At 41.0% G+C, this 72089-nt stretch overlaps 2 protein-coding genes across 2 annotated transcripts; both read right to left on the bottom strand.

Moving 5' to 3' along the window:
* Positions 1-14535: 14535 nt before the first annotated feature.
* Positions 14536-34338, bottom strand: LOC102286742 (olfactory receptor 2T27). The gene is given in 6 exon segments (XM_070374742.1): positions 14536-14636; positions 14790-14880; positions 30107-30357; positions 30360-31054; positions 34128-34246; positions 34327-34338. Coding segments are annotated over 6 exon segments (1269 nt in total).
* A 14785-nt stretch (positions 34339-49123) lies between these two features.
* On the bottom strand, positions 49124-50059 carry LOC102287031 (olfactory receptor 2M2). Its single transcript, XM_005911271.3, has one exon. The coding sequence runs from the start codon at positions 50057-50059 to the stop codon at positions 49124-49126; it is 936 nt and encodes a 311-aa protein (XP_005911333.2).
* Positions 50060-72089: the final 22030 nt, after the last annotated feature.

Here is a 72089-nt window from a genome sequence, read left to right as displayed (position 1 = left end):
CACTCAATATGCCAGCAAATTTGGAAAATTCAGCAGTGGCCACAGGACTGGAAAAGGTCAGTTTTCATGCCAATCCCAAAGAAAGTCAATGCCAAAGAGTATTCAAACTACCACACAATTTCACTCATCTCACACGCTAGCAAAGTAATGCTCAAAATTCTCCAAGCCAGGATTCAACAGTACATGAACCATGAACTTTCAGATTTCAAGTTGGATTTAGAAAAGGCAGAGGAGTCAGAGATCAAATTGCCAACATCCTGTTGGATCATCAAAAAAGCAAGAGAGTTCCAGAAACATCTACTTCTGCTTTATTGATGATGCCAAAGCCTTTGACTCTGTGGATCACAACAAACTGTAGAAAATTCATAAAGAGATGGGAATACCAGACCACCCGACCTGCCTCTTGATAAATCTGTATGCAGGTCAAGAAGCAACAGTTAGAAATGGACATGGAACAACAGACTGGTTCCAAATAGGGAAAGGAGTACATCAAGGTTGTATACTGTCACCCTGTTTATTTAACTTAAATGTAGAATATATCATGCAAAATGCTGGGCTGGATAAAGTACAAGCTGGACTCAAGTTTGCCGGGAGAAATATCAATAACCTCAGACACGTAGATGACACCACCCTTATGGCAGAAAGAGAAGAACTAAAGAGCCTCTTGATGAAAATGAAAGAGGAGAGTGAAAAACTTGGCTTAAAACTCGATATTCAGAAAACTAAGATCATGGCATCCAGTTCCATCACTTCATAGCAAATACATGGGGAAACAATGGAAACAGGGACAGACTTTATTTTTTTGGGGCTCCAAAATCAATGAAGATGGTGACTGCAGCCATGAAATTAAAAGATGCTTGCTCCTTGGAAGAAAAGTTATGACCAACCTAGACAGCATATTAAAAAGCAGAGATATTACTTTGCCAACAAAGGTCCATCTAGTCAAACCTATGGTTTTTCCAGTAGTCATGTATGGATGTGAGAGTTGGACTATAAAGAAAGCTGAGCACTGAAGAATTGATGCTTTTGAACTGTGGTGTTGGAGAAGACTCTTGAGAGTCCCTTGGACTGCAAGGAGATCCAACCAGTCCATCCTAAAGGAAATCAGTCCTGACTATCCATTGGAAGGACTGATGCTGAAGCTGAAACTCCAATACTTTGGCCACCTGATATGAAGAACTGACTCACTGGAAAAAGACCTTGATTCTGGGAAAGACTGAAGGTAGGAGAAGGGGATGACAGAGGATGAGATGGTTGGATGGCATCACCGACACGATGGATGTACATTTGAGCAAGCTTGGGGAGTTGGTGATGGTAAAGAAGCCTGGCGTGCTGCAGTCCACGAGGTCGCAAAGAGTGGAACACGACTGAGTGACTAAACTGAACTGAACCTGGGTGGGGATCTTAATTCCTATATAAGAACTCAGAGATACATTGTTATGTATATCCCTTGAAGAAGAACCAAGACCCTGCCTTATTATTGCACTATTGTTTCTTGATTGCTCCTCCTTGGCTTCTGTTTTCCCTCTCTCCCCTAATTAGTAACTGAATCTGCTTTTTGGAACTTGGAAGGTCTTGGAGGCTGAAGAGTTTTTCCTACAAACAAGAAAAGGCAAACACAGAAAGGCTTTCATACCCAGGAGGGCCCCACAGAGTCCTTCTTAGTTTCAATCCCTCCTTTTCTTCGATAGTTCTGAATTTTGAGGGGAATAGGTATTGGACAAGAAAGGGGATAATGTTTTCACAGATCTTACATAGCACTGTTGATTACAATTAAAATCTTCGGTATGTTGACTCATGTTAAAAGTATGTAAAATCATTATGGGTTTGTCCTATGAAAGATTTCATTTTCAACATAAAATCTTATGTCTATATAGTAATATCACAAATTAGCTTTTCTTTTTATCGGAGATTAAAATTTAGCTCATGCATACAAAGGAGAACTTGTACTGATCCTTCTCAAGCTCTTCCAAGAGACTTAAGAGGTGTGAACACTTCCAAAGACATTCTATGAAGCCACTGTCACCCTGATACTAAGACCAGAAAAACATACCACCAAGAAAGAAAATTATAGGCTAATATCTTTGAATATAGATTTTCAACAAAATATTAGCAAACCAGATCTGGCAACACTTAAAAAAGATCATATACCACAACCAAGTTTGATATATCCCAAGTTTACAAGGATGGTACACAAATCAATGAATGTGATACAACACATCACCAAAAGACAAAAGTTACATGATCATCTCAATAGATTCAGAAAAAACATTTTATAAAATTCAATATCCATTCATTATAAAAACTCTCATGAAAGTGAGTATAGAGGGAACTTATCTGATCATAATAAAAGCTACTTATGACAAACTTATATCCAATATAATATTCAATGGTGAAAAGCTGAACACTTTCTTACTAAAATCTGGATCAAGGCAAGGTGCTCACTCACAACACTTATATTCAACATGGTATTGGAAATGATCAGATAAGAAAAATAAATAAAGGTATCCAAATTGGAAGGGAAGGGGTAAAGTTGTCATTATATACTGATGACACGATCCTACATATAGAAAACTCTAAAGAATCTACACAAAAACTTCTAGAATTGATAAACAAATTCAACAAGGTAGCAGGATACAAGATCAACATAGAAATCTGCATTTATTTACACTAACAAGGAAATATCAGAAAGGGAATGTAAAATTATGTCTCAAAAAGAAATGCTTAGGAATAAATCTGACTAAGGATATAAAAAGACTTACATGTTGAGAACTATAAAACATTAATAAAAGAAACTGAAGGTGATTCGAAGAAATGGAAAGACATTCCATTGTAGATTCCAAGCAATCTACAAGTTTAATGCAATTTCTATCAAATGACCCATGACATTTTTCACAGAACTAGAACAAATAATCCTAAAATTTACATGGAACCGTAAAATTCAGAACTGCAGCAATTCTGAGAAAAAAGAACACAGTAGGAGGCATTACCCTCCCAGACATCAGACAATACAACCAAGCTACAGTAATCAAAGCAGTTGGGGTACTGGCACAAAAACAGATGGATCAATGGAACAGAATGGAGAGCTCAGAAATAAACCCACACCTCTGATCAATTTATCTTTGACAAAGGGGGCAATGGGAAAGTCTCTTCAGCAAGTGGTGTTGGGGAAGTTTGACAGCCTCAATGACGTTAGAACACATCATCACACCACACACAAGAATAAACTTAAAATGGCTCAAAGACTTAAATATAAGACATGACACCATAAAACTCCTAGAAGAGAACATAAGAAAAACATTCTTTGCCTATAACAAAACAAAAAGACAACCTGCAGACAGGAGAAAATACTTATAAATGATATGACTGACAAGGGCTTAATTTCCAAAATATACAAATAGCTCATATAACTCAACAACAAAAAATCAAACAATCCAATCAAAAAATGGGAAGAACTAAAACAGACATTTCTCCAAAGAAGACATAGATGGCCACCAGAGACATGAAAAGGTGTTCAACATTGTTAATTATTAGAGAAATGCAAATCAAAACTATGTTCTCACATTGGTCAGAATGGCCATAATTAAAAAGTCTATGAATAACCAATGCTGGAAAGGATATGGAGAAAAGGGAAGTCTCCTATACTGTTAGTAAGAATGTAAGTTATGCAGCCACTATGGAAAGAGTATGGAGGTTCCTCAGAAAACTAAAACTAGAGTTGCTATATGATCCAGCAGTCCCACTCCTGGGCATACGTCCAGACAAAACTACAATTCAAAAACATACATCCACTCCTCTGTTTATAGCAGCACTGTTCACAATAGCCAAACCATGGAAACAACCTACATGTCCATCAACAGATGAATGGATAAAGATGTGGTGTGTGCTTGCTAAGTCACTTCAGTCAAGTCCGACTCTTTGAAACCCTATGGACTGTAGCCCACCAGGCTCCTGTCAATGGGATTCTCCAGGCCAGAACACTGGAGTGGGTTGTCATGTCCTCCTCCAGGGGATCTTCCTGACCCAGGGATTGAACCTGCATCTCCTGCGGCTCCTGCAATGCAGGCAGATTCTTTACTGCTGAGCCACGTGGGAAGCCTAAAGATGTGGTACATATATACAATGGAATATTACTCATAAAAAATAATGAAACAATGCCATTTGCAGCAACATGGCTGGAACTAGAGATTATTATAGTAAATTAGGTAAGTCAGAAAGAGAAAACCAAACACCGTATGACATCACATATATGTGGAATCTAAAGTATAATACAAGTGAACTTATCCATGAAACATACACACAGACAGAGAATAGACTTGCAGTTGCCAAAGGGGTGCAGAAGGGATGGAGTGGGAGTTTGAGTTGGCAGATAGAAATTGTTATATATGGAATGGATAAACAAGGTCCTACTGTATAGCATAGGGAACTTTCAATATCCTGTGATAAACCATAATAGAAAAATATGAAAAAGAATGTATATAACTGAGTCACTTGTAAATCAATTATACTTCAATTAAAAAAATATCTCTTTAAAAAGTTAAAAAAAAAATCTCATGTTTGTGCAGTGTAATATCAATGGGAAAATGTAAATTACCTTCCTGGTCCCTAATTATTAAACACTTGGTAAGTATTCCTTTTTTTCCAAGGAAATCTTGAATTGGAGCAGACAACGATAATTGTAAAATTCTTCTATGATTCATTTAACAAGAGCTGGCAAACAACATAAGATTATTAAATTCACTATATTCTATTTCACGGCTCCATAAACTGATGATCATTTTTAACACTGCACACTCAATGACTTTTAAATCTATCTGTGACCCTTTTCTTTTTTTCTTCTATGGTATTTATTTTCCTTTTCTTTTTATTTACTTATTTTATTTTTAAAATTTATTATTTTTAAATTAATTTTTATCTTATCCTTAATTTTTTAACTTAAATCATTTTATTTAAAAATATTTTTAAATTTATTTTTATTAGAGTTGTGACACTTTTCATAGAGGCTGCTTTGGAAAACTTGAGCAAAAACACTTCCAGTGGAATAAAACAATAAGAAAAACATCTGTCTCTTGTTTGTTTTCTCAGGTTAATCTCCCAAGGCAAAAATAAATAAATAGATAAAAGCAAAAATAAACAAGTGGGACCTAGTCAAACTTACAAGCTTTTGCACAGCAAAGGACACCATAAACAAAACAAAAAGACAACCTAAGGACTAGGAAAAAATATTTGAAAATGATGGCCCAAGTGAGCTTTGTAATTTGAAACTGCCAGGTGATTCTAAGAGCAATCAGGAGTGAGAACCACAGAGATCTCAGTCTTGAGATGGTATCTCTAGCAGACTGAGGGGAACTGCTTTCCAACCTGCAGGGAGGAGGCCTGAGCTCAGTTCACTGTGTTCACCAATTGGTGGCACCTCCCATCACGCACAGATAGAGGCTTCTAGACATGTCCATATATTCACTGACACCTTCTTCTCCGACTTTCCCTACTATTAGTCTTAGCTGCTGCACTGCAGCCTCTGCCCACTTTCCCATCTCTCTTTGTGCCCTAATGAACACTATCCCTGGTGCCAAATAGTACAGATCTCCTCAAAGTTCGTGTAAATTCTTCAGTTCAGTTCAGTTCAGTTGCTCAGTCATGTCCGACTCTTTGCAACCCCATGAATTGCGGCATGCCAGGCCTCCCTGTCCATTACCAACTCCTGGAGTTTACCCAAACTCATGTCCATCGAGTTGGTGATGCCATCCAGCCATCTCATCCTCTGTTGTCCCCTTCTCCTCCTGCCCCCAATCCCTCCCAGCATCAGGGTCTTTTCCAATGAGTCAACTCTTCGCATGAGGTGGCCAAAGTACTGGAGTTACAGCTTCAGCATCAGTCCTTCCAATGAACACCCAGGACTGATCTCCTTTAGGATGGACTGGCTGGATCTCCTTGCAGTCCAAGGGACTCTCAAGAGTCTTCTACAACACCACAGTGTAAATTCTTAACCTTTCCCTAATCAAATTCATATTCTCCCACTTCTATATACCTTGTGTCTAGAGCAATCAGCTTTGGCTACCTGAGCAGGAGTACCACTCTCATTCTTGCTTTTTGTGTTGCTCTTAAAAATTTAACAGGTGCATATCCTTATTCTCAAAATGCCCTGGGATCTTCTTAAAAGAAGGGAGCCAACACTGATTGTGTAAGGGTGGATACACAAATAAACCTTGCTGAATGGTAAATAAATGGACAACTGAACACACCTATAGAAAATTTAATAGCCATGAAAGAATTCATAAACCAAAAAAAGACCTGTTTAATTCATAAATGGAGATAGCTGGGCCCTTGCAGGAGCTCAGTAAAGCAGCTTCTCCAGGAAGAGAATAAAGATGATGGGAGGTAGGGGTCTGATCCTGGTCCCACTGCTGGTGGCTGGTCTGCAATTTTTACTCTGGTTAGCAATTGGAAAACTCATATAAGTTACTGTCTCTTTGCACAGATCTGCTTGTATGCATCTTTTCACTTCAATAGCCATGTCTTTAAGACCTGCAAGAAACCATAAATGAGACTTCCACTCTCATCCATCTTTATAATCCCTTTTTTACCACCTCTGACTGGGCTGGAGTAAAATAGAAACCAGGCCACACAATTGAGTGTGAGTCATTAAATATGACTCTCTCTAACAGGGCTGGTATTCTCCAATCACAGGGCCTTCAAATCCCCTCACAGCCCATCTCAATCAAATACTGGAACCCTCATGGAACTTTATGCTGCTGCTGCTGCTGGCTGCTAAGTCACTTCAGTCGTGTCTGACTCTGTGTGACCCCACAGATGACAGCCCACCAGGCTCCCCCGTCCGTGGGATTCTCCAGGCAAGAACACTGGAGTGGGTTTAAATAAGCTTTTTTCCAATTCCTATTATCACTTTGAGATCTAGCATTATGTTTTTATAGACATTTTATGCAGATAATAAGAATCTCTTCCTTTTATTGGTCCTCAAATGACTTTGTTAGTAGCATCTTGCATGCTGCTGATCTATAAGGATTTGATGTTTCTGTGTTTCAGCTGGGTATAAACCCTTTCTGATTTTAAGGACATAAATCCAATCTCCTATTCTTTATCTTTTTTAAAATGTCAATATCAGCCATAAAAAGGCCATCACTTTGATTGTATTCCCTGCCTTTTGAAGTGCCTTCAGATACATCCTTTCACATGGCAGCTGTTGGTGATTTCATCTCACCTCCTCTGGGTGCCATTTCCAGTGACTGCTATGTTAAAGCAAAGAATCACTGTTATGCAAATTATAGAAAGTAGAAATGTAAAAATCCCAGAGACCAACCAAAATGACTGGCCCCTGTGATTATCTCATTAATGAAGAATTCAAGAAGGCTGAGCTCCTCAGAATTAGCAGGAGGAAGAAGAGCTATGAAAACAACCCAACCCTCATGGTACTCTGCCCACTGCTCTTCACACTACACAATATTGTGTGCATGTGTGCTAAGTCGCTTCAGTTGTGTCTGACTCTTTGTGACCCTATGGGCTGTGGCATGCTAGGCTCCTCTGTCCATGGGATTCTCCAGGCAAGAATACTGGAATGGGTTGTCATGCCCTCCTCCAGGGGATCTTCGTGATCCAGTGATTGACCCCATGCCTCCTGCACCTCTTGCACTGCAGGCAGACTCTTTACTGCTGAGCCACTGGGGAAGACCCACACTATGCTACTAAATATAATGAATTTCTAATTTGTGTCTTCAGTTGATTTAGAATTTTATGTAGGATCTTCTCAAATTAAGCACAGTACATTATGCTTTATGATATCTTTGAGGAAAGTTTAAGTTTAATCACTGCCTTTCTCCAAAATTCTTACTTTCAAAGTTAAAAAAAAAAAAAAAAAAAGGGTTAGAGGCAACACAAACTACCCCTGTGTTTAAAAAAACTAACCAAAGTTTGCAGAGGTTGAAAGGTTACCAATATGCTGAAATAACTTCCTCAAAGGTATCAGAAAGTCTGTTAAAAAGAGCATGCAAAAATTCATATGTGAACAAATGAATGTGAGAAAACTAATTAGACATATTTTCAGAATCAAACCACCGTGGGTATCCTTATTTTTAAGAGATTTGAACAAAAGCTTATTTCTCCTCAACCCCACCCTCAGGGCCTGTGCCCCATAAGCTTGTGCGAGACTGCCACTGGTTTAAGTGCCACCTGTTGGGTCTACACTGCATCCTAGAAAGTGAAAGTGAAGTCGCTCAGTCGAGTCCGACTCTTTGCGACCCCATGCACTGCAGCCTACCAGGCTCCTCTGTCCATGGGATTTTCCAGGCAAGAGTGCTGGAGTGGGGTGCCATTTCCTTCTCCAGAAGGAAAAGTACCTAGAAAAGTACCTGTGTTTATGATGCCAGAAAATTCAACACACTGCAGTTTGTCTGCTCGGCACCACTTGAGATCGGCATTACATTTTCTTCCCATCACAGCAAAGCATGTTGGACACTGATAGCCATTGGACTGGAATTTATTAACATCCTTCTCATCGAAGTCATTTACTTTAATCTCCCAGGAGACTGTATAAAAAATAAAAGAAAGAAAACTGGCTGGTTATTTACCACTGGCAGGCAAATGAACCCATGCTCATGGAGCAAAATTAGAGTTCGATGTGCCCCATTCACCCTCCCCAATACCTTACCCAAGCATTTTGTGTGTGACATTTAACGCTGGAATTACCACAAAGATTCCTACCTTTATGGAGCTTACATTCTGATGGAGAAGGCAGACAGAAACAACACAGTATGTCAAGTGATGATAAATACTAGTGAGAAAACAGAACAGGACAGGAAGGGCAGGGTGTGGTTGCAATTTATAGCATGGTTCGGGAAGTTCTCACTGAAAGAGAAACTCTTTTGAATGGAGTCCTAAAAGAGATCTTCTTCCAAATACCTGTACAGAAAAACTTAAGTCTTACAAATAAAGGGCACAGGATGTTCAATGAAGGGGCCGACAAGAAGCAGCCTTAACTCCTGCATTCTCTGCCTTTGGGGCTTGATAACATCATAGTGAACTGAAGTCCACTGACCAGCCCCTGTACCTCTATCCAAGTGTCCCCACTACCAGTACTGTTAAGAACAAAGACTAGATCTGGCTGCCCCAGTGAAAGATGTGCAGCAGAGCAGGGAATAGAAGAAATGATGGATGAAGAAGCAGAAACCTGTGGAAAGTAAGAGCACATTGAAAAAAGGGAGTACAAGTCAGTATTTATCAGCAAAACTTTCTCAGACTACTGAAAGGTGGTTTCAAATTAGTTAGCTTCCCGCTCCAATAGGACCTCCCCTCTGCTGACTCTGCCAATCCCCACAGGGAGAGTAGTGTGATACCAGGGGGACATGCCCACTTGGAGCCTGCATCAGATCAGATCAGATCAGTCGCTCAGTTGTGTCTGACTCTTTGCGACCCCATGAACTGCAGCACGCCAGGCCTCCCTGTCCATCACAAACTCCCGGAGTTCACTCAGACTCACGTCCATCAAGTCAGTGATGCCATCCAGCCATCTCATCCTCTGTCATCCCCTTCTCCTCCTGCCCCCAATCCCTCCCAGCATCACAGTCTTTTCCAATGAGTCAACTCTTCGCATGAGGTGGCCAAAGTACTGGAGTTTCAACTTTAGCATCATTCCTTCCAAAGAAATCCCAGGGCTGATCTCCTTCAGAATGGACTGGTTGGATCTCCTTGCAGTCCAAGGGATTCTCATGAGTCTTCTCCAACACCACAGTTCAAAAGCATCAATTCTTCAGTGCTCAGCCTTCTTCACAGTCCAACTCTCACATCCATACATGACCACAGGAAAAACCATAGCCTTGACTAGACGAAACTTTGTTGGCAAAGTAATGTCTCTGCTTTTGAACATGCTATCTAGGTTGGTCATAACTTTCCTTCCAAGAAGTAAGCATCTTTTAATTTCATGGCTGCAGTCACCATCTGCAGTGATTTTGGAGCCCAGAAAAATAAAATCTGACACTGTTTCCACTGTTTCCCCATCTATTTCCCATGAAGTGGTGGGACTGGATGCCATGATCTTCGTTTTCTGAATGTTGAGCTTTAAGCCAACTTTTTCACTCTCCACTTTCACTTTCATCAAGGGGCTTTTGAATTCCTCTTCACTTTCTGCCATAAGGGTGGTGTCATCTGCATATCTGAGGTTATTGATATTTCTCCCGGCAATCTTGATTCCAGTTTGTGTTTCTTCCAGTCCAGCGTTTCTCATGATGTACTCTGCATAGAAGTTAAATAAACAGGGTGACAATATACAGCCTTGACGAACTCCTTTTCCTATTTGGAGCCAGTCTGTTGTTCCATGTCCAGTTCTAACTGTTGCTTCCTGACCTGCATACAAATTTCTCAAGAGGCAGATCAGGTGGTCTGGTATTCCCATCTCTTGAAGAATTTTCCACAGTTTATTGTGGCCTGCATACCCTCCCCTCATCCTTCCTGGATATCAACACTCCTGAAATTTCTTGCTCAAGTACCACAAGCAGTTTGCAGAGCAGGTGGAATGGGGGAGCTTGGACTTGAAAACGCGTGTGTCAGTGAAGGGGAAGGTGGGGTGGTGAGAGGAAGTGGGCTGGAGACCAGGGTGGGAATCTTTCAGTGCTGGCATTCCCTGGCATGGAATCCAAGGAGTGTGAAAATCCCAGGCATTTTAGGTCATTCTGAAGGTATGTTTGTGCAGTAAAACAAAGATTCCATCTACACCTTTTTGTTTTTAGCCTAATGTGTACCTTTTAAATATTGAGCCATACTGCCCTGGGTGCTGCAAATGTGAGGGCAGCAAGCCTTCTATCCTGGGCAAGAGCAGGGGTTGGGGAGTTGGCTTCTAGGGGCTGAGAGTCACATGCTGCCATACAAAGAGGAAGAAGCAGAATCCAGATTAAAACCCTTTGAGATACTAAACGCTCTAGCAATTTCACTTCTATTTCCAAAGAAAACAAAAACACTAATATGAAAAGATATATGCACCCCTGTTACTGCAGCATTACTTACAAAATCAATTAAAATAAATAAATTTATATTAAAAAAGATATGGGAGCAATCTAAATATCAATAGATGAATGGATAAAGATGCATTATATATATATATACACAATGGAATATTAGCAGTAGGAAAGAATGCCATTTTCAACAACATAGATGGATCTAGAGTGTATTATGTTAAGTTAAATAATTCAGCAAGAAACATACAAATATCATATGATTTAACTCATGCAGAATCTAAAAAACAAATGAACAAGCATAGCAAAATAAACAGATTTATAAATTCAGAAAACAAACAAGTGGTTGGAGGGGAGGGGTGTAGGAGGATGAGTGAAATAGATAAGGGAGATTCGGAAGTACAAACTTTCAGTTACACAATAAACTGGTCAAAGGGATGAAATGTATAGCATGGGAAATATAATCAATAAAATTGAAGTAACTTTGTATGGTGACATATGGTAACTAGATGTATCATGCTCATTTTGTAATGTATTAGAAATATCAAATCACTCTGTTGCATACCTGGAACTAACAGTGCTAGAAGTCAATTATACTTCAATTAAAAAAACCAACACTGTTACATTACTAGTAACTAAAATCCAAAAAACAAAACAAAACAAAACATAAAACCTTGAAATTTAAGGTTTTTAAGGGTAACCTGGCCTGCTTTACCTAGAGAGTCTTGTTTGATGGAGCACATACAGAAAGACAAAATTAATTAAAAAAAAATCAAGCAAACTATAAAAATTTTAAGTCATTAAAAAGGTTTTCCAATTCATAGTTTTTCACCAATATGTCTCATATGCCCCTTTCTCTCTTTCCAAACTCTTTTACACCCCACTCTGATTGAAGCTACTTTGTCCAGGGTGTCTATTTAAATTTAGTTAAAATTTAAAAAATTAATAGTTTGGCTCCACCTGTTTCATTTCAAATGCTCAATAACCACATGTGGCTAGTGACCACTGTCCTGAACAGTGTAGACACAGACATATTGCTCACTGCAGAATATACTATTGGACAGCACTGCTCTAGAGTCTTTCATAGTAAGACGAACACAAATTGAAAATTGAAACTAAAGCATGTTGGTGAGAGTTTGAGCAACAGGCATTATCTGTTTCTAATGAGTAAATTAGTATAATTTCTTTAAAGGGCAACTTGATAATATAGAATAAAAATTTAGATCCCACACTCTTTGATCCAGCAATTCCTAGGTATTTTCCTACATGTGTAATTGTACCAAGTCATTTACTGAAGTATTCCCTGTGATAATAAATGATTAAGTGTCTGAAATGCTCATGGTTACATGGATTCTGGCATGTCCATGAGATGGATATATACAGAATATGTTGTTCTAACATGCACTGTTATGAAAAGCTCTCCAAGGTGTACCTTTAAGGGAAGATGTAGAATGCTAGGTATAAAATGTTACCATGGGAAAAAAAAGGTACATTTGAATATGTTTATAAATACATGAACCATCTTTGGAATGGTAAACATGAAAGGGATAACTGGTTATCCACAGCTCCAAAGATCTGATCTGGGGGTCTACAGAGGAGAAGATGATACAGTCTCCATCCTATACCTTTTTCATTTTATACCATGGGCATATATTATTTATTTGAAAAGCTATCTAATTAAAAACAAATAAATATAAGTAAATAAAAACAATGGAAAATAATAGAAAAGATGGGTCCTAAAGTTTGCTTTTGTCCCTTAAAAAAAGGCCTGGAAAAAACCAAACATTCATAGGCCAAATTCCTGAATAGACATTTTTCCCAAAGAACATAAACAAATTGCCAACAGGACTGAAATGATGCACAATATTTAGTCATTAGGGAAATGCAAATCACAACCACAGTATTTCACCTTACACCTGACAGAATGCTCATCATAAAGAAGACGAGAGATAACAAATGCTGGTGAGGATGTGGAGAAAAGAGACTATAAACTGGCATAGCCACAATGGAAAACAGTATGGAGGATCCTCAAAAAGTTAAATACAGTACCTCTGTATTTAGTCCAGCAATTTTACTTCTGGGAATACATTCAAAGGAAATGAAAACATTAACAAACAAACAAAAAAACGATAGCTGCACCCCTATGTTCACAACATTATTCCTAACAGCCAAGAATGGAAGCAACCTAAGTTTCCATCAATAGATGAATGAATAAAGAAACTGTGAGATTCCTCTCTCTTTATATGTGTGTGTGTGTGTGTATAGATATCATCCATAAAAACTAAGGAAATTCTGCTATTTGTGGAAACATAGATGGGCCTTGAGAACATTATGCTATGTAAAGTAAGCCAGACAGAGAGATAAATACTGTATGATCTCACTTATATGCGGAATCTAAAACAAATCCATAGAGAAAGCAATCAGCCTTGTGGTTACCAGAGGTAATGGAGAGGGGCACTGGGAAAATGTGGTCAAAAGGCACAAATTCTCAGTGATAAGAAAAAAGTACGAGGGACATAATACAACATGACGCCATAGTTAACACTGAAAGTTAGGAGAGTAAATCCTTAGTTCTCATCACAAGGGAAAAACTGAACGTACTCAGTAATTATTCCACAATAAATGTAAGTCAAACCATTATGTTGCACACCTTAAATTTATACAGTGATGTACAGTGATGTATGTTAATTCTATATTAATAAAACCAGGAAAAAGGCTTATTGTAGAGAACATTCAAGAAAACTTCATTATAAATCATAACCACAAAACAAGCTCTGACTAGCAGAGTAAACGAGGGCAATTTTTGAAGAAAAATGGTCACCAGGTTAAGTGTGGCAGTATTACTTCTTCCTTTCCCCTTGAAGTTGCCCTTGAGCCTCCTTGTGCCCTCTGGTGCCCAAAGCAATGATATCGGAACTGGAAGAAATACTGGAGTGGGTTGCCATGCCCTCCTCCCACAGGGATCAAATCAATGCAGGGATGTATCCTGCATTGCTGGCAGATTCTTTACCCACTGGGCCACCCAGGAAGCACACACTAGAGGCATGTGCGTGAGGGCTAAGTCACTTCAGTCATGTCTGACTCTCTGTGACCCTATGGCCTGTAGCCTGCCATGCTCCTCCCTCCATGGGATTCTCCAGGCAAGAACACTGGAGTGTGTTGCCATGCCCTTCTCCAGGGGATCTTCCCAACACAGGGATCAAACCCATATCTCTCATGTCTCCTGCATTGGCATGCGAGTTCTTTACCATTAGCCCCACCTAGGAAGCCCCGTGGATGGGCTCAATTATTTGCCTGAGGCCAGGCAGTAAGGAGAGACTTCCCTGGTGGCTCAGATGGTAAAGCGTCTGCCTACAATGTGGGAGACCCAGGTTCGATCCCTGGGTTGGGAAGATCCTCTGGAGAAGGAAATGGCAACCCACTCCAGTACTCTTGCCTGGAAAATCCCATGGACGGAGGAGTGTGGTAGGCTACAGTCCATGGGGTCACAAAGAGTCGGACAAGACTGAGTGACTTCAGGCAGTAAGGAGTTGGAGTTGATTTGAATTGACACTCAGGACTCTTTTCCCAACACTGGTCAGTACATTGTAAGACCTATGAGGGCAGGAATGATGCCTGTATAATCACTGCAGATGTCCATGGCGAGCACAGCACCCACAAGAAAAGTGTCACTGAGGTCTGCAGAAGAATAAGGGTGGGAATGCAGGGATGAGCGCATTAATGAAAGAATGCAAAGAGGAATACAGAGGATAATTCAGCTAGGGATACAGGAATGTGGGTGGGGATGTGGTGATGAGAGAATTTGGCTAGGGACAAACCCTGTACACTTACCTGTGAGGAAAGGTGCCAAGGCCAGGCTACAGGCCAAGAGGAGGCTGCTGGGAGCTGCTTGTTGCATGGCTGATGCCTTGTCCCTTTCTCTCTGAAAGACAGAAGCTAGTCAGCCCAGGTCCACAGGAAGAAACACCCAGTCTGTCCAGGATCGACCTCCCATAGGAATAGCCTTTCTGCCACTTGTGAACCCCTCCTGAGGCCCTACTTGCTGGGTGGGCCACCGTGAGCTTGGCCTTTGGAGGCACCTGGTATTCAGAAGTGGTCTGGGGCTCCTTCCGGCTTGTCCGCTACTTTCTACAGGGTTCCGGGAGCAAGTGGGCTGTGTCTAGCTCCCTGGTGTGTTGTGTGGCCAGGCAAGTTGCCACACGTATTATCTAGCACCTGCACCCGGGAACACAGCTCTTCCTGGAGTGGGCCAGAGAGTAGTACTGCGCAAGCGCAGGGGCGGGGGGGGGGGGAGCGGTGGGGGTCTCTGCTTCCTAATTGGCCCATCCCTATTGGTCCCTCCTCTTGCTCATTTCACACTCCGCGGGAGCGCTGGCCAACGAGATTCTAGGGCCTCAGAGGCTCACTTGACTGGAAAAAGCCTGATGGGCTGTTTCCATGGTGCAGAGAATTGAGAGAAATGAGTCAAGCTGAGTTACCGCCTTTCCTAGTTGTTTGATGTTCACTCACATACCCGATTAAAGATGTCTTACGGTGGCTGATCCTCTTACCTGTCAACTCTAAACGTCTCTGCTCCATCTCTTCAAAACAGAAAGCAAAGCAATTGTTACTAGGGGCTAGGGCTGGGGGGCGGAGAGAGGAGGAAAGGGGTAGTTGTTCAATGGATTGTAGAGGTCCAGTTTTGCGATATGAAGAATTTATAGTGATCTGTTGCACAATGCGGAGAAGGCAATGGCACCCCACTCCAGTACTCTTGCCTGGAAAATCCCATGGACGGAGGAGCCTGGTGGGCTGCGTGTGGTCCATGGGGTTCCTAAGAGTCGGACACGACTGAGCAACTTCACTTTCACTTTTCACCTTCGTGCATTGGAGAAGGAAATGGCAACCCACTCCAGTGTTCTTGCCTGGAGAATCCCAGGGACGGGAGAGCCTGGTGGGCTGCCGTCTCTGGGGTCGCACAGAGTCGGACACGACTGAAGTGACTTAGCAGTAGCAGCAGTTGCACAATGATGTGACTATAGTTAACACTATTGCATTATGCACTTAATAATTACAATGGGAAATTTTATGGCTTTTCAAAACCACAATTAAAAAAAAAAAACTACTCCCTTGACATTTACATTGACTTCATTCTTTGTGATAAGTTCACTAGCTACCAGGTCAGTTCTGACCACTCTTAAGAATTTTTGGAAATAATTTTATTTATTTATTTATTTTTGAGGGTTCTGGGTCTCTGTTGCTGGGGGTGCTTTTCTCTACTTGTGGTGAGCAGGGGGCTTCTCTTTTTGCAGAGCACAGAGTCTAGTGCTGATTCAATAGTTGTGGTGCATGGGCTTAGTTGCTCCGTAGCATATGGGATTTTCTTGGATCAGGGATTGAACCTGTGTCTCCTGCATTGGCAGTTGGATTCTTTGCCACCAAGCCACCAGGGAAGCCCTCATTAAATGTTTTGACTCTTGGTTTATAATTTTCCTTGCTATAGCCCTGTGCAAAAGAACTTTTAGTCACAACAAAAAATGATCTATATCTGTGTTAGTATAGTACTGTGATGGGTTGGATGGTGGCCCTAAAGTTATATCCATATCTTAATCTTTAACCTGTGAATATTGCCTTAGATGGCAAAAGATTTGATTAAGTTGGGGATCTTGAGACCTTTTCCCTAGATTATCTTGGTGGCCCTTAATATGTATTCTTAGAAGAGAGAAGCAGGAGGAGTTTTGAGATAGACTCACAGAGGAGAAGACTCAGGAGACCAGGAGTATGAGACTATGGAAGCAGAGGTTGGACTGATGTGATCACAAGGAATTCTGACAGCCACTACAAGCAGGAAGAGGCAAGGAACAGACACTCCCCACGAGTATCTGGAGAAAGGGTAGCTCTGCCAACACCTGATTTCAGAACAATGAGGGAATACATTTCTGTTGTTTGGAGCCATTCATTTTGGTAGTTTGTTACAGAAGCCCTAGGTAACCAGTAGAAGTGGCCCCCCTCTACTCTGGAGGTGATTGTACACTTGGAATGTGGCTAGTTAGGCGGGAAATTGGAATGTTAACTTAAAGTACTTTAAACTCAAATAGCCCAAACCCCAGAGCTATCAGATTGCTCTCCTCTGCATTTTGCCTGCCCTGCACTCCCACACAACCACAGAATAGGATTCTTAACTCCTAGACAGATGTCCCTGAGTGGAGTCTGCCATTACTTATGCTCTAACTTCAGTTCTTTCCAACACTCTCACTTCTGCTTACACTGCAGTTTACCCAGGCCTGTAGTTTCTCAACTTCTTTCCATCATTGCCCTTCTACAAGGGCCTTTTTAGACCCCTTTTCTTCCTATTGGCTCCTCTGTTGTGAAATTTTAATACCACTGTTATATTGCTTATTTGTACATAATAGTGTGTGGCCCTCTTTTGGAGGGCCACACACTATTGTGATATATAAGATTTCTTCCCCCTTCCTCAAAAATGCTCCAATTACAAAACTTAAAAATTTGAAGATCTTACTGGTGATACAGTCACCATTGATAATGTATGTCCTAGCCCAGTGACTCTCAGCTGGTGGTGAACGTATTCCCCAGAGACATTTGGCAGTGTACCAAGACACAACTGGGGGTGCTACTGGTGTCTAGAGGTCAGATACCAGAGCTGCAGAGCATGCTGAACAATGCACGGGGTTTGTCTCCCTCGCCGCCATAACAAAGAATTATCTGACCTAAAATGTTAATGGTACTGAGGCTGAGAAACTTTGCTAGACTCAGAAACTAGATAACTAAGGATAACCCTGTAGCCCCACATAGTTAAGTTTCTGGATTTGAGTAGGAACTCTGCGACATATCACCAAACAAAGAATTATTACAGAAGTTGGGAGAAGAGTGACACTTGGGAGAAATTTATATGAAGTTTGAAGTGAAGCACAACTATATGTAAACAGATCCTTGTCAGGTTTGGACTGTGAGGTGGACCGCCGAAATGACAAAGTTAAGATAGACGTGAATGCCTGAAATCTCATATCTGCACCTTTGCTCCTAGGTTGGAGATTAAGGATATTTGTCTGCAAAGTGACTTAGATTTTTAAAGGCAAGTTTCTCACTAAGAAAGCAATAGTCATTCAACTTTATCACTGAAGAGATAAAAAGTTTATTCCTACCCCAGGAGAAATGTTTCCTGTTAACTTTGCACCTGGTATTTATCTATGTCTTCTTTCCCAGCCTGATGAATGGTGGGAAGATTTTTCAAGCTCCATTAATGCTTCAACTGCTATAAACACACCTTTCTATCACGTTCCACGGGGAGTTCTTATCTTTCCAAATCATTGCTGATCAAGTTTAGAGTCTAGTTCTTGTCTCTTTAGTGGCTCACACCTTTACTGCTTTAGTTCTCTTGTCAGGTGACCTGCCAACATCTGCCTCTGGAATCATACAGGCACTAGAGCAGGGCTAGCAAAAACAAAACAAAAAAGCAAGTAAGCAAGCAAACAGAAGAACAAAATGAAAACCAAAAATGAACTCTCATATCTGTAGCTATATGCTACAATAAACTTATTATACTTATTTGAGCGCCAAGCTTAATTTGGCAATCTTTTTACTCCTTCTATTCTATCTTGGTCTGAGAAATCTCCCTGCCCAAAAGACTTAGCTACCTGTTATGAGACTCATCGATTAATTCATTTGTTCCATTCAGTCTTCAAATATGTGCTAACTTCTAACTATGTGTCAGATCTAATGGTAGTGTGAAGAAATTAAGTGCATACTATTTCTATCCTCAAGGAACTCAGAGTCCAGTAAGAGACTGGAGTTCAACAATCAAAAGATATAGCAACACACACTGTGTATATACCTGATCAGGCTGGTTTCCTGTGTAAATTACAGTGATAGAATATGCATCAGTCAAAATGGGTCAGGTTTTGCTGTAGTAACAAACTCCACGATTTTCAGTAGCTTAACACTACGGACATATAATTTTATTTCTAATTATACTCCTTGTTGCCATGGAGTGGCAGGAAGCTCTGTCTCAAATTGAGCTTCCTCAGTCACTGCAGCAGGGGAAAGACAATGTGGCAAATCTTATACCACACAAATACAAAGGATCAAAGAGACTACTGCAAGTAACTATATGCCCATAAAATGGACAACCTGGAAGAAGTGAACACATTTTTAGAAAGGTACAATCTCCCAAGACTGAACCAGGAAGAAATAGAAAATATATACAGGCCAATCACAAGTACTAAGTCCAGTACCAGATGGCTCCATAGGAGGGTTATATCAAACATCTAGATAAGAGTTAATACACATCCTTCTGACACTGTTCCAAAAAATTGCAGAGGGAGGAAAACTCCCAAACTCATTCTTTGAGATCACCATTATCCTCATACCAAGCTCAGATAGAGATACCACATAAAAGAAAAGTATAGGTCAATATCACTGATGAACATAGATGCAAAAATCCTCAACAAAATAGCAGCAAACAGAATCCTACAACATGTTAAAAGGATAAAACATCATATTCAAGTGGGATTTATTCAAGGGATGCGAGGATATACACAAATCAATCATTGGGTTGATTCTTAAATGTCCCCCCAGATCACATTCTAATGGGTATATGGAGAAGGAAATGGCAACTTATTGCAGTATTTTTGCCTGGAGAATCCCCATGGACAGAGGAGCCTGGCACGCTGCAGTCCATGGGGTCACAAAGAGTCGGACATGACTGACCAACTTCACTTTCACTTTTCACTTTCATGCACTGGAGAAGGAAATGGCAACCCACTCCAGTATTCCTGCCTAGAGAATCCCAGGGATGGGAGCCTGGTGGGCTGCGGTTTATGGGGTCGCACAGAGTCAGACACAACTTACGTGACTTAGTAGCAACTTCAGGGGGCTGGAGCAGAGTAATTCTAGCATGTGCCTTGAAGGAGAGGAATTTCTGTGAAAAGGTTTAAGGTTTAATACAGACTAATATTTAGCAACATCAATAACTGTTTGAGCACTTGGACACTTTCTTGTTTCTTTTTTCTGGTAAGAAAAAAAGCTTTTAACTTTGTCTAAAATTTTTTTTTTCTTTTCTTTTTTATTTTTAACTTTAAAATATTCTATTGGTTTTGCCATACATCAACATGCATCCGCCACAGGTATAAACGTGTTCCCCATCCTGAACCCTCCTCCCTCCTCCCTCCCCGTACCATCCCTCTAGGTCGTCCCAGTGCACCAGCCCCAAGCATCCAGTATTGTGCATTGAACCTGGACTGGCGATTCGTTTCATATATGATATTATACATGTTTCAATGCCATTCTCCCAAATCATCCTACCCTCTCCCTCTCCTACAGAGTCCAAAAGACTGTTCTCTACATCAGTGTCTCTTTTGCTGTCTCGTATACAGTGTTATTGTTACCATCTTTCTAAATTCCATATATATGCGTTAGTATACTGTATTGGTGTTAGTAGATGAATGGATAAGAAAGCTGTGGTACATATACACAATGGAGTATTACTCAGCCATTAAAAAGAATACATTTGAATCAGTTCTAATGAGGTGGATGAAACTGGAGCCTATTATACAGAGTGAAGTAAGCCAGAAAAAATTTTTTTAATAATGAGACTACATAAAGTGATAAGTAAAGAGACAGAACAGCACCTTACAAAGGAGACAATACAAAATGTCTAGGGATCAAGACCATCCCCGTGGAAAAGAAATGCAAAAAAGCAAAATGGCTGTCTGGGGAGGCCTTACAAATAGCTGTGAAAAGAAGAGAAGTGAAAAGCAAAGGAGAAAAGGAAAGATATAAGCATCTGAATGCAGAGTTCCAAAGAATAGCAAGAAGAGATAAGAAAGCCTTCTTCAGCAATCAATGCAAAGAAATAGAGGAAAACAACAGAATGGGAAAGACTAGAGATCTCTTCAAGAAAATTAGAAACAACAAGGGAACATTTCATGCAAAGATGGGCTCGATAAAGGACAGAAATGGTATGGACCTAACAGAAGCAGAAGATATTAAGAAGAGATGGTAAGAATACACAGAAGAACTGTACAAAAAGATCTTCACAGCCAAGATAATCACGATGCTGTGATCACTGACCTAGAGCCAGACATCCTGGAATGTGAAGTCAAGTGGGCCTTAGAAAGCATCACCACAAACAAAGCTAGTGGAGGTGATGGGATTCCAGTGGAGCTATTTTAAATCCTGAAAGTTGATGCTGTGAAAGTGCTGCACACAATATGCCAGCAAATTTGGAAAACTCAGCAGTGGCCACAGGACTGGAAAAGGTCAGTTTTCATTCCAATCCCAAAAAGGCAATGCCAAAGAATGCTGAAACTACCGCACAATTGCACTCATCTCACAGGCTAGTAAGTAATGCTCAAAATTCTCCAAGCCAGGCTTCAGCAATATGTGAACCGTGAACTTCCTGATGTTAAAGCTGGTTTTAGAAAAGGCAGAGGAACCAGAGATCAAATTGCCAACATCTGCTGGATCATCAAAAAAGCAAGAGAGTTCCAGAAAAACATCTATTTCTGCTTTATTGACTATGCCAAAGCCTTTGACTGTGTGGATCACAATAAACTGTGGAAAATTCTGAAAGACATGGGAATACCAGACCACCTGATCTGCCTCTTGAGAAATTTGTATGCAGGTCAGGGAGCAACAGTTAGAACTGGACATGGAACAACAGACTGGTTCCAAATAGGAAAAGGAATACATCAAGGCTGTATATTGTCACCCTGCTTATTTAACTTATATGTAGAATACATCATGAGAAACGCTGGACTGGAAGAAACACAAGCTGGAATCAATATTGCTGGGAGAAATATCAATAACCTCAGATATGCAGATGACACCACCCTTATGGCAGAAAGTGAAGAGGAACTAAAGAACCTCTTGATGAAAGTGAAAGAGGAGAGTGAAAAAGTTGGCTTAAAGTTCAACATTCAGAAAACGAAGATCATGGCATCTGGTCCCACCACTTCATGGGAAATAGATGGGAAACAGTGGAAACAGTGTCAGACTTTATGTTTTTGGCTCCAAAATCACTGCAGATGGTGACTGCAGCCATGAAATTAAAAGACGCTTACTCCTTGGAAGGAAAGTTATGACCAACCTAGATAGCATGTTCAAAAGCAGAGACATTACTTTGCCAACAAGGTTTCGTCTAGTCAAGGCTATGGTTTTTCCTGTGGTCATGTATGGATGTGAGAGTTGGACTGTGAAGAAGGCTGAGCACCGAAGAATTGATGCTTTTGAACTGTGGTGTTGGAGAAGACTCTTGAGAGTCCCTTGGACTGCAAGGAGATCCAACCAGTCCATTCTGAAGGAGATCAGCCCTGGGATTTCTTTGGAAGGACTGATGCTGAAGCTGAAACTCCAGTACTTTGGCCACCTCATGTGACGAGTTGACTTGTTGGAAAAGACTGTGATGCTGGGAGGGATTGGGGGCAGGAGGAGAAGGGGATGACAGAGGATGAGATGGCTGGATGGCATCACTGACTCGATGTACGTGAGTCTCAGTGAACTCCAGGAGTTGGTGATGGACAGGAGGCCTGGTGTGCTGTGATTCATGGGGTCGCAAAGAGTTGGACATGACTGAGAGACTGAATTGAACTGAAGGTAAATATATCACTGGACTGTTAATAATCTAGACCAATGCAGTTCAATAAAAATACAATGGGCTACATTTGTATTTTTAAGTTTTCTACTAATAAAAGTAAAAATAAACAGGTGAAATTAGCATTAGTAACACGTAGGCATACCTTTGAGATAGTGCCGTCTTGGTTTCAGACCATCAGAATAAAGCAAGTAGCTCAATAAAAGAAGTCACATAATTTTGGGAGAGTTCTCAGTGGATTTGATAGTTATAGTTACACTGTACTTTAAAAAGTTATTGGAGTGTAGTTGCTTTACAATGTTGTGTTAGTATCCAGAGTATCAGTTCAGTTCAGTCGTTCAGTTGTGTCCGACTCTTTGCAACCCCATGAACTGCAGCACACCAGGTCTCCCTGTCCATCACCAACTCCCGGAGTTTACCCAAACTCATGTCCATTGAGTCGGTGATGCCATCCAACCATCTCATCCTCTGTCGTCCCCTTCTCCTCCTGCCTTCAATCTTTCCCAGCATCAGGATATTTTCAAATGAGTCAGCTCCTCACATCAGGTGGCCAAAGTGTTGGAGTTTCAGCTTCAGCATCAGTCCTGCCAATGAATAGTAAGGACTGATTTCCTTTAGGATGGACTGGTTGGCTCCCTTTGCTGTCTAAGGGACTCTCAAGAGTCTTCTCCAACACCAGAGTTGAAAGCATCAATTCTTTGGCACTCAGCTTTCTTTATAGTCCAACTCTCACATCCTTACATGACTACTGGAAAAACCATAGTTTTGACTAGACAGACCTTTGTTGGCAAAATAATGTTTCTGCTTTTTAACATGCTGTCTAGGTTGGGTATAACTTTTCTTCCAAGGAGCAAGTGTCTTTTAATTTCATGGCTGCAGTCACCATCTGCAGTGATTTTGGAGCCCCCTAAAAAAGTCTGCTATTGTTTCCACTGTTTCCCCATCTATTTGTCATTATGTGATGGGACCAGGTCAGCCTTTGACTGTGCGGACCACAATAAACTGTGGAAAATTCTGAAAGAGATGGGAATACCAGACCACCTGACCTGCTTCTTGAGAAACCTATATGCAGGTGAGGAAGCAACAGTTAGAACTGGACATGGAACAACAGACTGGTTCCAAATAGGAAAAGGAATACATCAAGGCTTTATATTGTCACCCTGCTTATTTAACTTCTATGCAGAGTACATCATGAGAAACACTGGGCTGGTAGAAGCACAAGCTGGCATCAAGATTGATGGGAGAAATATCAATAACCTCAGATATGCAGATGACACCACCCTTATGGCAGAAAGTGAAGAAGAACTAAAAAGCCTCTTGATGAAAGTGAAAGAGGAGAGTGAAAAAGTTGGCTTAAAGCTCAACATTCAGAAAACGAAGATCATGGCATCTGGTCCCATCACTTCATGGGAAATAGATGGGAAACAGTGGAAACAGTGTCAGACTTTATTTTTTTGGGCTCCAAAATTACTGCAAATGGTGACTGCAGCCATGAAATTAAAAGACGCTTACTCCTTGGAAGGAAAGTTATGACCAACCTAGAGAGCATATTGAAAAGCAGAGACATTACTTTGCCAACAAAGCTCCGTCTAGTCAAGGCCATGGTTTTTCCTGTGGTCATGTATGGATGTGAGAGTTGGACTGTGAAGAAAGCTGAGCACCAAGTATTGATGCTTTTGAACTGTGGTGTTGAGAAGACTCTTGAGAGTCCCTTGGACTGCAAGGAGATCCAACCAGTCCATTCTGAAGGAGATCAGCCCTGGGATTTCTTTGGAAGGAATGATGCTAAAGCTGAAACTCCAGTACTTTGGCTACCTCATGCTAAGAGTTGACTCATTGGAAAAGACTCTGATGCTGGGAGGGATTGGGGCAGGAGGAGAAGGGGACGACAGAGGATGAAATGGCTGGATGGCATCACTGACTTGATGGCCATGAGTCTGAGTGAACTCTGGGAGTTGGTGATGGACAGGGAGGCCTGGCGTGCTGCGATTCGTGGGGTTGCAAAGAGTCAGACACGATTGAACGACTGAAGTGAACTGAACTGATGGGACCAGGTGCCATGATCTTTTGAATAAATAGTCCAAAATTAAAGAAATAAAATAATTGATGAGGAAGTTGACTTAGAAGTGAAAAAAAGTGGTGAAGGTCACAGAGGGAACAGTCAAAGATCTTCTGAGATTGCCTTGTCTATGTCACAGCGGAGAGCAAGAAAGGGAGAGACACAGCTGGCTATATCACTACTTCCCTGTCCCAGGTGTGTGCTTTCCTGCACCCGATGGCAAGGAGGTAGTCTGTAGGCACACTGCCAAAGTGACCAAGGGAATGAGAGTATCTGTGAGAAAATAGCTGGAAAAGGCCCTGCAGGGAGGTGTGGGTGATGTCCTAGGCTTGGGTAGATTAGAGGTGGAGTATCTGAAAGTGTAGAAATCCTGCCCTTCCATCTGCCTATTGAGTATAGTCTCCCAGGTCTCTCTCTAGATAAAGAAGGGAGAAAGAAAGGCTGGAAAGGATCCTTGAAGGAAATGCCTCATGTGGAGTTATCAGACCTTTGATGGGATACCAGTTTTAAGCTCAAATCTTGGGGCTGCTGCTACAGAGGGAAAAAGCAGTAAGAATTACCTGTTGAGGGCAGGTCCTTTACACTGACTGATAAGGATGAGAAAATGCCAGCTGGTAGGAAATTGGAGAATCTTTATGTCTGAACATTTTGAGGTGAAGTGTGGGGACCTGCTCAGAAACTGAGTTGATATGAAGATTATTTTAAGCTGAAGATATTTGACATTAACAGATTCAAAGAAAGAAACCTTCTCAGAGCTTCATTTATCTTACTAAAAGCAACAACTTCTGAGAAATGAGGCTACCATCAATTCTTTCTTTGGGGGTGGGCCTACTCTTAGGAAGAAGCTGAGAGGAAAAGTACTATAAATCACCTCTCCAGAGGAATATCAAGGCTATGAAGAAGATGGAAAGACTACTTACCATTGCATAAACAAACATTATCCTCAAAAAACTAAAAATAGAACTACTATATGATCCAGCAATCACAATTCTGGACATTCCCAAAGGAAATGAAATTAGTGTCTTGAAGAGGTATATGTACTCCCATGTTCATTGATGCATTATTCACTATAGCCAAGATATGGAAACAATGTAAGTGTCCATCCATGCAGGAGAGAATGAAGAAAATGTGATTATCTATCTATGTATCTATTTATCACCTATCTAGTGAGTGATCTATTTATCATCTATCTGTTATCTATTGTATGTGTATATAAGTATATGACCTATCATCTATCTGAGATCTATATCTAAAAGCTTTCTCTATCTAGATCTCTATCTATGGGCTTCCCAGGTGACTTAGTGGTAAAGAATCCGCCTGCCAATGCAAGAGATGCAGGAGACACAGGTTTGATCCTTTGGTTGGGAAGATCCCCTGGAGAAGGACATGGCAACTGACTCCAGTATTCTTGCCTGGGAAATCCCATGGGAAGAGGAGCCTGGTGGGCTACAGTGCATAGGGTTGCAAAGAGTTGGACACGATTGAGCACACATGCACACACATAACACACATAACAAGATCCCTATCTAGATTATGTTCCTTATTATTTCTTCTGCTTCTTAAGTATAGGACTTATGATGAAGGATGCTTGGCATCTCTCATGTCTAATAGAGCTAGGCTTTCCCATGTCATTTGCCAAATAGTTCCTGCTGAGTCAGTTTTAAAATCTTCCCATTTTCATGTTTTCATATTCTATTAAAAGGAAAAAGCTAGTAGCTTACATCATTAATTGGAAATTCTATGATGTGTACTTTCTTAAATGCCAGTTCTAATTGGAGTTTGCCATTTTTTTCCATGTGGAGATCAAATTCTCAAAACTACTTATAGTCCTCATGTTGTATTCTGGTGTGTACATTTTGGTGTGTTTAACCTAGTTTTCAGAAAGTATTTTTTCCCTGGCATTCCAGCAGTATGGGGCTACACAGCCATTCCTGCCACACCACGAAAAGAGTCAACTCTTCCTGTCACTTTTGTGGTGTGAAATGTTGTTAATTAGAATTAGATTCACTGCAAGTGCCAGAAAACACAGTAGTTGATCAACTCCATGATTTCAGAAACTCAATTCCCTTCCTTATTGCTGTTCTGATATTCTCATTTCCTGGCTTCTACCTCATATTCCAAGATGTCCCACTGAAGCTCCATTTGTTATGACTACATGTCAACCAGAAGGAAAGTGTGGTGGGGTGGAGAGGAATGTGACATGGCCCTAACATCTGAGGACCCTGCAGAATGGCTACATTTGTGCTTAGGGGCCACCATTCAGAGCTTAGGTACATAGCCATACCTAGCTGCAATGATAACTGGGAAATGTATACTAGGCAGTGTCTGCTCAGTTGAAATTGGGGTATATTTACAAAGAAGAAGGTCAAATTTTATATCTTAATAGAGCTTGCTCTCTGTAGCACAGGAAGGCATGAGTAGACAGGTTATCTTCCACTTGTCAGTTTTCAAAACTTGCCTACCTATTTGATGAGTGAGAGGTCAGACATATCAATAGCTGCAAATTATGGCTTTCTCCTTTGCTTGGGCAAGTGCTAAGGAGTTAAAGATCATGCTTCTAATGTACAGGGTTGGGAATTGTGGTGAAGAAGAGGATCTTGTTCTGGAATTCTGTGGTGGGATGAGATTATGAGAGGTTGGCCTGCACATAATCCTTTGGAATAGAACTCACTCTACCCTTAGTTAATTTCTTCTTGAGAAGCGAATGTGGTTAAAATGTTTGGGTGGAAACATACTTCTCAATGATGTTCTCATCTCCGCCCCCCCCATCCCCAACTTTTCTAATGAGTAATTTATAATTAGTTAAGCTATGATTTAGGATTCTAGGGTGGGGATCACCATGTACTTAGGGTCCCCTTCACCACACTGGGGGAAGGATGGAGGACAGAGGAAGTGGGATGGAGCCAGGTCACATCTTCCCAGGAAATATGCTTTCTGTCTGCTAATCATTCCAGGCTGATACCCAGGATATGGGGCAGAAGGACTTTTACACATGCAGGTACCATTAGCACATGACACTTCTCTCTCCTGCTTTAGCAGTCATTGCCTTCTCATAGCAGTGGAAGTCAGGTAGTTCTGGTCTGATCCTGGTGGGGGAAGCAACTGTCGAAAGGAACAGTCTGGTAGTTGATTCTGGTCTTGATTTCTTCTGCTATACTGCTCACTCCTACTAAAGATGCCCCTGAAGCTGCTGGAAGCACAATGTGATCCTCACTGTGTATGACCAGAAGTGGAAGAAAAGGCTGGACTGTTCTCAATTTTTATTATCCAGCTTCAGTATAAAGAATGTAGATTGGGCTTTCAGGATGGATTTCTGGCCTCTGAAGACTTTTAGAGATGTCTTAAAGTACATAGAGTGATTGGTGGCATCTCTTATGACAGTTGCATTATATAAGCAAAGATTTATGGTGGCAAAGTATGGTCTAATTTGGAGGTACAAGACTGCAAATCAGTCTCTATCCCTTCCTACCTCCCTGCCTTCCTGCTGCTTTCCCTCCTTTCTGCCTGTATTCTTCTTCTTTTCTTTCTTTTTGATACTTATTGAGGCATTATAATGTGCCAGGTGCAAAGTTAGGCACTGTGGTGAAGTCATGGAGACTCCCTAATCTCATGTACTGTGAAGAGACAGACTTAATCGAAGAAATAAAGGCTAGGAAGGATATGGGACATATCTAAAAGAACTTGACTTAGTTTGGAATTACGGAGAAGAATTCCTTGAAGAGATGATACCTGGGCTAAGGAAGGAAGGATTCTAAGCATAGAGGAGAAAGCAGCATCCCAGGCAGAGGAATAGCTCTGGAAATGACCTGGAAGGAAGAAGGAGCAGAGGAGCAGGATTAAGGATAAAGAAACATGAGATGAAGCCAAGACCACCAGACTGTCCAGGGCTTTGTAAGCAATGGGAAAGATTATTTATTTTACCTGAGTGCATTAATTCATTCACATAGTGATTATTCAATATTTAATAAATGCCAACTGTGTCAAGTGCAAAAAGAACATTTGTTCTCATGGAGCTTACCTTATAGTTGAAGACAGATGGTAAAAAATATATGTATGTAAAAATATATCATGTATCAGATGATGACATGTGAAGGAACAATGGCAATTGCTAAAACAATTTAAGGGGAGGTTATGGGGTGAAGTCGGTGGCATGGGGTTAGATTTGTGTTTAGAAATCTCGTTGGCTACATCTCGAGGAAAAAAACCTGTGATTTTGTACATGAGGTGTTTAAGAATGGGGGCAAGGAGACCTGCTTGGAAATTCCTGACTCATCTACATATCTTTAGACTACGGTAGTGGTAGCTGCAACCCTAAGGGAATACACCTTGTGGGAAGGTAAGCATTTACAGTCAAATGCACTGTCCTGAGGACTTTGTGAGAGACTGAATGAGTGGCGATGCACACCTACTGACCTGGTGAGACATTCGCTCAATTACCTGACATGAAAGTGAGATCATGACTTTATGTCTTGGCATGATGAATTTGAGGTACCTTTGAAACATCCAGTGGGGTGTAATATGGAGTTGGGTGTGAAAAGTCTTGTAGGAGATATCTGGCTAGCTTATAAATATATGACTGAGTTTGGTGTCAGGTGGTAACTGAAGTCATGGCCATGAATTAGAGTGATAAGAGAGGGTGTGGATTGAGAAGGGGTAGGCACCAGGTTCTGAGGCACTCATCACTTAATAGGAAGCGGTGGGCCAGAAGAGAGATTTTCAAGGAGGAACCAACAACAGTGCCAACATTGGTTAAGGCAAGAAAATGTTCTTTAGCTTTATCTGTTGATTCAACAGGTATTTATTGATGGATCCTGTGCCCGTCATTCTTCTAGAATCAGAATTAAGAATCAAAGCCTCTGTACTCCCATACATTCTAAAGGGAAAAAGAAGTATGGAATACACAAATGAAGTTAGAAAAAGATGATGGAGTGGGAATGACATTTTGGACAGGGTGGCTGGTGTAGGAATCCCTAAAAGGTCACATTTGAGCAGTTCCTAAATGAAGTGAAGGCAGAAACCATGCAAAAATATAGGGGGATGTGCCCAGGCATTGAGATCTCTGCGTTGAAGGACCCTTAGGTGGGATTGTGCTTAGGAATTTTGGGCAACAGCCAGAGAGTTATTGTGGCTGGAGAAGAATAAAGGAGATGTTTGGGGAAATAGCCAGCAATGAAGGCCCTTTGAAGAGAAGGGAAGCCCTTGGACACTCAGTGACATGGAGATGATGAGTTATTGCTGCTTCAGACAAGGGATGGATGGAGAAGCTGGCCTGGAGTTTGTTGAGGTGGGGAAGGTGAGCGGAGAGTGTACACAAACTATCTGGACATCTCTTTGAAGTGTGGGAGCTGGAAGGGAATGAGGAGAGCACCTTTCACTTCTCTGTATGTGGATTTGAGACTGCTCATTCTGGAACACAATCCTAGAATGGGCATTTGGAGCTACAGGCTCATCTTAGAGGTGAGGCTCCTTCTCTCCTGGGTCTTAAACAGTCCTACCTACCCCACACTTCCCTATAACCTTCTTCATTGCTCCTGTTACTTCCTTGTTCCTGAGGCTGTAGATGACAGGATTCAACATGGATGTGAGGACTGTATAGAAGACAGATACTACGTCATCCTGGCCAGGAGAGTGGTAAGATGCAGGTAACATGTAAGTGTAGACAAGGGGCCCATAGAAGAGGTTGACGACTGCCAAGTGGGAGGAGCAGGTGGCTAGGGCCTTCTTACGCCCCTCCACAGAGTGCATCCGAGCACAGCTGCGAGGATTAAGGCATAGGAGGTGGTGATGAAGGCAATGGGCACCAGGAGGACCACCACACCCGTCACAAAGAGCACCTGCTCATAGGCAGCCGTGTCAGCACAGGCCAACCTCAACAGTGAAGGCACCTCGCAGAAGAAGTGTGCAATCTTCTGTGAGCCGCAGTAGGGGAACTGCAGGGTCAGCGCAGTCTGGATGGAGGCGTTGAGTGACCCTCCCAGCCAGGAGGCAGCCACCAGGAGCAGGCAGGTCTGGCGACTCATGAGCAGTGGGTAGCGCAGAGGATTACAGATGGCCACGTAGAGGTCATAGGCCATGAGGGCCAGCAGAATGCACTCTGTAGCCCCCAGGAACATGAAGAAAAACATTTGTGCCCCACAGCCTCCAAATGAGATGCTTATCCATCCAAAGAGGAAGCCTGCTATCATCTTGGGAACAGTGACTGAGGTGAAGAAGATGTCCAAGAAGGATAGCTGGCTGAGGAGGAAGTACATGGGTGTGTGGAGCCGGGCATCTGCCCAGATCAGGAGGACCATGGCAGTGTTGCCGGCCATGGCGAGTGTGTAGATGACCACCACCATGCTGAAGAGGAACAAGTGCATCCGGCTCTCATTAAAAAGGCTGGTGAGAACAAAGCTAGTGGAGGAGGAATGGTTCCAGGTCCTTCTGACTGCCTCCTGCTGAACTTCACTGTGGGGAGGAAAGTGAACCGGCTCACCAAGGACTCAGAAGCGTCCACTCTGAGTCAGAGAGAAGGTGATAGATGAAGAGCAGAAAGTGACTGGCAAGGCTGGCTAAGGGGCTGTGGGAGTTCTTCCTAACAGTCTTGCAGATTGCTATAGGGTCGACATTTTTTCACAATGAAAAACTACTATAACAGGCATGGTATTCAGCCAAAGCAGTGTTCAGAGGGGAACTTACACTCAAAATGCAAATGTTATAAAAGAGGAAAGACAAACCAATGACCAAAGTTTCCATCTCAAAAAGTTAGAAAAGGAACCACAGTGCACTAGAACACCTTATGTTTTTATAAAAATATACTTAGCATCCTTAGCAATATTTCCAGTGAATAAATAGGCACACAGGAAAAAAATTATAAAAAGGAAACATTTACTCTAATGCTTAGTCTGAGGAGTAGATCCACACCTATATGAATTATATGGTTCAAAATTCTTCTTTTCTGCCTGCCAATGTAGGAGATGTAGGAGACACGAGTTTGATCCCTGTGTTGAAAAGTTCCCCTGGAGGGAGAAATGGCAACTCACTCCAATATTTTTGCCTGAAAACCCCCAGTGGACGGAGAAGCCTAGGAAGTACAGTCCCTGCGGTGGCAAAGAGTCAAACACGACTGAGTGACTGAGCATACACACACATTTTTATGTACTTGGGTATCCATGTGATGCATTTCTCTTAGAGATAGACGAGAGCCTGTGACTGTGGCAGACAAAGTGTGCTTTATCAGCTAGCAGAGCCATGCATGGCCATGTTTCTCTTGTCACTTTGTCCCTCAGGAGTCCCAGATACATTCATTGTGTTCAGAGCTTATAATCGTTTTTTACATGGGTTTCTGGAAGTATGTTGTTCTCATCTTCATAACCGTCACCTCGTTTAAATGGTTTCCCTATAGCTAAGTCTTATTATCTTAGTAAGAAGATCCCTTTTAAATTTTTGATAGTAAATGGTCTTTGCGCTAAGTATAAACCTGTAGATGCCATGGTAGGAGTAAGTAAATCAGTTTCAATGTTTCTCTTAGGAAGGCTCTGAGGCTTTAAAATTCTCTCTTGTTAAATTACATTTATTCAGGCAAAGTTAATTTCAGTCAATGTCAAGCTATGATGGCAAAGATGTCATCCTAAGGCAATTTTAAAAAGTGTAGACAAGGGTCAAACTCAGACTGCTTATTCTGCTATAAGTGAGCCTGCAGGGAGCTGCCCACCAGACAAATTACCAGAAATATTGAGTTCTTCTGGATTCTTAGTTCCAAATGTCCCAAATCCTAGGAAATGACTTGAATTCTGGCTTGTATCTCCAGTCTTGAGTTTGATAGCAAGTGATTTGAATGAAGAGATTGAAAGGAAATAAATTGAACTGCCTAGTGTCCTATTATGAGCTGAGAATATGGGAGAATTTTGGAGCTGGTGGACACCACTGGGTCACCAAGACTGGGCTGGAGGCGCCACAAATTTCAGAGGCATGCCAGAGATGTGACAAATTATAGCTTTTATTTGTATGTCCTTCAGAATCACTAGCAGGGCTGTACAATCTATTACAAATTTACAAGTTTACAAATTAAGGGCAAGCAGTATGGGCAACCCAATGCGTGGGTTCCCAATGTGTCCCAAGTCCCCTTAGTCGTGTCCCTTTGCAACCCCATCGACTGTAGCCCACCAGGCTCCTCTGTTCATGAGATTTTCCAGGCAAGAATACTGGAGTGGGTTGCCATGCCCTTCTCCAGGGGGATCTTCCTGGCCCAGGGATCGAACCTGCATCTCATGTCTCCTGCACTGGCAGGCAGCTTCTTTACTACTAGGGTCACCTGGGAAGCCCATATAATCTATGGGAAATCTGTATGTCCTGTTTTCCTGAATCTAATCCCTGGGAATGGGCCCTGAGCACCTGTGCTTCTGAAACCTCCCAGGCTACTCTGATGTGTGATCTGAGTTGAGACCCACTGCCCACATCTCATGGTTAAATGTGCAAAGGAACTTAGAAGACACAGCTTGCCTTGGGTCTCACTGTATATCACAAGGAAAGCCTTTCCTCAGTGTTTGTGCTGGCTCATCCTGCTAAACCATAGGGCTCTTCTAATCTATGGCTTTAAACTCCACCATTTCCAGGCTGCTCACACTGGACACACACAGATCCCTTTCAGTTGAATCAAATATACTCAGAGTATAGCAGGTCTTGCTCCCACAGCCTGTCTCTGAAGCTGAACATGAGAAGTTAACACTGTTAAACCCAAACATTCAAGATGAGCTTTTAGTTAAGATATAACACACTGCATCTATTTTCTCTGTTTTACAATGCTTTGTTTTCTTGATGGCTCACAGGACAGGAAGAACTGCTCCTCTTGAGGGTTAGCCAATTCTTATACATAGTAAACATCTTGCCTGGGAGAATGACTCTGATGTGAAAACCAACCATCTGCCTCCAAATATCAGGATTCTGGAGTCCAGGACACTATTCCTATGCCCTGAATCACCATCGGGCCATGTCCCAGACAATGAGAGATTACCCCTGTCGCCCAGAGCCTCCTGATATTACTATTCAATGTAATCCTACACTTTCTCAGTTGCTTACCCTGCCTCACTCAATTCTTCCCACAAAACCCAGTGAACGCATAAGGCTTTGACTTATGCATTCCTCTCACTCCTCCTGCCTTCTGACCAACCTTAGTTCTTTCCTGCATGGTCTTATATAGTGTGGCATTTTCTCTCCCCATGGGAACTGTGAAAAACAATCTTTTCAATGGTGATGATCTCCTGACCTGTTCTTCCCACCATTCCTTCAATAAAAGTAAGATCTCAGGTATATTTAAAAATTCCCTTAAAGAGTGTTTTCTCATGTTGTCCCTGTTTTGGCATCTTGCAGGCACAGCTTGCATTGTTTGGCATCTCACATGGCTCAGCCTCCATAGATTCTACAGCTGTAAAACATTCCCATTTTTGCAATGGGAAAGCAGCATGAGCCTTGGTCAATACATTTTTTATTTTCTAGGTCAGATCCCAACTTTTCTCAGTGTTCTAGAGTAGGCTTTCTCAACCTGGGCACAACTGGCACTTTAAGGCGGTCAGTGCTGAGGGAGGGTGCTGTCTTACGCGGTACAGGGCACTTGGCAGTGTCCTGGACTCCTCCATTAGACGCCAGAAGCATTGGCTCTCCCTTGTGGCAAACAATAGTGCAGACATTGCGAAACTGTCCCCGGTTGGGAAACTCAGCACTAAAATTCTACTATCAGTTACCTTTCTTTCCATTCCCGCCCATTCCTCTAAGGCAAATGAAAAATAAGAACTCACATGTTCTTATTTTAGTAGAACCTGCAATAATGCAGATATGATAGAATGTCTTTTGCAGGTTTTACCCAGTTTAAGCCATTGTGCTTAAGGAATTAGTCTCTGAAGTCAGGCAGCTTAGTCCCAAGCTTCAACTCCACCATTTCCTAGCCCTGTGACTTGGACAAGCTACTCAGCCTTAGGCTCCTTATCTCAAAAATTGTTGGAACTATTGAGAGTTTTAAATAATTAGTACACATTTAGTGCTCTTTGGTAATAGTCTTGGCATTAATAGCAGCTGAAACTTAAATAGCACATTCTTTCTGCCTATTACAATTTTTATAACCTTATCTTCCTGTAAAACGGATCATAAAACTCAGTTCTCAGGGTTATTTCAAAATGTTGAGTAAGAAAAACGTTGAGAGTGTGTCTTTTGCATAATACATATTCAATAAATGTTAGAACTCTTCCTTTCCTCACTTAAGCAAATTAGTTTTGCAAAATAATCACATAGTCAATACATGTACCTGCAAAGAGCCGCTAGTCTCTTCCACTTGGAGATTTACTTTCCAAGGTTTTCCTCTCAGAAACCTTGGAGGGGGTTCTGTTTGTTGTGATAGGATGGGCTTCTTCACTGCACACAGAATCTCCCATCTTGGTTGAGAGTTACCTGTAGTGACTGACTCTGTCCTTTCCTTCTTTGCACAGAATGTGGTTCACTATCGGCAATGTTTGTAGGATGTGTGGTGAGTATCTGAAAGAAACACACACTTATCCACAAAACACTATTACCTCTGTGGCCATCCTCTGGCACAGCCATCTGAATTTAGTGTCTGCTCTGTGGGGCTGTGCATGAATACCTGCACCCAGAGATGCTTCTTTGGTTGTCCTGACACTGTTCATTATTTTTTTCATGACTGTTTCTCAGTATTGACACAGATATCTGCAATGCAGTGTACGCAGTGAATGTGTGATGTGTGTGTGTGTCTCAGAATAATTGAGGGTGATTCTTTTTCTTTCAAGCTGTTCCATGGAGGAAGAGGATATTATTTTTCTATTCTTTCATCTTCTAGCTTACCTAGATCTGAAGTAGCACCCAGCAAACATTAAAGAATTACCACAATGAACAACAACAAAGAAATCCTCAGTGTAAATGGTCATTTCATGGTGTTGGCTAAATATAGCCTAAGGCTTTGTTTTCTCCCTTATGATTTTTCTGCACTGATATGATTTTTTTAATTCCCTTGCAGTGTGACTGATTTTTCTTTTTTCTTTTTATAAAGAACAGTCCTGGATTTTACAATTTAAGAGGTCTCATTTTTGGAGATGAGTGGTGTAAACAAACAAACAAACAAAAACAACTTCCAGTTAGAGATTTTAAATGCTGCAAAGTTTTACATGAAGGGAGTTGTAGAATTGCCTTTTATCACTTATGGGGCTGCATAAATGGAGGTAAAAGTTTTAAATTACTTCCCCACCTCTCCATCTCCCATTTCATCCCCCTACTCACCTCACATTGTCCCAATCTGCAGTTTCCATCAGGAGTCTCAGTCTCTTGTTGACTTTTTTCCTCCCTAGGCTCCAGGCTGAGGTTCAGAAACCAGGGCAGGTCCTTTGTGGAGTCCACCTAGAGAATCTGAAAGCTGAAGCTTGAAATCCACCTCCTTTCAACAGGGCATGCCAAAAGGCTTCCTGCTTGCCCCCTAGAGCCCTGTCTTTGCAAAACTTATCATATCGACCTTTACCATGATTAGTGTGAGCTGTTGCCTGTTCCTAGTGCTCCTTCCAGTTTCAGAGTGCCATGACTGGAAAGCTTTTGTAACTACATTTGCCCCATTTTCTCATCCACAGATGCAAGGATTGCACAGTCCGACGTAGGCCCATTCTCCTGATTTAGCTGTGCTGTTGAGACTTGTAGGATGTATGTCCTGAGAAGATATAAACTGCTTAACCCCACATTACAAAGAAGGTAATGATATTTAGAGTAATGGTTTCCAAATCTGTCTACGCATCAAAATTATCTGGGTAGCTTCAAAATACCAGTGCCTGTGCCTCATCCCCAGAAGTGGAGATTGATTTGGTCTGGAATACAGCTGGATTGTTGGAAGGTGGTGGCTCAGAGGGTAAAGCCTGAAATGTGGGAGACCTGGGTTCAATCCCTGGGTCGGGAAGATCCCCTAGAGAAGGAACTGGCAACCCACTCCAGTATTCTTGCCTGGAGAATCCCATGGATGGTGGAACCTGGTGGGCTACAGTCCATGGGGTCACAAAGAGACATGACTGAGCGACTTCACTTTCACTTTTCACTTTGAATAAAATACTTTAAATAATACTTTCCAGGTGTTTCTAATCTGCAGACAAATCTGAAAACCACCGAATTAGGGATTTCACAAACATGCCAGATATGCCAACAGCTGGCAGCCAGATCTCCTTAGACCAGAGGTGGTCCCTGGATCAGCAGCATCAGTCACTGTCAAAATGCAAATCCCCAGGGCCCACTTCAGACCTATCCAATTAGAAATGTTGGGTGGTGGCTCAGAAGTCTGTTTTCACAAGCCCTTCAGTTGGTCTCATTTTGCTAAAAATTGAAAACCACTGCTGTAGCCCAGAGGTTCTCTGTAATCCAGAGGGTGATTTTGCCCCCCCAGGGGACACATGTCACTGTCTGAAGACATTTTTGGTTGTTACAACTAGAAGGAAGAGTGCTAATGGCATGTAGTGGGAAGAGGTCAGGGTGCTGCTGAACATGAGTACACAGGGCAGCAACCCCTGCAACAGGGAATTAACCAGCCCCCAAATGTCCATAGTGCCAAGAGCAGGAAAACTTCTACTGATCGTTCTGATTTCCTGGGTGATTTTTGCCCAAACGTATGTTCCCTAATGGTATTCCTATAACAAGTTCCATGGAGCAATATGATGAACGGTGCATGTTATGGCAGCTGAATGAGGCTGTTGAGTGGTTAAGTGAATGGAGAAGACCACCACTCATGACAGAAGTAAAGGGATGGACCAAAGCTCATCCATTTGACTAAAGGAGATGCTTTTGAAGCAGTGAAAATTCACACCTATTTAGAGCATCAAAACAACCTCAGCCTGGGTTTTATAGGATGCAAACAAACATGGTCAGGCATTTCCAAAGCAGTGGGCAGCTTGGCACAAACAACTAATTCCACTGATGAATATTTGAGGTTGTTTGATATACACCAAAACATTGGTAAGTGTGGTTACTCTATAACACAGGGATGGAATTGGGCTTTCATGGATATAGTTCAGGATTCGTGAGGGAAAAACTGCCACTCTTGCCATTGGCCTCATTTATGGACAAACTTTCTACAGTTCTGCTGATTTGTTTGATGCTCTGTAATTGTGGCCAAAATCTAAACTTGGTGTCAGGGAGACAACGAATGACTAATTTGTGAGCAGTATCACCACCTGTTGAGAGAGGTCAGGGAATAGTGATGGTGAGAGGAGAGGTAAGCTTGCTGGGATTTCTCAGCCAACAAGAGTTTACAAGCCATCTGTAGACACACATGGCTTTAATATTTCTACCTACCGGCTTACTGTGTGCCAGGATTGGGCTCAGTGTGCTAAATGTATATATTCTACATAGGCTTTGTTATATGTGTTTTACAGGGTAGAAAGCCAAGATTCAGACATGGCAGATGCCAGGCTGATAGGTTCAAACTCAGTCTGACCTGAAGCCACTACTTGTGGCACCAAGCCATTTTGTTTAGACAGCTTTCTGACTGCTCTCTGAAATCTCACAGCTCCAAAATTTGTGTGTGACTGGTCACCAAATGCCAGCCTAAATTCAAGTAATTACTTTTAGAAATGTCAGTTGATGTACTTTAACCTTGAGCCAAGAGTAGTAGTAGCAGTGTTAGTGGCTAAGTTGTGTCCAACTATTTGTGACCCCATGGACTGTAGCTTGCCAGGCTCCTCTGTCCATGGGATTCTCCAGGCAAGAACACTGGAGTAGATTGCCATTCCAACAGACTCTGCTCAAATAAAACCTGAGTGGATCTATCCTAGAGAATGTTCTATAACCAAACCACTTTTTTCTACATCTGAAACTAACATAATATTGTAAATCAACTATACTGCAATTTAAAAAAATGATTAAAATACCTAGGTAGAAACATCAAAAGAAACTGCTTACATATGGGCAGGAGGAAAGAAGGTGGAGGGTGACTAAGACCTCCTAGTTCTCCTCCAGACCAGAACTTTAACAAAGTCCCCATGGTTAATGAATGTAGAATGAGGTGGATTATAAGAAGGTTGTCCTGGAAGAGAAGGCTGTTTATTTCTGAAATAGCTGATTGAGGAAGATTGTGACTCTCCATCCTTCAGGATATTTTTACATATTGGTGAGCAGGTTCCTTACCTGTGCAGATACCTGAGTCCCTGCAGTTGGACAGGATGAGTTTTCCAAAACTGAAAGCTTTAATTCTCTCCTTGTTGGCTCCTAAATATTTCCTGGTTTTTTTTTTTTTTTTGACATGTAGGCAGTTAAGTGGCTTCAGAAAGAAGATACAATCTATATTGAAAAGAATTGTAAGTAAGAGCAAATATCAAGATCTGGGATAAAGTTCATGGTTTCTGGACATGGGGGGCCTCTCTGAAACACACACACACACAAATATTTTCTTAGCCATGATGCAGTGTCTTCAGGGCCTTCAGGGCCCCCACACTATTGTTTCAAACCCTTATATACACAGGGTACTTGTGGAGCAGGCTTGGGAATTGCTGGTTAGATCAGCGCAGCATCATTTTGGTGTCTGAGGGAAACTGCTCCCTAGTCAGCAATTAGAGATATAAAGAAGCATCTTTTCTCCCTTCCTGCCTCCCTTCCTTCCTTTCTTCAAAATATTTACTAAGTTACTGGGGTTACAGCTGGGTTTTTTTTTGGTCCTATTGTTCTGAAAGTGAAAAGTAAAAGTGTTAGTCAATCCGTCGTGTCTGATTCTTTGCTACCCCATGGCCTGTAGTCCACCAGGCTCTTCTGTCCATGGAATTCTCTAGGCAAGAATACTGGAGTGGGTAGCCATTCCCTTCTCCAGGAGATTTTTCCAACCCAGGGATAGAACCCAGGTCTCCTGCATTGCAGGCAGATTCTTTACCATCTGAGCCACCACAGAAGCCCTGTTGTTCTAATGGGTTTTTATTCCTCAGTTCTGAAAGGAATCAGAATGGGAAGCAAGCTAATTATTCTATCTCCCATTTTATATTAGATACAACCTATTTAATTTAACTTTATCCTCGTAGTAATCTTATCATGTAAGTAAACAGATCATTGTTTTACACATGAAGAAACAGAAATTCAGTTAATTAGCTTAGTGCTTAAGGTCATCTGCCCAGGAAGTGTCAGATCTGGGGTGTAAACCAGGTCTAGATTTTGGTGAAGCCTATGATCTTTGTCTACATGCAGCCAGCATGTGCTATGTGTAATCTTCCAAACCCAGATTAATATGAGGGAATTTAGGTAAAGTTAACATGCATGGACTCCCATAATGTGGCTGTTTGGTGGTTATGGCTACACAGGTCTATTAATGTGCACTTTGTCAACATTACTTTTAAGTGAGAAATGGAATAATATTGTTTTATTTTTTTAAAAGTATATGGCCTTTGTCCTGTTCCATTGTCATATTTTCATTTATACTTAAAGTGCTATTGGGATCACCATAGCCAAGACTATAGAGTATTTTTCTTTGGTATGCTTTCTCTATTCCCTTGTATTCCTTTCTACCCCACTGTGGCTTTTCTGTCCTCAGCTTCAGCCATCTCCCCAATCTCCATCATCATGGCCTAACCTTAGATCCAAGGATCCTCAGATTCAAGTATCCATCATGACCTAATCTCATCATGTCAGTGCAACAGAACAGACCAACAGTGTTTCATACATGCTCTCTGCCCAGGGATTTATTGGTGTGTATCACATTCAGTCCCCCTTGACTGAATAATCCACATATACATGACTCGTGTAACGCTGGTCTGCAGCTAAAGTCAGGGAAATCCCCATTTACTGCTTTGTACTTGATTCTCTGTGGTTTTTCTTCTCTCGAATGTGACTGCTCTCATTATTTATCTAACAATACTTATTAAGTATCTCCAAGGCTGTGCTTGTACCGAATGAAAGTGTTTAGTCGCTCGGTTGTGTCGGACTTTTTACGACCTCATGGACTGTAGTCTGCCAGGCTCCTCAGTCCTTGAATTCTCCAGGCAAGAATATTGGAGTGGGTTGCCATTCTCTTCTCCAGGAGATCTTTCTGATCCAGGGATCGAACCTGGGTGTCTCCTGCATTGCAGGCAGATTCTTTACCATTTGTGCCACCAAGGAAGCCCTGTACTGAGGGAGGTATGGACTGTTTCTTTGAGCTGTTCTAGTTCTGTAGGGATCATAACACAATATGCCAAGGGGTCATAAGATCCAGTTCTCTGCATAAGACAATTCAAAGTACCTGGGGTACCTGGGCTGTTATGGTGCCTTCCAGAGTCTAATTGGGCTGATAATAAAAATGAGCTTATGGCTAGCCATAGTCTTTTAAAAACTTGTGCATACTTAAGGTGCATACTTGATGACTTATGTAGCACTGTGAAATAATCACCACAATTAAGCTTATTAATCATTATGCATCACCTCACATAATTAATCTTTTTTTTTTAGTTGGCATACACAGGATCTACCTCAAAAGGCAAATTTTATCTTGACCATGTTATACATTAGATTTCTAGAACTTACTCATCTTGCATAACTGAAACTTTGTACCCCTTGACCAGCATCTCCCCATTTCTCCTTCCCCCTCTTTCTATGCCCTATGATCTCATTTGTGAGTATTTAGCCAAGAAAATTGAAATCAGAATTTGAAGAGACACCAATGTTCTCATGTTCATTGTAGCATTCTATATAGTAGCCAAGATATGGAAACAGCCTAAATATCCATTAATGGATGCATGGATAACAAAAATGTGGCTTATGTGTACAATGGAATATTATCCAGCTATAGTCTTGCTTACTCTCATTTGCTTTTAAATTCCTTTGTCTTTAGTAGGACAGATCAACTCAGGAGCGATTAACAAAGTTAGCTCCTGTCTTCTGTTGTTGAATACCCACATATTTTAAAACTTGCCTTTTCAAGCTGTTTTCCATTACTCTTGAACACATTCCCTCTTCATTCCGACTGCAATTTCTCTATATTCTGTGTACGTGTGTTGTGGTTGTCTAAGTTAAACAGAATGCCTGAAACATTTCTGACTGATGAGAGATGCAATGGTGACTTTTGGGTCCTTGAAGGCTTTTTTGTTTGTTTGTTTTAAATTCTTCCACTGCATAATTTGACTTACTTAGCTTATGGAAATCTAAAATTCCCTAATTATTTGCTTTATTACTTGTACCTGTTTAAACTGTCCAAATCATGTTTTGGGATGCCAGTTTTTTGAACCTATGTCTACACACTTGTGTTAGTCCCTACTTAAATTCTTCACAGCAATTGAACATATCTGTACAAAATATAGCAATTCTTATATTTTTTTCAGATATCTATTTTTTATTCCTCCTAACATAGCCTTGTACATTTTTAAAAATTTTATTTAATTGAAGGATAATTACTTTACAATATTGTGTTGATTTCTGCCAAACATCAACATAAATCAGCCATAGACACACCTATGCCCCCATCTTGAACCTCCATCCCACCTCCCTCCCTATCTCACCCCTCTAGATTGTTACAGAGCCATGGTTTGAGTTCCCTGAGTCATACAACAATACAAACAGATAGTTCCACTGGCTATCTATTTTACATATGTTAATGTATGTTTGTATGTTACTCTGTACATACATCCCACCCTCTCCTTCCTCCCCAATCCCTCTGGGTCCATAAGTCTGTTCTCTATGTCTGTGTCTCCATTGCTGTCCTATAAATAATTTCATTAGTACCATCTTTCTAGATTCCATTTATATGTGTTACTATACAATTTTTGTTTTTCTCTTTTTGACTTATTATTCTCTCTTTTCTTCTCTTATTATTCTCTTTTTGACTTATTTGATTTCACTCTGTGTAATAGGCTCTAGGTTCATCCACTGGAACTGACTCAAATGTGTTCCTTTCTATGGCTGAGTAATATTCCATTGTATAATTGTACACAGCTTCTTTATTCATTCATCTGTTGATGGACATCTAGGTTGCTTCTATGTTCTAGCTATTGTAAATAGTGCTGCGGACATTGGGGTACGTGTATTTTTCAGTTTTGGTTTCCTCAGAGTAAATGCCTTGTAGTGGGATTTCTGGGTCATTATATGGTTTTATTCCTAGTTTTTTAAAGGAATCTCCATATTGTTCTCATAGTGGTTGTATCAGTTTGTATTCCCACCAACAGTGCAAGAGGATTCCCTTTTTCCCACACCCTCTCCAGCATTTACTGTTTGTAGACTTTTTGATGATGGCCTTTCTGACTGGTGGAGAAAGAAATGGCAATCCACTCCAGTATTCTTGTCTGGAGAACCCCATGGACAGAGGAGCCTGGAGGCCTAAAGTCCATAGCGTCACAAAGAGTTGGTTACGATTGAGCATGCATGCATTCTGACTGTGTGAGGTGATATCTCATTGTAGTTTTGATTTGCATTTCTCTAGTAATGGGTGATGTTGAACATCTTTTCAACATCTTGTCTTCTTTGTCAAAAATAAGGTGCCCATAAGCAAGAGGGTTTATCTCTGGGCTTTCTTTCTTGTTCCATTGGTATATATGTCTGTTTTTGTGCAAATACTGTTTTGATGACTGAAGCTTTGTAGTATAGCCTGAAGTCAGGAAGGTTGATTCCTCCAGCCCCATTCTTCTTTTTCAAGACAGCAATTCTTATATTTTTATACACATTGAAATATTTTTATTAATGGGATATTTAAAAATCAGCATTATAAGCTTTTTGGCTACTTTTGTTATTATTCTGAATAACAGTAATAATAATAGCTACCATTTGTTGTACACTTACCATATATAAGTCACTGAGCCATAAGTTTTACATGCTCACACCAACCATATGAAGTATGGATTATTACATCTGTGAGTCACATGGAGGCCCAGAAAGTTTAAGTAACTTTCTCAAGACTGCATAACCAGCAGAACCAGGATTTAAGGCAAGGAATGTCATTTCCTAAAGCCTCACTTGTTAGGAGTGTGTTTCCCAATATATGGATGTTTTGGGGATTTATCACTGGGTTAACATTTCCCAAACCAAAATGGAAAAACATTTTTCACAATCACATCACCATCACCAGTGAAAACAATTTACTCAAATAATTATGAAGGAATTGGAGTTCTTTCAAGAGCAATCAATGCATTATGACTTCTGCTGACTAGATTAAGAGCTAGAGCAGTCAGGTCCATCAAACCCATCAATCCAGTAGATCACTGGAGTAGCTAAACATGCACAAAGTCCTTTTCTTTCAGATAAACCTGCAGATGGAACCACTCCCAAGTGCTGTTTTTTAAAAATATCAAACCACAAATTGTGTGTACATAAGTTTTGTGTACATATTCAAACTTTGCTTTTCAGTTCAGTTCAGTTGTTCAGTCGTGTCCGACTCTGCGATCCCATGGACTGCAGCACGCCAGGCTTCCCTGTCCATCACCAACTCCTGGAGCTTACTCAAACTCATGTCCTTCGAGTTGGTGATGTCATCCAACCATCTCATTTTCTGTCGTCCCCTTCTCATCCTGCCTTCAGTCTTTCCCAGCATCAGGGTCTTTTCCAAAGAGTCAGTTCTTCACATTAGGTGGCCAAAGTATTGGAGTTTCAGCTGCAGCATCAGTCTTTCCAATGACTAGTCAGGACTGATTTCCTTTAGGATTGACTGGTTAGATCTCTTTGCAGTCCAAGGGACTCACAAGAGTCTTCTTCAACATCACAGTTAAGAAGTATCAGTTCTTCAGTGCTCAGCTTTCTTTATAATCCAATTCTCATATCCATACATGACTACTGGAAAAACCATAGCTTTGACTAGACAGACCTTTGTTAGCAAAGTAATGTGTCTGCATTTTAACATGCTGTCTAGGTTGGTCATAACTTTTCTTCCAAGGAGCAAGCATCTTTTAATTTCAAGGCTGCAGTCACCATCTGTAGTGATTTTGGAGCCCCTGAAAATAAGTTAAAAATAAAAACTTTTCTTTTAACTGTGTAAACTAACATTCAGAAAACACCTTAACCTTATAGTTTTAATTCTGGGAATTTATGCTAAAGCAATTATTAATAAGAACAATAAAGCTGTGTTCATAAAAATATCCCATATATCTTATACTGTATTAGAACAAATGGGAAAAAAAAATGCCCACCTATAGGGGAATGGATAAATAAATTTTGTTACATCCACCCCGTAGAGTATCATCAATTGTTTGAAAGTAACATATACTTAAAATATGTAGCAACCTGGAGGAAATCTTATGAAAATAACAAAATTATAAAGCAGACCATAAAACTATCTGTGATTATAATGATAAAAATTGCATATTTTAATACATATAGAAAAGGAATGAAAGACAAATCTTGAGTTGATGAGTGATGGGTGATTCTTTTACCTTTTATTTCATTATTTATACCATAATACTTTTAAAATAGTAAATACAGTAATATCAAATTGATTATCTTCAATCAATTGTTAATGATGTTCAAAATGTCAGTCTATTTTTCTGGATTTAATTATAGCTATAATCTACCAGAAAAGGTGCTTTTTCTCCAGCTCATCCCAAAGGAATTGAAAAGAACTAAAGCCAGGTTTTCATACTTCTCATTGGAGAGAGTGCAGATAATTATTTTTGTATATTTGTATGAAATCGCTCTCCAGACTTTGCATTAAGGATAAGGAGGACCAAATCCCAGAAGGCTGAAGCAACTTTCCATTGGTGGCTTGGACTGTGTCTACAGAGAACTCAGAAAATCTGTCCCTTTTTGTCTGGTCTCTGATAAAATGAATGAAGGAAGTTGAATAACACAGGCTGCCCACACAGACCTGAGGACATTTCCAGCTGTCTGAACTGTGCTTTTTGGAAAAGTCATGGGGTGACTTCAAGGCTTTCTCTCTCTCACCATTCTTCCAAGACCATACCTGGTAGGCATCTTTGAACCACATGAATGGTCCCTACGCAGACAGCACAAATTTGAGATAATCAGTTCCAGCTGAGAATCTTGCTGCTGAGGGAGTTATTAAGGCAGGCCTCTGGGACCCACTACCACTGGGGCGAAAGGTGGGGCCCCCACTGTAGAATTCCAAGCAATTCTTGGAGCATCAGATCAGATCAGATCAGTCGCTCAGTCGTGTCTGACTCTTTGTGACCCCATGAAACGCAGCACACCGGGCCTCCCTGTCCATCACCAACTGCCTGAGTTCACCCAGACTCACGTCCATCGAGTCAGTGATGCCATCCAGCCATCTCATCCTCTGTCGTCCCCTTCTCCTCTTGCCCCCAACCCCTCCCAGCATCACAGTCTTTTCCAATGAGTCAACTCTTCGCATGAGGTGGCCAAAGTACTGGAGTTTCAGCTTTAGCATCATTCCTTCCAAAGAAATCTCAGGGCTGATCTCCTTCAGAATGGACTGGTTGGATCTCCTTGCAGTCCAAGGGACTCTCAAGAGTCTTCTCCAACACCACACTTCAAAAGCATCAATTCTTCAGCGCTCAGCCTTCTTCACAGTCCAACTCTCACATCCATACATGACCACAGGAAAAACCATAGCCTTGACTAGACAGACCTTTGTTGGCAAAGTAATGTCTCTGCTTTTCAATATGCTATCTAGGTTGGTCATAACTTTCCTTCCAAGGAGTAAGCATCTTTTAATTTCATGGCTGCAGTCACCATCTGCAGTGATTTTGGAGCCCAGAATAAAATAAAGTCTGACACTGTTTCCACTGTTTCCCCATCTATTTCCCATGAAGTGATGGGACCAGATGCCATGATCTTCGTTTTCTGAATGTTGAGCTTTAAGCCAACTGTTTCACTCTCCACTTTCACTTTCATCAAGAGGCTTTTGAGTTCCTCTTCACTTTCTGTCATAAGGGTGGTGTCATCTGCATATCTGAGGTTATTGATATTTCTCCCGCCAATCTTGATTCCAGCTTGTTTCTTCCAGTCCAGTGTTTCTCATGATGTACTCTGCATAGAAGTTAAATAAACAGGGTGACAATATACAGCCTTGATATACTCCTTTTCCTATTTGGAACCAGTCTGTTGTTTCATGTCCAGTTCTAACTGTTGCTTCCTGACCTGCATACAAATTTCTTAAGAGGCAGATCAGGTGGTCTGGTATTCCCATCTCTTTCAGAATTTTTCACAGTTTATTGTAATCACGATAAACTGTGGAGCATCAGAGGACTCACTGTATGTTGATGCTTGAAGTGAAAGTGGAAGTGTTAGTAGCTCAGTCACATTCAACTCTTTGCAACCCTATGGACTGTAGTCTGCCAGGCTCCTCTGTTCGTGGAACTCTCCAGGCAAGAATATTGGAATGGGTTGCTATTCCCTTCTCCAGGGGATCTTCCCAACCCAGAGACTGAACCCCGGTATCTTCAACATTGCAAGCAGATTCTTTACCATCTGAGCCACTAGGGACGCCCATAAGCATGTGGATAAATGAGTAATCCGAAGCATGTAGATAAATAAGTAATCCGATTTAAAAACCAAATGGTCCTCACCTTGACTCCCACAGAGACACTCATTTTTCCCTTTGGAGAGTTTCCTTCTCTGTTGGCTCTTCCGTAAAGGCAGTGGTATATATCATGGCTGGTCAGAGTAAATTTATGTGCTGCCTTTATGTCACTTTTCTCTCCAATGAGTCTCCTTAACACCTTTACAAAAAGGTGCTATGCATTTGACATATATAAATCTTGTAGAGCTGTGCTTCTTTTACTTGAGGACTTGGGCCCCAAGTTCAGAAGCACTTCATTAAAAGTGAAGTATTGTAACACTGTGTTTTCACCTGGCTCTGGTGGGAATATGAGTAGAAGACTCAATGTGCCTGTGTTTATGATTGCAATGCATTATTTCCACAACACAATCCTGAGTGAGACAGGCTCTATTATCACTCTCATTATGCAGATGGGGAAGCCAAAGCAGAGAGTTATCAAGTAACTTACCCAAGGTCACAAAGATATGAAATGTCAGATCCAGGACTTTAGAATCTTTAAGTTTACTGTGTATAGGTTAAGCTCAGATTAAAACTTTTTTTTATTGATTTATTATTTTTAATTTAATTGAAATGGTCTTGCAATATTTGATAATTCTCAAATGTGCCCATGGAACTCTGCAATGGGGGCCCCGCCTCTTGCCCCACTGGTAGTGGGTCCCAGAGGCCTGCCTTAATAACTCCCTCTAAGCTGGAACTAGGAGTGGAATTGTTGAGTCATTTGATAATTTTATATATTTAACATTTTGAGGAATGATAAACTGTTTTCCACAGTGGCTGTAACGTGCACCATTTAATACTGCCACCAGTAATGGATGAGTGTTCCAATTTTTAAAGAGATGAGACCTTTGTTAGAATTGATTAGATTTTAAACTATTTTTCCGGGTTTATTGCCGTATAATTGACAGATTGAAAATAATGTATATTTAATGTGGATAACTTGACCTTTATATACATTGTGAAATAATCACAACAATCAAGCTAATTAATATAACCATCAGCTCACACAATTACCATCTTTTTGTGTGTGTTTAGTTAGAACAATTAAAATCTACCCTCTTAGTATATTTTAAATACATCATACACTGTATGACAAACAGCATAAACTATATGCCACACTGTTGTAAGTGAGCTCTCCAAAACTTATTCATCTTGTGTAGCTGAAACTTTGTACCCTTTGATTAAGGTACATCTTTTCTTTCTCCCCTCCCCCAGCCCCTGAAAACCACCATTAAACTCTCTCACTATGAAGTTTACTATTTTAGATTCCACATATGAGATCATGTCTTTGTCTGTTTTGTGTCTGGCTTATTTCATTTAGTATAATGTAGTACAGGTTTATCCATGTTATGGCATATACAGAATTTCCTTCTTTTTAAAGGCTGAATAATATTACATAATATAATATGATATAATGTAAGATAATATGATAATGTTGAGCTTTAAGCCAACTTTAGTTTGGCTTAAAGAAAACGAAGATCATGGCATCCGGTCCCACCACTTCATGGGAAATAGATGGGGAAACAGTGGAAACAGTGTCAGACTTTATTTTTCTGGGCTCCAAAATCACTAAAGATGGTGATTGCAGCCATGAAATTAAAAGACACTTAGTCCTTGGAAGGAAAGTTATGACCAACCTAGATAGCATATTGAAAAGCAGAGACATTACTTTGCCAACAAAGCTCCGTCTAGTCAAGGCTATGGTTTTTCCTGTGGTCATGTATGGATGTGAGAGTTGGACTGTGAAGAAGGCTGAGCGCCGAAGAATTGATGCTTTTGAACTGTGGTGTTGGAGAAGACTCTTGAGAGTCCCTTGGACTGCAAGGAGATCCAACCAGTCCATTCTAAAGGAGATCAGCCCTGGGATTTCTTTGGAAGGAATGATGCTAAAGCTGAAACTCCAGTAGTTTGGCCACCTCATGCGAAGAGTTGACTCATTGGAAAAGACTGCTAAGTTTTGAGCCAAAGTATAGGAAATACTTTAAGGGATAAATATTTACCTCTTAGATACTGTAAGTATAGAGATGTGGTTTGTCATCTATTTTGTGGTTCCAGAGTTTCTATAGATGTGGCAGACTATTTACAGAATGAAGATAGATTTAACTCAAAATGAATCTTCTTTTCATTGCTTTTCTCAGAGCACCCAGCACCTCCTTGTTCCTCAGACTGTAAATGAGAGGGTTGAGCATGGGGGTGAAGATGGTATTGATCATGGAGAGTATTTCATCCTGTTCCAAAGTGTGAAAGGAGTGGGGAGTCATGTAGATGATCATGGCTGGCCCGTAGTAGAGGCTCACTACAGCCAAATGAGAGGAGCGTACAGCCAGGGCTTTCCTCCTGCCCTCTGGTGAGTTCATGTGGAGGACTGTGAGGAAGATGAGCATGTAGGAAGCCATGATGAGCCCTAATGGAAGAAGAACAAATACAATGCAGATGACAGACACCACCATCTCATAGAGGGAAGTGTCTTCACAAGAGAGCTTTAGGACAGCAGGCATCTCACAGAAGAAGTGGTGGATCTCCCTGGAGCCACAGAAGGGGAAATGCATGGTGTAGATGGTATTGAAGAGGGAGTTCAGTGCACCTCCGCCCCAGGACACTAGAGCCATCTGCAGGCAGACTCTTGGGTTCATGATGACTGTGTATCTCAGGGGGTTGCAAATGGCCACATAGCGGTCATAAGACATAAGGGTCAAAAGGAGACACTCACCACCCCCGAGGGCAAAGAAAAAGAAAATCTGGGTTCCACAGGCAACTTTTGAGATGTTTTTCTTCCCAGAGAAAAAGTTGATGGCCATTTTTGGAACTGTGGTAGAAATTAAGGCCAAGTCAATGAGAGAGAGATGGCTGAGCAGTATATACATGGGGGTGTGGAGGTGGGAGTCCACCCAAATCAAGAGGATTAGGATGGCATTGCCAGTGAAGGCAATGATGTAGACCAGAAGAATGGAGGTGATGAGGATGCTGATGTACTGTAGCTCTGGGAAAAGTCCCAGGAGAAAGAAATCAGTCAATGTTTCATTTTTTCCATCCATGTTCCAATCTCCAGACTAGAACTAGAGGATATGGAGGAAACAAAATTTTAAAAGTGCAATTCTGATGAAGCCCTGCCTGCCTTTTGTTTTTCTTATGACTTTACTGAAAACACTCTCTTTGAAGATCCTTCAGTGCCAAGGAAAAAAAAAAGATAAAAAATATTTGACAGCTGGGATAAAGGTATCTTGTTAGAAAAGAAGCTCTCTTTTCAGGAAAATACCCTTGGTTGTGAGCTCCTGCGGCTGAAGAATGGAACATCTAAAAACTTTGGCTGCACCATTAACATGAATTTGTGGTTGATATCAACATGAACAGATCAGAGGAGGCGGGTCAAAAAGAACTGACTGTATTCTTTAGAGGATACTGATTGGTGAGAAATTCCCAGGGTTAGGACAGCCAAATATTTTTAAAATAATAAGAAAGCATATGATTCATGTTAATATTGTATGTGGGTGTGCTTCTGGTATGTAAGCATCTTTTATTGTCCTTAAACTTAGGGCAGTCTGCTATGCAAGTAGCTTTTTGTTGGAGGTATCTGTGAAGTGAAAGAGCAGGGCAGGAGTAGTATCTAGCAAGGGCTGTTGTGAAACAAGAAGGAAATGCATGAGTGGATTGGCAACATAAATCAGGTAATGAATGAAAAACAGAAGAAAAACAGAAAAATTGGAGATACTCAGCTGCTTCCTAAACCTTCAATCACAGGAGTCTATAGATGTTTGAGAGATGCTAGGGTTTGCTAGGGGCTCCTTTTGCATATACATTTGAGTCAATTTTATTCAAATTTGAAAGGTCATAGTAACCTCATGCTTTACACATATGAGAATGCATTTGTCAATTTACTTATAATGAGATGTGAAAATGTTTCTCTGTGGAAAAATAGGAAGTGTTTTAAGCCCATCTGCACTCACATAGTTTCAGAAATATCTTCTTCAAAGTAAGGGTAAATAGCCTTCACAGGGTAATTGCTTCAAGCAGAGTGAAAGTGTAAATCGCTCAGTCATGTTCCTTTCTTCATGACCCCATGAACTGTAGCCAGCCAGACTCCTCTGTCCATGGAATTCTTCAGGCAAAAATACTGGAGTGGGTTGCCATTCTCTTCTCTAGGGGATCTTCCCAATGCAGGGGTCAAACCCGGGTTTCCTGCATTGCAAGCCGATTCTTTACCATCTGAGCCACCTTGTTAGATATTCTTAATCATATTTAATAAAGGAAAACCAAACAAATTTTCTAATTACAGGCACTGTTTTGAATTGAGCACACAGGTGGCTCAAAAGCATATCACACTGATATACTGATGAATTGTTTGACCAGTGCATCTTAAGATGTAATTTGACCACCTTTAAAGGCCCTACACTTTCTCATTTGGTTCAGCTTCCACCGCTTCTTCTTATCTCAGCTCTAGACACATCACTCTTTTTAAAAATATGTTTGATAAAGATACATGAGTTTGCAACTCAAGATTTATAAATTTCAAGATATCTAGATGACTAGGTAAAAAAATTCAGTTCATAAAATTGGGTAAATTTTGACCACATGGAAGTCCTCTTGTATGTATTCAGAACCATTTGGATGAGTGAATTTATGCTCTCATAACCCTGATTGTAAATTTGGAGCTTTCCATAGATAACATGAGATTAAATGGAAACTTTTGGACTTCTTCCCAAACCTGGGATGATGAAACTTGTGAAGGGCTTGTCTCTTGTATTTTTTTTCCATCTCTGTCCTTCCCTTCCCTGACCTCATAGGCTATTCTTGGGTGCCAACAGTCAGTTCTTTGTACAATGCTTCTCTTCAGAGACATTTCATTCTTGTTATGTCTCTCTAGCCTTCAGGGCGTGGATGAGACATTTCTGTCTCTTGAGCGGGAGTTGATGAGGTAATTCCCTCTAAGATCAATTCCATTTTCAAAGTACGTTATATGCTGATGTGAGAAAAAGCTTTTGAGTCCTCTACAGAGGAGGTTTTTAAAATAAAAACATGCCTTTGAATCTTAAACACCAACTAGTATTGCAATTCTTAAGTAGAGCTGCTGCTGCTGCTAAGTCGCTTCAGTCGTGTCCGACTCTGTGCGACCCCACAGACGGCAGCCCACCAGGCTTCTCTGTCCCTGGGATTCTCCAGGCAAGAATACTGGAGCAGGTTGCCATTTCCTTCTCCAATGCATGCATGCATGCTAAGTCACTCCAGTCATGTCCGACTCTGTGTGATCCTATGGACAGCAGCCCACCAGGCTCCTCTGTCCACGGGATTCTCTAGGCAAGAATACTGGAGTGGGTTGCCATTTCCTTCTCCATCTTAGGTAGAGAGGCAGTTTTAAATGACTTGGCACTATTCATCAACACATTTACTATCAGGGTTCTCATAAAAACTTTTTACATTTGAATAATAGGCATTTTGGTTATTTGTTCATATGTCTGCTGCTTGTCCCCAGCTTGTGAGAAATTTGACTTCCTCATTAATTTTCTTAACCTTCACTGCTAAAACATAGTGCCTAGCATACAAGACTACTTAATATATGGAAAGGAGATAAGCAAGGGGGAGACAAAAAAGCATACAAGGAAACCCAGTAGGATCAATTTCTCCTGGGAATCCCAACAGAATTGTCTTATGTAAGTAATACTTTGTTACTTCCTTTTTGAGCTGGTTGAATGTGGAGGGCCACCTACGAGGAAATTTACTCTTATTTTCTCAGAACATAAGCAGAAATTGGCATTAAATGAAGCATGATTGGTGGATGCTGGAATGCACGAGGAGGGTCTGCTATCTAATCTTCCTTGGAGGCTGATTTTCATTTGACTTGGATGGTTCAGGTTTCATCTAGCCTGACTCCCTTCATGAACAAGATGATCCCAGAATTATACTGTTTTTCACCAAAACTTAAAAAGAATAAATATGTGTATGTGCTCAGTCCTGACTGATTCTTTGTGATTCCATGGACAGTAGGCCACCAGGGTTCTCTGTCCATGGAATTTTCCAGGAAAGAGTACTCGAGTGGGTTGCAATTTCCTATCCCAAGGGATCTTCCTGATCCAGGGATTGAACCTACATCTCTTGTGTCTCCTGCAATGGCAGGTAGATTCTTTTCCACGGAAATAATTAATTTTAAATTTTCAAATAAATTCCTGGACAGGAACAAAGGCCAACACACAGGACAGATAATAAGAGCTGAAACAGTAATAGTAAATGTGACTTAAGTCTTAACTATGAGCAGGCCACAGTTTTAACAACTTTGAACTTAGTAATTGCTCTCCCAGTGTGCAGATGGGGGATTCCAGCATAGACATTACCTCACATGCCTAAGACCATGATAAACAAGCACAGAGCCTTGATTTGGAGCAAGTACTCCCAGAGTCCATGTGCGGTCTCTTACCTGTGGGTGACTACCATAGCCATGCTCTCCCCTCCTTTGTCCCTTCTGTTCAGGCTGTTCAACCTCTTCAGCCCCCAGTGCACCCAGGACCAAACATAGACAATCCTGCTCCCCTGTCTCACCTTAACTGAGAACCACATCAGGAATGCAACATCTGGGGTGGTGCTGAAGGAGGGAGATGGAGCAAGAGTAAAAGGACATGGCCCAGTGGTCTTTTCTCTGTTGCCCCCAAGGCTTGTCTTCAGCCCAGGCCCTGGTACATGTAAGGCCGCTAGCCTCAATTTAGCTCTTTACTTCTTCCATATAAAACTACTGGCTCTACTCAGATTATGTGTCCAGGATTCCCCAATTGTAGATTTCAGGGCCAGTGAAGATGAAACATTTATTAACTGCTGAAGGGAGGTACAGTTAATGCACACTGAAGAAATGACCTGGACATTGACTTTACATCATACTGGGCAAACACCAGATTATTAGTCCCAACACACCAGGCAATTGATAAACCTTCTTACGCTCAGTCATCATTGACCTTGGAAAATTGGCTTACCCCATGGGAATCATATCTATTCTTTGTGTTTAGATTCATCCATGTGATTGGCTTGATATTCATGGAGGAAAACACAGCCCAACTAATGGAAAACACAGCTCAACCAAAGGAAAACACAGCCCAACAATGCAGTGGGCTGTGATCTGCCAGGACATGAGAAATAAGTACCAGACAGTGCATCTGTCAGGGGAAATGCCTGATGAAATCAGTGTCTGCCATTATGTAACTGCTCTGGGGACTCCCTCAGGTCTTAGCCATTGGGAAATCTGCCACAAGAGTTTAATTAATTCTATTCCCCCAGAGTTACTTGAATTTCCTCCAGATTCCAGAGTAACTGTCTGATCAATTAGGAGAGACTTTAGAATGTACACAGGAAAAATAGAAGGTGTACAAATTTATGCTTGAGTCTCTGCCTTCACTTCTTTTGGATACATATCTAGAAGTAAAATTTCTGGCTCATATGGTAGTTCTATGTTTAATTTTTTGAAGAATTTCTATACTATGTTTGACAGCAGCTGGACCATTTTACATTCCCAAAAGAAATGCACAGTATTTCAATTTCTCCACAATCTTGCCAGCACTTATTTTCAGTGTGTGCATAAGTGTGTGTTTGTGTGTGTGTTTTACCATGGTCATCCTAATTGGTGTGAACTAGCATCTAGTTGTGGTTTAATTTGAGTTTCCTTAAAGACTAGTGACATCTACTCTCTGCATCTATCAGGCATCCATCTGTCTTGGAATTCCAGCTTCCAGAACTGTGAGGAATAAATTTCTGTTCTTTATAAGTCACCAAGTGCCGAGGACCAGCCCCGGCTGATCCAGGGTATTCGAAGGGGAGACGGCGTCGGCGACTATTTATATGCTAATTAGAGATATAGAGAACAATAGAATGAGAATAGCTCAGTAGGAAAATTCAGTGGAGAAAAGAAGCTGAGTAGCTTGGTTTACGCGGGAGACCAATAAAACTTCAAGACAAGAAGTTTGCACCACTTACGTAGGCCGCAGGCGCCCTCTCGAATAGCGGAAGGTGTCTCACCCTAGACACCTTCTCGAGTGGGTCTTAGAAGCCCAGGTATGATTAGTAGCGTGGGGGTTCAGGCTCCAGATGGAGACTCAGCTGGAAGTTAAAGGGAAGAATGACATGGGGAGACCAAGCGTTGGTGAGCAAGGCCCATAGCTTTATTTTTAACAGGGGCTTTTATACCCTAAGTTACACATAGAGGATAATAGGGGATGCAAAGTCAGCAGTCTTTGGTTCTTATCAAAAACCAAGGTTTCTTTCCTGCAAATGTATCGTATACAAATGGTTTAGGTGATTTACATCATCTTCTGGCCAGAAGGCCTACTAACATTTTATGACTCTTGACAAGGACTTATCAACAAAGACTTATTTTCTCTAAGAGTAATTATTTCAAGGTTTGGCACCATCTTCCAAAGATAAAATTGCATTCCTATAGGGCGGATGTGTAATGGGTTTACAACAAAGAAAGAATTTATTACCTTAAGGGTCTAAAGTTACTAACACCAAGGCCACTACTTATTTTTTCTACATACCCACTATTAATTGATACATATTCAAGGATACAATTCAGGGGATGTGAAAACTTGGCAACAAGCATTGACTCATCAATGAAATCCTTTACTAGTTTATTCTGACAGTTTTTAACTCTCTGAGAGGCTCTAAGCTATTTGAATATCTTAAGCTTCCCATGCCTCTCGAGGCTGGGAGACTGTAAACAATCGTATGCATAGCTGCAGGAGTCCGGGTAAACTTGTCAGGCGAGTTAGAGAGCCATCAGAGGGGTTTGGATTTAAACACTCCTAATTGCCCAGGAACTTTATTAATTGAAGTTGTAAGTTAACTCTTTGACAGAGAGAGAGCGAGATGGTGGTAGGGGACAGCCCCCAGTAAAGTCAGAGGTGAGAGCACAAAGCAATAAAGTAGGCAGACTCTGGTTTTTTGGGGGAAAATGCTCGAGAATATCCGGGGGGACTCCTGAGGCTCGATCCCGCCTTTGCGTATGCCGAGCCTCCTTCCTCATGACCTTTGTCACGAGTGGAATGCCTCACCGGCTCCCCGCAACCAAGTTTATGGTATTCTGTTATACAATGTATACTAAAACAATGCCTTGTCAGATAAATGACTTGCAAATATTTTTTACTGTTTTGAGCATTGTATTCTGAGGTTGAATGGTATGATCATTTTAACAATATTATGTCTTCCAATTCAAGACCATTAGATATCATTCAATTTCTTTGAATCATCTTGAATTTCCTTCATTAATGTTTCAGTTTTCAGAGTATAAGTCTTCTATCTATTTGATTAAATGTATTTTTAGGGCTGCTTTTTTTTTTTCACGCAACTTTAAATGGGATTAAAAAAAAAATTCTCTTCCTGATATTTCATTATTATTATATAGAAACACAGCAGAATTTTGTATTTTAATATCATGCAAATTTACTGAATTCCTTGATTAGTTCTTTAGGGTTCTCTGTATAAAGTATCGTGGCATCTGCATCCAGTGACAGTTTTACCTCTATGTTTCCAATTTGAAGAACGTTTATTTGTTTTCCTTAGCTGATTTCTGCGGCTAGGAGTTCCAAAACTATGTTAAATAAATGTGGTGAGAGTGAGCATCTTTGTCTTGTTCCTATACTTATTAGGAAAGTTTTCAGCTTTTCCAAGCTTATTATGTTAACTGTGGGTTTATCATAAATGGTTTTTATTATATTGGCATATGACCTCTCCTACCACTTCATTGCAAATAGATGGGGAAAAAGTGGAAACAGGGACAGATTTTATTTTCTTGCGTTCCCAAATCATTGCAGATGGTGGCGCAGCCATGAAATTAAAAGATGCTTGCTCCTTGAAATAAAAGCTTTGACAAACTGAGATGGCATGTTAAAAAGTAGAGGCATCACTTTGCTGACAAACGTCCATAAAGTCAAAGCTATGGTTTCTCCAGTGGTCATGTATGGATGTGATATTTGAACCAGAGAGAAAGCTGAGCACTGAAGAATTAATACTTTCGAACTGTGGTGCTGGAGAAGACTCTTGAGAGTCCCTTGGACTGCAAGGAGATCAAACCAGTCCATCCTAAAGGTTATCAACCCTGAATATTCATTGGAAGAACTGATGCTGAAGCTCCAATATTTTGGCCACATGATACGAAGTGCCGATTCACTGGAAAAGACCCTGATGCTGAGAAAAATTGAGGACAAGAGGAGAAGGGGGTGACAGAAGATGAGATGGTTGGGTGGCATCACTGACTCAATGGACATGAGTTTGAGCAAACTCAGGGAGATAGTGAAAGACAGGGAAACTTGCTGTGCTGCAGTTCATGGGGTCACAGAGAGTCAGACACGACTTGGCGACTGAACAATAACAATGACCTGTCTATGTCCACTTTCATGTGAGTTTTTATCATGAGTGTTAACTTTTGTCAAGTGCTGTTTTTGTATTTTTGAGATAATCATGTGGTTTTTGTCCTTTTGTTGATGTGGTGTATAACATGGATTAATTTATGTTGAACCATTGTGTGACCCTGGAATGAATCCAACTTGACATGGTATTGATCCTTTTAATGTATTGTTGGATTTGGTTTACTAATATTTTGAGAATTAAAAAAAATTAATTAATTTATTTTAATTGGGGGCTAATTACTTTACAATTATTGTAGTGGTTTTTGCCATACATTGACATGAATCAGCCATGGGTGTACATGTATTCCCCATGCTGAACCCTCTTCCCACCTCCCTCCGCATCCCATCACTCAGGGTCATCCCAGTACACTGGCCCTGAGCACCCTTTCTCATGCATTGAAGCTGGACTGGCGATCTATCTCACATATGGTAATATATGTGTTTTAATGCTATTCTCTCATACCATCCCACCCTTGCTTTCTCCCACAGAGTCCAAAAGTCTGTTTATATCTGTGTCTCTTTTGCTGTCTCACATATAGGGTCATCGTTATCATCTTTCTAAATTCCATATATATGCATTAATATACTGTATTGGTGTTTTTTTGTTCTGACTTACTTCACTCTGTATAACAGGTTCCAGTTTCATCCACCTCATTAGAACTGATTCAAATTCACTCTTTTTAATAGCTGAGTAGTATTCAGAAAACTAAGATCATGGCATCTGGTCCTGTCACTTCATGAGAAATAGATGGGGAAACAGTGGAAACAGTGTCAGACTTTATTTTTTGGGGCTCCAAAATCACTGCAGATGATGACTGCAGCCATGAAATTAAAAGATGCTTACTCCTTGGAAGGAAAGTTATGACCAACCTAGATAGTATATTCAAAAGCAGAGACATTACTTTGCCAACAAAGGTCCGTCTAGTCAACCATGGTTTTTCCAGTAGTCATGTATGGATGTGAGAGTTGGACTGTGAAGAAAGCTGAGCACCAAAGAATTGATGCTTTTGAACTGTGGTGTTGGAAAAGACTCTTGAGAGTCCTTTGGATTGCAAGGAGATCCAACCAGTCCATCCTAAAGGAGATCAGTCCTGGGTGTTCTTTGGAAGGACTGATGCTAAAGCTGAAACTCCAATACTTTGGCCATCTCATGCGAAGAGTTGACTCATTGGAAAAGACTCTGATGCTGGGAGGGATTGGGGGCAGGAGGAGACAGGGATGACAGAGGATGAGATGGCTGGATGGCATCACCGACTCGATGGACATGAGTTAGGGTGAACTCCGGAAGTTGGTGATGGACAGGGACGCCTGGCATGCTGCGATTCATGGGGTCACAAAGAATCAGACACGACTGAGTGACTGAACTGAACTGAACTGAATATTACATTATGTATTATCCATTCGTCTACCAATGGACATCTAGTTTGCTTCCATGTCTTAGTTATTGTAAACGGTGCTGTGATGAACATTGGGGTACACGTGTCTCTTTCAGTTCTGGTTTCCTCGGTGTATGTATGCCCAGCAGTGGGATTGCTGGGTTGTATGGTAGTTCTATTTCCAGTTTTTAAAGGAATCTCCACACTTTTCTCCATAGTGGCTGTACTAGTTTGCATTCCCACCAACAGTGTAAGAGGGTTCCCTTTTTTCCACACCCTCTCCAGCATTTAGTGTTTGTAGACTTTTTGATAGCAGCCATTCTGACCGGAGTGAGATGGTACCTCATTGTGGTTTTGATTTGCATTTCTCTGATAATGAGTGATGTTGAGCAACTTTTCATGTGTTTGTTAGCCATCTATATGTCTTCTTTGGAGAAATGTCTGTTTAGTTCTTTGGCCCATTTTTTTGATTGGGTCATTTATTTTTCTGGAATTGAGCTGCAGGAGCTGCTTGTATATTTTTGAGTTTAATTCTTATTTTCTCCCATTCTGAAGTCTGTCTTTTCACATTGCTTATAGTTTTCTTCATTGTGCAAAAGCTTTTAAGTTTAATTAGGTCCCATTTGTTTACTTTTTCTTATATTTCCATTACTCTGGGAGGTGGGTCATAGAGGATCCTGCTGTGATTTATGTCAGAAAGTGTTTTGCCTATGTTTTACCCTAGGAGTTTTATAGAATTTTTGCATCTGTATTCCTCAAAGATACTGTCCTATAATTTTCTGTTTTTGTTTTTGGTAATACTCATACTTTGTCTGGTTCAGGTATCAGGGTAATGGTGGCCTTGTAGAATGAATTTGGGATTATTCCTTCCTCTTCAAAATTTTGTAATAGCTTGAGCAGGATACGTATAGTTCTTTTTTACACATTTAGTAGAATTTCCCTGTAAAGCTGTTCAGTCCTAGACTTCTGCTTGCTGGGAGGTTTATGTTGTCCTTTATTTATTATTTTTAAGTACAAACTCAGTTTTACTAATAATCAGTGTGTTCATATTGTCTGTATCTTAACTCAGTCTTGACAAACTGAGTATTTCTTGAAATTTGTGCATTTCTTCTAAGCTGCCCAATTTATTGGCATATAATTTATGATCTTAGAGAAGTTTCCATGTACCCTTTATGTTAGTTTTATTATTTTTTTATTTTATTATTATTATTATTTTTATTTTACTTTACAATATTGTTTTGGTTTTGCCATCTGCCACGGGTGTATACATGTTCCCCATTCTGAACCCCCCTCCCACCTCCCTCCCCATACCATCCCTCTGGGTCATCCCAGTGCACCAGCCCCAAGCTTCCTGTATCCTGCATCGAACCTGGACTGATGATTCGTTTCTTATATGATATTATACATGTTTATAAGCAAGGTGAAAAGACAGCCTTCAGAATGGGAGAAAATAATAGCAAATGAAGCAACTGACAAACAACTAATCTCAAAAATATATAAGCAACTCCTGCAGCTCAATTCCAGAAAAATAAACCTAGATGTTCATGTACCCTTTAAAAGAGTGTGTATTCTGTTGTTTTTGAAATCAATGTTCTGTAGAATATCAGTTAACAGCAACTGCTTAGGTCCAATTGTATCATTTTAAGACCTCTAACTGTTGTCTTGTTGATTTTTTGTCTGGGTCTGTCCATTGATGTCAGTGAGCTGTTCAGTTCATTTCAGTTCAGTTCAGTCGCTCAGTCGTGTCCGACTCTTTGCAACCCCGTGAATCGCAGCACGCCAGTCCTCCCTGTCCATCACCAACTCCCAGAGTTCACTCAGACTCACGTCCATCGAGTCAGTGATGCCATCCAGCCATCTCATCCTCTGTCGTCCCCTTCTCCTCCTGCCCCTAATCCCTTCCACCGTCTACTATTATGGTATTATCATCAATTTCTCCCTTAATGTCTGTTAGTGTTTGCTTCTTGTGTTTAGGTGATCCTGTATTGGGTGTGTATATGTTAATGAGTGCCATGTCCTTTTCTTGCATGGATCCTTTCATCAGGATATTTTATAATACCTTTCTTTGTCTTTTGTTGTAATCTTTGTTTTAAAGTTCATTTGGTCTGTATGAGTATTTCTAGTCCCATTTTCTTGTCATTTCTGTTTGTATGAAATATCTTTTTCCATCCCCTACCTTCCAGTCTCTGTGTTTATTTTTTTTTTTGCACTTTATTTTTTTATTGTATTTTTTAACTTTACAATATTGTATAGGTTTTGCCATATGTCAACATGAATCCGCCATAGGTATACACGTGTTCCATCACTCATTATCAGAGAAATGCAAATCAAAACCACAATGAGGTACCATTTCACGCCAGTCAGAATGGCTGTGATCAAAAAGTCTACAAGCAATAAATTCTGGAGAGGGTGTGGAGAAAAGGGAACCCTCTTACACTCTTGGTGGGAATGCAAACTAGTACAGCCACTATGGAGAACAGTGTGGAGATTCCTTTAAAAACTGGAAATAGAACTGCCTTATGACCCAGCAATCCCACTGCTGGGCATACATACACCGAGGAAACCAGAATTGAAAGAGACATGGGTACCCCAAAGTTCATCGCAGCACTGTTTATAATAGCCAGGACATGGAAGCAACCTAGATGTCCATCAGCAGATGAATGGATAAGAAAGCTGTGGTACATATACACAATGGAGTATTACTCAGCCATTAAAAATAATAAATTTGAATCAGTTCTAATGAGGTGGATGAAACTGGAGCCTATTATACATTTTATTTTATTTTTTTTTTATTTTTAAACTTTACAATATTGTATTGGTTTTGCCAAATATCTAAATGAATCCACCACAGGTATAATGTGTTCCCCATCCTGAACCCTCCTCCCTCCTCCCTCCCCATACCATCCCTCTGGATCGTCCCAGTGCATCAGCCCCAAGCATCCAGTATCATGCATCGAACCTGGACTGGCGTCTCGTTTCATATATGATATTATACGTATTTCAATGCCATTCTCCCAAATCATCCCACCCTCTCCCTCTCCCACAGAGTCCAAAAGACTGTTCTATACATCCGTGTCTCTTTTGCTGTCTCATATACAGGGTTATTGTTACCATCTTTCTAAATTCCATATATGTGCGTTAGTAAACTGTATTGGTGTTTTTCTTTCTGGCTTACTTCACTCTGTATAGCCTATATACAGTTGAAGTAAGCCAGAAAGAAAAACACCAATACAGTATACTAACGCACATATATGGAATTTAGAAAGATGGTTTTTTGTTTTTAATCCAATCAACCACCTACATCTTTAGATTGGAGGATTTAGTCCATTGACATTTTCTTTTAGGATAGTTTTATTACTACTGAATTCTTTTAGTTTTTGCTTGTCTGAGAAGTTATTTATCTCTTCTTCTAAATGGTAATCTTGCTGAGTAGAGTATCCAAGTTTCAGATTTTTGTGTTTTTTTTTTTTTGTTGTTGTTGTTGTTTGTTTCTTTTAGCACTTTGACTATGTCATGTCACTCTTTTCTGGTCTTCATGGTTTCTGCAGAGAAATCAACTGATAGCCTTATGGGGATTTCCTTTGTATGTGGCTCTTTGCTTTTCTCTTTCTGCCTTCAGAAAATTCTTTTTATCTTTAACTTTTGCTGTCTTAATTATTATATGTCTTGATGTGCTGTTTGGGTTCATCTTATTTGGAATCCTTTGTGCTTCTTGTATCTGGATATCTGATTCCTTGTTTAGGTTTAGGAAGTTTTCAGTCATAATTTCTTCAAATACATTTTCAATACCCTTCTTTCTCTTCTCCTTCAGGGATCTCTGATCTGAATGTTGGCATGTTTAATGTTATTACATAGATCTTATATATTGGTTTCATTTTAAAAAATGTGTTCCTCTGTCTGCTGCTCTAATGAGGTGATTTCCATTAATCTACTTACATATCACTTGTGTGTTCTTCTATGTCATTTAGTTTTCTATTCATTCCTTCTATGGTGCTTTTAATCTCAGATGTTGAATTATCTATTTTTGCTTGGGTCTTCTTTTTTTTAATTTAATTTTTAATTTTTCACTTGTTATTCTATCTTTTTGTTATTCATTTTATTTTTTTCAATTTTTAATTGAAGGATAATTGCTTTACAATATTGTGTTGGTTTCTGCCATAGGTCAACATGAATCAGCCATAAGTGTGCATATGTCCCCTCCCTTTTGGACCTCTCTCCCAGCTCCCACCCCATCCCACCTCTTGAAACTGTCACGGAGCCCTGGTTTGAGTTTCCTGAATCATACAGCAAATTTCCACAGGCTATATATTGAATTGGAGGAAAATTGCTTTATGATGTTGTTTTGGTTTCTGACATACAACAACATGACTCAGCTCATACTCTTGAGCCTCCTTCCTCTCCCCTCATCCCAACCCTCTAGGTCATCATAGAATGCCAGACTGGGCTCCCTGTGTTATATGGCAACTTCTCACCAGCTGTCTATTTTGCACATCAGTGTGTATATGTCAATGCTACTTTCTCCATTTGTTCTACTCTCTCCTTACTCCACTGTGTCCACAAGTCTGTTCTCTATAGCTTTTCCATTCCTTCCCTGCAAATACATTCATCAATGCCATTTTCTAGATTTCATATTATGTGTTAATATATGATATTTGTTTTTCTCTTTCTGACTTACTTCACTCTGTATAACAGGCTGTAGGTTTATCCACCTCACTAGAACTGACTCAAATTCATTTCTTTTTTATGGCTGAGCAATATTTCACTGAATATATGTACCGCATGTTCTTTATCCATTCATCTGTTGATGGATATCTAGGTTGCTTCTGTGTCCTGGCTACTGTAAATAGTGCTGCAATGAACCTTTGGGTACATGTGCCTTTTATAATTGTAGTTGGGCCTTCTTTATACTTTCTAGTTCTTTGTTAAAATGGTCAGTGTTTAGATCAATTCTCTCTCCTGATTCAGTTAATATTTTTTTTATTACCAATAAAATAAAATTCTTTCCCTGTTACATTGCTTACTGTTTCATTATTTTCATGACTTTTGTCTTGCACTTTTGATTGAAAATCAAAAAGTAACTGGCTTCTATACCCGTGGTGGATTCATGTTGATGTATGGCAAAACCAATACAATATTGTAAAGTAGTTAGCCTCCAATTAAAATAAATAAATTTATATTTAAGCAAAACAAAACAAAGTAACTGGCTTTTTGTTTTACTCAACATTCTCTGTCTCTATGAATTTGGGAGAAAAAGTTGTCTTTTGTGATATTAAAGGGGTGTTCTTATGTGGGAGCATTCCTATGTAGAATATTTGCCCAGCATCTTTAGTGGGAAGGCTAGGTTTGATGTGGATTCTAGTCATGACTTTCCCTAGAGTGGAGTGATGGTTATCACCTTAGTAGATGTGTGGCTGATGATGGGGAAGTAGATAATGTGCAGGGCGTGTGGCAGAACTTCCTCTCTGCTTAGCCGCAATCACCACCCTTTTAGGAGTAGTGTCTGCTCTCCAGTTGCTGGAACAGAAGCTCTGTGTGCTGGGTTTAAGTTGACTGTTTTCTTTGTGTGTTTTTCCTTCTCTCTCTACTGGGTCCTTTGCCTCAAAGGAGGAACATGCTGAAGTAAGTGGAACTCACGTGCTTACAGAGATCTGATGCACTACTTGTGTAGGTGTGTGCAGCTTTGCTCAGTTACAGCCCACAGTCACCTCTTTTACCTGTTGTGGCTGTTCTAGATCCAGCGTTAAGTTCTTGTGTGGCACGGATGTGATTGCAGTGGTGAGAGGACCTCAGTTCTTATCTTTTTTGAAGAAAGAATTCTTCAAAGAGACCAAGATTGTAAAACAGGCACAGAGTTTATTGGAAGACAGCTTGCAAAGAAGAAGTTTATTTAGGTCAGAAGCAAAATCTACTCACTTGAAGATGAAGAGTGTAAGCATCCTTATGGACGAGAAGTGTGCAATAGAGGTAGTTTAGGCTGGTAATATGGGGTTAATATTCTGGGGTTGAGATAGTCACCCTCATCTAAACCCCAGGGGATTAACCCCATAGTCACCCCATGAGGGTGATTATGATCAGCCTCCCCTATGATCATGTCATCTACAATTCCTTATTTGGACTTGCACCAGGAACCATTCCAAATACCTAAGTGAAACTCACGGGGGAAGGGAGTTATAATTGCAATGCTAATGATATTACAATGTGAGTAACCTTACTAGAGGGTGACTTGAGACCCACCTTTGCACATGTGTTGGGCTGGGAAATCTTGACCACGAAACTGGGGAAGTTGTGGTGGTCAGCCTCTGTTTTTCATTCAATCATCAGCAGTTTATGCATTTTTATTTGTGCATGTTCCATAGTTTTTAAAGTTAGAGTTTCTTGCTCAAATGCTTAAAAGTTTGTTTTAGATGATATTCCTCTATGCCATATGGCCTCATTAAGTGCAAAGCCAGGAGGTGTCTTTGCCTTCTGCCTAGTGCCTATGAGGGAGGAGGCTGGCTTTGGGTCTGGCCCTGTCTTTCCTGCCTCAGGTAGGGCTGAAGTGTTTGCTTGGTTTGGGTTGGAGCACATAGTCATGGGCAATCCAGCAGCCACACTATAGTCAGAAGTGTGGCTGCTTTGGGGGCATTATTTGAATAAGCTCCAACAATGGCTACTGTTGCCCCGCCTGGGCTTCACCCTGGGCTCCCAAATCCCCTCTGTGCCCCTTGACAAAGTCTTTTCCCAGGTCCTGTCCACCCTAGTTCCAGTGCCAAGCTGTGGCATGGATTGAGTGGTGCCTGAATGTTGGCTTGACTTAGACTGGGGAGTGTGGCAAGGCAGCTTCCAGTGAAAACCTCTTTCTACCCTGCCAGCCCCTTGCCTAGAGGCAAGACAGCACCTGAATACTCCTCATGAGTTGAATCTAGGCTTCTCCAGCCTTTGTATCTGTCCTAGCTGTTCTTCAAGCAGACATGGGATGGCTTGTCTCCTATGTGTAGGACCCCAGGACTGGGGCACCCAGTCGGTGACACAACTTCCTCATTCCCCAGGGAAAATGTCCACCTGTGCAGTGCCTTTTCCACTTAGTCCCTTCCTAGGGGCACAATTCCCAACCCGTACTTTTCTTCCTGTCCTGCCCAATTACTTGTGTATCTTTCTTACAACCTTGGTTGTGTAGGAGTCCTTCTGCCAGTTTCCACATGGCTTTCCATGAGAATTCCTTCATAGATAGGTGTATTTTTGATGTTCGTGGAAAGTGTTGAGCTCCACATCCTCTTATTCCACCATCTTGATTTCTCCCTACCTTTTAAAAAGCCCACTTTCTTAATCTACTCCTTCTGATTGAGGATTTTAATACAGTTATTTTTAATGAAATTAATTACAGCTAAGACCTTATTATTACCATTTTGTCATTTGTTTTCCATATATCTTGTAGCTTTCCTTTTTACCTGTTCTTTCCTACCTGACTGTCTTCTTTAAGTTTAGTTGACTTTTTTTATAGTGACATGTTTTAATTTACTTTTTTTTTGTATATTCTTTTTTTTTTTTTATATTTTTGTATATTTAGATATTTGGTGGTTTTTATGAGAATGCATATAACATCCTAACACTATAACATTCTAAGTTAAAAAAAATTAACTTTTATTGCATGCAATATGTCTGGTCTTTTATATTCTCTCTCCCTACCTTATGTAACTAATGTCACATATTACTTATGTCACTTATTATAACCTTGTATTTTCAGTTATGTTCCTCTGTTCTTAGTCTCTCATCCTAGATATCCTTGTTTTTGCATTTCCTGCAACCTGATATCTATGCCACCATACCTGTCAGCATTTGCAGTCAGCCAAGAGAGAAATCAGTCCTTCAGGTTGTCTTCAGACAAGTGAGGAAATTGTAAGGAAGTGCTGTTCTTTTCCTTCTCTCTCAGTGAAGGAACTTGGAATCAGGGTCTTTCTGGGTGTACTGTGCCACACTTGGGACAGGATGGGGAAATGGTGAGCATAAACACCATAAAATTTCCTACCATTTTTTTGTGGCTTATTTTCAGGCATTTATTTGATTGCTTTGCTTCCTAACTTCCTTCTGGTTCTCAGAAACTACTTAGGTTCCAATGCTGCTTATTTAGTATTTTCATGGGTGAATGGGGTCCTGGATCTTCCTCATCTGTCATCTTGTTGACATCACACATTAGTTGCTCATTGTTTGTGTGTGTATGTTTGTTACAAGCATGTACATATATTGAAGGTTGTAGACTGGGTTCTTTAGAAAACTTTGATGGTTTCTACTAAATGGCCCACAAGAATCACTTCTCTTGGAGCACAATCAGGTAATAATTATATAGGTTTATTAAAATTTGAGTTTTTGCTCTATCAGTTCAGTTTAGTTCAGTTACTCAGTCGTGTTTGACTCTTTGCAGCCCCATGAATCACAGCACGCCAGGCCTCCATGTCTATCACCAACTCCTGGAGTCCACTCAAACTCACGTCCATCGAGTTGGTGATGCCATTCAGCCATCTCATCCTCTGTGGTCCCCTTCTCCTCCTGCCCCTAATCCCTCCCAGCATCGGCGTCTTTTCCAATGAGTCAACTCTTCGCATGAGGTGGCCAAAGTACTGGAGTTTCAGCTTTAGCATCATTCCTTCCAAAGAACACCCAGGGCTGATCTCCTTTAGAATGGACTGGTTGGATCTCCTTGCAGTCCAAGGGACTCTCAAGAGTCTTTTCCAACACCACAGTTCAAAAGCATCAATTCTCTGGTGCTCAGCCTTCTTCATAGTCCAACTCTCACATCCATACATGACCACCCGAAAAACCATAGCCTTGACTAGACGGACCTTTGTTGGCAAAGTAATGTCTCTGGTTTTCAATATGCTATCTAGGTTGGTCATAACTTTCCCTCCAAGGAGTAAGTATCTTTTAATTTCATGGCTGCAGTCACCATCTGCAGTGATTTTGGAGCCCTAAAAAATAAAGTCTGACAATGTTTCCCCATCTATTTCCCATGAAGTGATGGGACCAGATGCCATGATCTTCGTTTTCTAAATGTTGAGCTTTAAGCCAACTTTTTCACTCTCCTCTTTCACTTTCATCATTTTGCTCTATATGTCCCTTTAAAAAATTATGCTAGGGAAATATTTGGCAAAAATGAAAAAAAAAATAAGCATACTCTCATTATAGATCAGCCACAATAAGGCACAACAGTAAATGCAACATTAAGCAATGGGGCAGGGTAACTAAATTAGAGTTAAATCCACTCTGTAGAAAATTGGACATCACTGAAAATGATAATTAACAAGAATAAATCCTAACACTCTCATTGTGATCCTTGTGATTAATTATTCCATAAACTTCTGTTTCAAAAATGCTATTTATTGTAAAGATCACACCCCACTTCCACAACAAGATTAACATTTGAATTAGTGTTTTTCAGTAAGGATGCTGTTTTTTTCATAAGTAAAAAATGATTTTCCTACAACTTGCTAAGAAATATTAAAAATTATGGAAATGCAGGTGCAAGGAGGTGAATTGATTTATCTGAAGTTACACCGTTAGTCAAGCAATTTAAGATTTTAATATTAAGTGCAGTTTAATGGGATGTCTTAGCCACTGAAAAACTTTATTTATAGACAATTTAAATACAGTCCAAGATTTTGGATCATCTGTGCTATCATTACTCTGAATTCTTTTTCAGGTAGATTGCCTATCTCCTCTTCATTTAGTTACTTTTGTAGGCTTTTATTTTGCTCCTTCCACTGCAACATATTTATTTATCATCTCATTTTGTCTAACTTACTGTGTTTGTGTGTGGTCTCCTTTCTGCAGGCTGCATGACTGTAGTTCCTCTCACTTCTGGTGTCTGCCCCCTGGTGGATGAGGTTGTTCCAGTGGCTCCTGCAGACTTCCTAGTGAGAAGACGGTGCCTGCTGTCTGGTGGATGGAGCTGGGTCTGGTCTTTCCAGTGGACATGTCAGGCAGTGTGTTATGGAGCAGCTGTGAGTTTCGTGTGACTTTAGTCAGCCTGTCTGCTGATGAGTGTGCCTGTATTCCTGTCGTGCTAGTTGTTTGCTCTAAGGTGTTCTAGCACTGGAGCATGCAGGCTGTTGGGTATGGGCACTCCCGGCTAAGATGTTACATAAAAGCAACTCCACACAGTAACAGGGACCTGGGAGGTCCTTTGGGACAGACCAGAGAGCAGGAGATGATGGACCTGCCAGAGGGAATGAACTTGCTGTGCTCAGTGTGAGAAGCGAGTGTTCCTGAGACCAGGCCCATCTTGGTGCCAAAATGGGGACCTCCAGGAAAGCTCACAATGGTTGATATTCCCTGGGGCCTTTACTACCAGTGTCCTTGCTCCCATGGTGAGCTATACCCAACCCCTGCCATCTCAGGAGACTCACCAAGACCCCTAGGTAGATTTAGTCCAGGTTCCTATGGAGAAGGAAATGGCAACCAACTCCAGTACTCTTGCCTGGAGAATCCCATGGATGGAGGAGTCTGGTAGGCTATGGTCCATGGGGTCTTGCAGAGTCGGGCATGACTGAGAGACTTCACTTTCACTTTTCACTTTCATGCATTGGAGAAGGAAATGGCAACCCACTCCAGTGTTCTTGCCTGAAGAATCCCAGGGACGGGGGAGCCTGGTGGGCTGCCATCTATGGGGTTGCACAGAGTCGGACACGACTGAAGCGACTTAGCAGCCTATGGTGATACTGCTTGGTGTCGGGTTGTACCGCACATGAGAAATTGTGTTCACCCTCCACGAGTTAAATCTCTGTTTTCCCCAGTCCTGTGGAGCTCCTAAACTCAAGTCTCACTGGCCCTCAAGGCTAAATTATCTGGGAATTCTTCCTCTACATGCCACATACCCAGGCTATCTTGGAGGGCTATTTTTACATGGGAATGTCCAGCTATAGCCTATGCAGGTTAAATTTGGGGCTGGGTTCAAGGGCTATTTTTAGCATGAATGTTTGCCACCTCTTTCCTCAATGTATGTCAGCCATTATCTCCTTGTTATGTGGTTTGACTGATGTTGTGGTGACCTCACCCTGCCTTGAAAATTGAGTGAGGTCTCCATTTTGCTCTGTGACTTTCACTCCTCTGTCAGGAACGAGGTCTGCTCTTCAGTGGTTGGAGTAGAGGCCCCACCAGATCTGTTTCTTACCTGTATTTCTGATCTGTGGTGTGAGGTAGATGGGACTGAAGCACTGCCACTGGAAGAAAAGCCACTGAGTATTCCTCCTCTGGAACTGCTGACCTGTGAGCATGCTCTGTTGCATCACCTTTCACCCACTGTGCGTGCTCACAAGTTGCTCCTTTTTTGATACTGCTCTTGTCTCTACCTTAACCATGGGTGTGCTGGCTATTGGCCCTGGTGTCTCTCAGGCATTGTTTTCACCAGGCCACCAACATAGATCCATGAAGTAGTAATTGGGCTCTTTACCAGCTGTGGGTGCTACTGTGGCTGCTCAGCATTTTAACTGGCCCAACCCTCATATGTAAATGTCCACAAAGTCCACATCTTCTAATTAGACATGTCTCCGCTGTGGGAGCACTTGTGGTGGGTTTGGATGTTTTGCAAGCACTGAGTATACTCAGCCAGTTTTAGGGGTTTAATCCACAGTTTGTACAGATATAAGGAGAGATTTCAGCTCTTCTTCCTTAGTCACACAGCCCCTGGTACTCAGCTTTGGTTTTAGCCCCACCTCTGTGTATGGGCCACCTACAGGCATCTGCTCCCTGCTCAGGCAAAAGGGGGAGGAGGTGACGACAGCACAGGGTGCACTGGCTCACTTTGGTGGGAGGGGCAGAGGGGGCAGCTGACTAGGACACAGGTACTCACCCAGGAGGGAAAGGGGGGAGGTAGTTACTGATTTGGATGCATCAAACCCCTCTGATGGGAACCTATTCTAGTCTGTGGAGGCAGGGACCAGTGCATGGGGAGAGAGATTGTAATGCTCCCCACCTCCCCCACCTTTTGTGCTTACTCAACAATGGCACTTTACTTCTTTGGTTTTCTGGGTTTCTTCCAGGAACATTTCCAATTGTGGAGTTCCTCATCCCATCCCCTCGGCCTGTCTCTGCACAGCCATCAGCAGTCCTCTCCCTGGATCTGCTCTCCAAACTCCACGTTCTAGCACTCAGCCTCTGTCCATGCCAGCAGCCATATGCCTCAGGCTGGGATACACAGGGCTGTGGCATGGACCATCTGTGTAGGTCTTACTCTGTTTTTCCTGACACAGATTAGTTTCTGTACTCTCCTCTGGGCTCTGAAAGCTCTCTTTCTGTCCCAGCTGATCTCCCCACCAGTAAAGATGTTCCTTGGGTACAGAAATGTCTCTTCACCTTTAGCCACACTTCCCCATAGGGGCACAGGTCCCTTCCTGCTTCCTCTTTTTTTTCCTTTTCTCTCTTTCATCTCACCTGGTTACATGAGGGTCTTTTCTTATCTTTTTAGGTGTCTGAGGCCTCTGATAATGTTCAGCAGGTGCTGTGAGAATCATTCCATTTGTAGATGTATTCTTGATGCCCCTCTGTTTTGGTTGTTCAGTCTCTAAGTTGTGTCCAACTCTTTGTAACCCCATGAACTGCAGCACACCACACCAGGCTTCCTTGCCCTTCTCTATTTCCTGGAGTTTGCTCAAACTCATGTCCATTGAGTTGGTGATGCCATCCAACCATCTCATCCTGTTGCCCTTTTCTCAGTGTGTCCAACTCCTTGTGATCCCATGGACTATAGCCCACGAGGCTCCCCTTTGATGGAATTTTTCATACAAAAATACTGGGGTGGATCTATTTCCTCCTCCAGGGGATCTTCTCAACCAGGGATTGGACCATCTCTTGTGACTCCTGCATTGGCAAGTGGAATTTTTACCACTGCTCCACCTGGGAAGCCCTAATTAGTCTACTACCTTTACTATGTATTTTCCTTTACAGGTGAGATTTTAATTTTATGTTTTACTGTTATGACTTACTGTCTTTTCTTTTCAACTTACAGAAGTCCCTTTAACATTTCTTATAAGGCTAATTTAGTGGTAGTGAAATCCTTTAGGTTTTGCTTGTTTGGAAAACTCTTTATCTCTCTTTCAATTATGAATGATAACCTTGGTGGGCAAAGTGTTGTTGGTTTGAAGTATTTTGCTCTCAGCACTTTGGCTATATCTTGCCTATCCTTTTTGGCCTGCAAATATTCAGCTGAAACATGTGATAGTCTTATGGGATTTCTATTGTACATGACAAGTTGTTTTTCTTTCACTTTTAACAGATTATGCTTATGTTATCTTTTGACATTTTAATTGTAATATGTTTCTGTGTGGATCTCTTTGTGTTCATTT

Source organism: Bos mutus, chromosome 7 (genome assembly GCF_027580195.1).
Source record: "Bos mutus isolate GX-2022 chromosome 7, NWIPB_WYAK_1.1, whole genome shotgun sequence".
Taxonomy (NCBI): Eukaryota; Metazoa; Chordata; class Mammalia; order Artiodactyla; family Bovidae; genus Bos; species Bos mutus.
This window is presented reverse-complemented; position numbering and strand designations above follow the sequence as displayed.

Excerpts from the sequence above, each read along its gene's own strand:
- LOC102287031 (XM_005911271.3), bottom strand. The coding sequence starts at position 50,059 with ATGGATGGAAAAAATGAAACATTGACTGATTTCTTTCTCCTGGGACTT.